The sequence below is a fragment of the Squalius cephalus genome (assembly GCF_949319135.1).
Source record: "Squalius cephalus genome assembly, chromosome: 11".
Taxonomy (NCBI): domain Eukaryota; kingdom Metazoa; phylum Chordata; class Actinopteri; order Cypriniformes; family Leuciscidae; genus Squalius; species Squalius cephalus.
In genome coordinates this window covers 8,555,254-8,617,840 of record NC_137132.1, presented here as the reverse complement: position 1 = coordinate 8,617,840, position 62,587 = coordinate 8,555,254, and the positions used below count along the sequence as shown (strand labels likewise).

At 37.9% G+C, this 62,587-nt stretch overlaps 5 protein-coding genes and 1 pseudogene across 7 annotated transcripts; all 6 read right to left on the bottom strand.

The window, feature by feature from the left end:
* Positions 1-4,954: 4,954 nt before the first annotated feature.
* On the bottom strand, positions 4,955-8,042 carry LOC307167277 (E3 ubiquitin/ISG15 ligase TRIM25-like; the record flags this gene model as incomplete). The annotated part of the gene is made up of 7 exons (XM_079886262.1): positions 7,727-8,042; positions 6,910-7,482; positions 6,666-6,761; positions 6,156-6,389; positions 5,787-5,940; positions 5,644-5,703; positions 4,955-5,499 (listed from the first exon to the last, which is right to left on the bottom strand). Exons 1-7 carry the CDS (start codon positions 7,919-7,921, stop codon positions 4,955-4,957), a joined length of 1,857 nt encoding a protein of 618 aa, XP_079742388.1. The 5' UTR covers positions 7,922-8,042.
* Positions 8,043-11,694: 3,652 nt separating this feature from the next.
* Positions 11,695-37,678, bottom strand: LOC307167574 (E3 ubiquitin/ISG15 ligase TRIM25-like). Of its 2 annotated transcripts, none has more exons than XM_079886784.1 (7): positions 37,643-37,678; positions 16,786-17,381; positions 16,535-16,630; positions 16,062-16,295; positions 15,693-15,846; positions 15,550-15,609; positions 11,695-15,412 (listed from the first exon to the last, which is right to left on the bottom strand). In XM_079886784.1, the coding sequence occupies exons 2-7, from the start codon at positions 17,341-17,343 to the stop codon at positions 14,862-14,864; spliced, it is 1,653 nt and encodes a 550-aa protein (XP_079742910.1). In that variant the 5' UTR covers positions 17,344-17,381; positions 37,643-37,678; the 3' UTR covers positions 11,695-14,861. The 2 variants fall into 2 exon arrangements, with proteins under 2 accessions (XP_079742910.1, XP_079742909.1); XM_079886783.1 differs by lacking the exon at positions 37,643-37,678 and adding an exon at positions 17,848-18,014.
* Positions 21,635-46,323, bottom strand: LOC307167276 (uncharacterized protein; the record flags this gene model as incomplete). Its single annotated transcript, XM_079886261.1, has 15 exons — positions 45,964-46,323; positions 45,060-45,717; positions 44,879-44,974; positions 44,378-44,611; positions 44,119-44,269; positions 43,980-44,024; positions 43,276-43,839; positions 26,432-26,926; positions 26,103-26,124; positions 23,704-24,298; positions 23,454-23,549; positions 22,779-23,012; positions 22,483-22,636; positions 22,331-22,390; positions 21,635-22,182 (listed from the first exon to the last, which is right to left on the bottom strand). The coding sequence occupies exons 2-15, from the start codon at positions 45,615-45,617 to the stop codon at positions 21,635-21,637; spliced, it is 3,852 nt and encodes a 1,283-aa protein (XP_079742387.1). The 5' UTR covers positions 45,618-45,717; positions 45,964-46,323.
* LOC307167621 (E3 ubiquitin-protein ligase TRIM47-like) lies at positions 29,253-37,142 on the bottom strand. Its single transcript, XM_079886872.1, has 7 exons — positions 36,547-37,142; positions 36,281-36,376; positions 35,791-36,024; positions 32,754-32,886; positions 32,440-32,603; positions 30,764-30,877; positions 29,253-29,923 (listed from the first exon to the last, which is right to left on the bottom strand). Exons 1-4 carry the CDS (start codon positions 37,105-37,107, stop codon positions 32,761-32,763), a joined length of 1,017 nt encoding a protein of 338 aa, XP_079742998.1. The 5' UTR covers positions 37,108-37,142; the 3' UTR covers positions 29,253-29,923; positions 30,764-30,877; positions 32,440-32,603; positions 32,754-32,760.
* LOC307167575 (E3 ubiquitin/ISG15 ligase TRIM25-like) lies at positions 38,958-42,029 on the bottom strand (annotated as a pseudogene). The gene is made up of 7 exons (XR_013824086.1): positions 41,985-42,029; positions 41,168-41,740; positions 40,918-41,013; positions 40,394-40,627; positions 40,021-40,174; positions 39,878-39,937; positions 38,958-39,733 (listed from the first exon to the last, which is right to left on the bottom strand). The product of XR_013824086.1 is annotated as an E3 ubiquitin/ISG15 ligase TRIM25-like (transcript).
* A 946-nt stretch (positions 46,324-47,269) lies between the features above and the next one.
* On the bottom strand, positions 47,270-61,826 carry slc25a36b (solute carrier family 25 member 36b). Its single transcript, XM_079886879.1, has 7 exons — positions 61,417-61,826; positions 58,805-58,954; positions 54,892-54,969; positions 52,208-52,308; positions 51,531-51,597; positions 51,076-51,365; positions 47,270-49,545 (listed from the first exon to the last, which is right to left on the bottom strand). The coding sequence occupies exons 1-7, from the start codon at positions 61,455-61,457 to the stop codon at positions 49,352-49,354; spliced, it is 921 nt and encodes a 306-aa protein (XP_079743005.1). The 5' UTR covers positions 61,458-61,826; the 3' UTR covers positions 47,270-49,351.
* Between the last annotated feature and the right edge of the window lie 761 nt (positions 61,827-62,587).

Sequence of the window (62,587 nt, the reverse complement as noted above, 5' to 3'; positions counted from 1 at the left end):
GTGGCAGCTGGCGCCGAGCTGATTACAGATGAGATGATTGACTGATAATTGATCCGGTGACACCCACACACACACGCACATGGCACACAGACAACAATAACAAATGCACGAGACAAGCAGGAAGCAGCGCTCTCATGAATCGTGACAGTACCCCCCCTCCTAGGGACGCCTCCTGGCGTCCCCAGACTCCCTTACCTGTCGATGGAATTCATCAATAAGGGAGTGATCTAGTATGTCTCTCGCAGGAACCCAACTTCTCGCCTCCGGACCGTAACCTTCCCAGTCCACCAAATACTGGAATCCTCGTCCCCTCCGCCTGGTGTCCAGAATACGGTTAACCGAATACGTCGGTTCCCCATCTACAAGACGCGGCGGTGGGGGAACCGGTACAGGCGGGTTAATTGCTGATCGAAACACAGGCTTAATTTTGGAGACATGGAACACGGGGTGTATCCTCCTGTACGCTGGAGGAAGGTTGAGGCGGACTGCCACCGGACTAATAATCTTGGTGACAGTGAACGGGCCAATGAATTTGGGTGCTAACTTATTCGAGACGGAACGGAGAGGAATGTTCTTAGTAGAAAGCCACACTTTTTGACCGACGACGTAAACGGGAGGCTTAGACCGGTGGCGATCGGCGTTAGCCTTAGTGCGCGCCCCCACCTGGAGTAGAGTCTCACGGGCTCTAGTCCAGGTGCGGTGGCACCTCTGGACAAAAGCGTGTGCGGAGGGAACCGCGACTTCGGATTCCAGACTGGGAAAAACAGGTGGCTGGTATCCTACACTAGCTTCAAACGGAGAAAGGCCCGTGGATGACACTGGTAACGTATTGTGGGCGTACTCCACCATAGACAGTTGTTGACACCAGGAAGTCGGATTCTTGGAAACCAAACACCGTAACATTCTCTCTAAATCCTGGTTGGCTCTCTCGGTCTGGCCATTGCTCTGAGGGTGAAACCCAGAGGACAGGCTAACAGTCGCGCCCAGTAATTTACAGAACTCTTGCCAGAATTTGGACACAAACTGGGGACCCCTGTCAGAGACCACGTCAATCGGAAGGCCATGTAAACGAAAGACGTGGTCTATGACGGCAACCGCTGTCTCCTTGGCTGACGGCAATTTGGGCAAGGGAATGAAATGAGCCGCCTTCGAGAACCGGTCCACCACGGTCAAAACAACCGTGTTGCCCTGGGAGGGCGGGAGGGCGGTAATAAAATCTAGAGCGATGTGGGACCAGGGTCTCGAAGGGACTGGCAGCGGTTGGAGTAACCCATCTGGCGCGCGATTGGAAGTCTTACCGGTGGCACATACCGAGCAAGCCAATACAAAATCGTGATTGTCGCGGGCCATCCGTGGCCACCAGAATCGCTGCTTAACCAAAAACCTCGTGCGATTGATTCCTGGGTGACAGGCTATGTTGGAACAATGACCCCACTGAATAACCTCAGACCGTAGTTCCTCCGGCACGAATAAACGGTTCGGTGGGCACCCGACCGGGGGCGTTACCCCTTCTAAGGTCTTCTTGACCTTCGATTCGACCTCCCATACGAGTGTGGAGACAAATAGACTCTCCGGTAAAATGCACTCGGGAGTAACCAGGCGTTCGGAACGATCAAAAAGACGCGATAAAGAATCGGGTTTAATATTCTTGGAACCCGGGCGGTACGAGAGAGTAAAATCAAAACGACCGAAAAAAAGTGCCCACCGAGCCTGCCTGGAGTTTAACCTTTTAGCAGTACGAATGTATTCCAGATTCTTATGATCGGTCCAGACAATAAAAGGTACCCCCGACCCTTCCAACCAGTGGCGCCACTCCTCCAACGCTAGTTTGACGGCCAACAACTCTCTGTTACCAATGTCATAATTACGTTCGGCAGGAGACAGACGGTGTGAAAAATACGCGCAAGGATGCATCCTATCGTCCGTGGGGGAACGCTGGGACAACACTGCTCCTACCCCCACCTCTGACGCGTCGACCTCCACCACGAACTGACGTGAGGAATCAGAGGCAATGAGAATTGGGGCCGAAACAAAGTGGTCCTTGAGTTTGGCAAACGCGGAGCCAGCCGCATCTGTCCACCTGAACGTAGTTCGGGAGGAGGTCAAGGCGGTCAGAGGTGCGGCTAGTTGGCTGAAATTACGGATGAAACGTCTGTAGAAGTTGGCGAATCCCAGAAACCTCTGCAGGGCCTTGCGGGAATCTGGAATTGGCCACTCTATCACAGCCTTAACCTTGTCAGGGTCCATGCGAATCCCCTCGGACGAGATAACGTACCCCAAAAATTGAACCGACTGTGCGTGGAATTCGCATTTCTCCGCCTTGACAAAAAGCCCATTCTCTAGCAACCGCTGAAGCACTCGTCGGACGTGCTGCACGTGTTCCTGGAGAGATGAAGAAAAAATCAATATGTCATCCAGGTAAACATATATGAACTGATCTACCATATCTCGCAGCACGTCGTTGACGAGTGCCTGGAAGACCGCTGGACTGTTGGAAAGCCCGAAGGGCATAACCAAATATTCAAAGTGTCCCCGGGGGGTATTAAAGGCGGTCTTCCATTCATCACCCTCCCTGATGCGGACCAAATGATAAGCATTGCGTAAATCCAGTTTCGTGAAGAGAGTCGCTCCCTGCAACCTCTCGAAGGCTGAAGACATCAACGGCAAAGGATAAGTATTCTTTACCGTGATGTTGTTCAGTCCCCGGTAATCAATGCAAGGTCGCAGGGATCCGTCCTTCTTCCCCACGAAAAAGAACCCCGCCCCTGCAGGAGAAGAGGAAGGGCGAATGAACTTGGTTGCCAGAGAATCAGAAATATATTTCTCCATGGCCTCCCTTTCTGGAGCAGAAAGTGAATACAACTTGCCCTTAGGCGGAGATTTACCTGGCAGTAGATCTATAGCACAGTCGTAGGGACGATGAGGAGGAAGAGAAGCAGCTCGAGACTTACTAAACACCTCCTTCAGGTCGTGGTACTCCTCGGGCACGGTTGACAAGTCCGCTGCTTTCTCCTGTAAGACAGACACGGAAACAGACGAACAGGCAGACAAAAGACAAGACTTATGACATTCAGTGCTCCACTCATTGATAGTTCTGTGTTGCCAGTCTATTTTGGGATTGTGTTGAGTGAGCCAGGGGTGTCCAAGTACTATGGGGGCCAGGGGGGAGTCCATGATGTAGAAGGTGATGGTTTCAGTGTGGTTTCCGGAGGTGGTGAGTGTGAGGGGAGCAGTGGACAGGGTGATAACGGGGAGGTCTTGGCCGTTGAGTGCGTGGACAGAGATGCGTTGGGTGAGTGGTTGTAGAGGAATGTGGTGTTTGATGGCGAAGTGATGATCCAGAAAATTACCTTCGGCCCCTGAGTCCAAGAGTGCATGACAGTGGTGTTGGTGATGCGACCATCTAAGTCTAACCGGGAGGAGAGTAGATGTCGCTGATGGTGTTCCTGAGGTCTTAGCAGCGGAGATCCCACCCGACAGTAGCCTCATAGTTACTGCCGGGCTGGGCCTTTTAACGGACACGTGTTCAGAAAATGTCCAGATCCTCCACAGTACAAACAAAGGCCCAGGGATCTCCGCCTCTCCTTCTCCTCCCGGGAAAGCCGAGCTCTTCCCACCTGCATGGGTTCGGTGTCGTGGATGGGGCTGACCGCGTCGGTGCCGCTGGACCTCGGGAAGTCGAGGAAGTGGACTGGACGTTCGGTTTGCGCGCGTCGACTCATCCGGCCAAGCCTGGAGTCCACCCGCAAAGCCAGCTCTATCAGACCATGGAGGGTCGTCGGGAGGTCCAGGGCGTAGATCTCCTGATGTACGCGGTCAGCCAGCCCATGCAGGAACATGTCCCACTGCGCCGTGTCGTTCCATTGGCACTCGGCGGCCAGGGTGCGGAACTCAATGGCGTAGTCCGATACAGAGCGATTACCCTGTCTGAGTTCCGCCAGCCTCCTAGCAGCCTCCTTCCCGGCCGCCGCGCGGTCGAAGACTCTCTTCATGGCTTCCGCGAGTGCCTGGAACGACGTGCAGCAAGGGTCTCTATTCGCCCACACCGCCGTGCCCCAAAGGGCCGCCCTCCCAGTCAGGAGAGTGAGGACCAATGCCACCTTAGAAGTTTCCGTGGCAAACGTGCGTGGCTGTAGGGCGAAATGCATCTCACAACGGGTAATGAAAGCACGACAATAATCAGGTTCTCCAGCATACCTCTCAGGAACTGGCATACGAGGCTCGGACTGGGAGGGCGGATCAGCAGGAACGGGGGGCACGAACGGCGTGGGTGGCGCAGTGGGCATGCGCAGATGTTGAATTTGCTGGGTTAGCTCGGACACCTGCGCCACCAGTGCCTGTATGGCACGTCCGTTGTTGTTAAGCCCCTCCTCTTGAGCGTCCATTCGTTGAATGCTCGTGCCGATGAAAGCTTCCATCGATATCTGGGTCTCGCCTGCTGCTTCCATCGATTGGTCAGATCGTTCTGTCATGACGCACTGGAAAAAGGAAGCAAATGCAGGCGATCTCAAGAATGTATGTTTATTAAACACTTAAACACAGAAGTTCAGACTCAGGCAGATGGTGAGGGTCAGACGGCTGAAGCAGGGTGGCGCAGGGACTAGATGGTCGCGATGAATCCGGCGGTGAAACAGCGTGAAGGTGAAGACAGGATCCAGACACGAAGAACACACAGCACAGGACTCCAGGAAGAAACCAACTCACGGGAAACAGGAAACACAGCACAAACATCGACCAACGATCTGACAATGAGAGAATTCAGTGAGTCTTTAAAGGAACTGGAGATGAGTGGCAGCTGGCGCCGAGCTGATTACAGATGAGATGATTGACTGATAATTGATCCGGTGACACCCACACACACACGCACATGGCACACAGACGACAATAACAAATGCACGAGACAAGCAGGAAGCAGCGCACTCATGAACCGTGACAGAAACTCAATCAATTATATTTATTTCTTGTCTGTCTGAACTCTCTTCTGCTCTATGATCCTGACAGAAGAACCTGTACCAACCCCAAACGCAGGGTATAAGCGTTCAGTGAAAGTGGTCTGGACTCTGTGAAGGAGAGTCATTGTGTCAGAGACGCTGTAGAAGGACAGAGTTCCTGCTCTGTGATCCAGATACACTCCTATTCTAGAGGAGGAGAAAGCAGGGATTGACACTTGGGCTTTAGCATGTGTGAAAAAGACATTCTGCCGAAAATACCACAATCTCCAGGATATTTTGTTGAAGCCAAGACTACAGTCATTACTGTTTCCTTTACGTCTAATTCCTTTGTAACAAACTGCTACAGCACAGTCGTTCCCACTGCACTCGACCTCCCAACAGCGACTACACAAACCCTCTCTAGACAAGATGTAGGGAAACACATTAAATCGCTCTGGCTGATCAGGATATTGCTGATCTTTATCAAAATATGATATTTTCCTGTTGTTTTCTGACAGTTTGAGGTTTCTATGTGCAGTGTTTAGATCCAGGTGAAGTTCACAGAAATCTGAAGAGGAATGAACAAAAGACAAATATCGAGCTTTAAAGTAAACTTTGGTCTAAAATGGTCTCATTGTAACAGATCATTTCCACTGATATCAATTAATCAATTAATGAGTGTTCATCTTGAAGAAACTACAGTTCAACTTACACTGCAAAAAATCATTTGGGGTCTTTGGTTCTGGAGGCTTTGTAACATTTACATTTGACACTGAAGAGACAAAAAACAAGTGTATGGTTAAATTGTTGGTTTAAGAATATTAACGACAAAATAACATATCAAAATATTCAGACCTTCTGGAGATATTTTAGCTGTCTGCTGTTGACAGACGTCCTCCAAAACCTCTCTGAATGCTGAGACTGAAACATCTTTAAAAGACAGATGAGTGTGTTGAGTGAAGCTGGGAACGTCTTCAAATGTGGGTAAAACACACACAGACTGACAGCTCTGAAATGAGACAAATAATAATTCAAACATGATTTGTAAAACAGAACTGATCTTTTTCAAAGACCAAACAAGCACCTCAATAATGTTTAGATTCCCAAAATTTTGACATCAGCACAAATGACTGTTTCCACTAAATAAAATAAATACTTAAAGCACAGAACAATGAATGGTGAGCGTCCTACAGTATATCAATTACACACATGATCATTAATTACCTTCAGACACTGGACCTGATCATCATTAATCAGAAGTTTGTCAATCTCTGCTTGTCTTTTTCTGAGTTCTGTCAGCTCTTGATCCAGATGTTTGTGAAGTTCCTCTGCTCGATCTATCTCAGTCTTCTCCTGAGCTCTGATCTGCTCTTTAATCTCAGAGCGTTTCTTCTCAAGAGAGCAGATGAGCTCAGTGAAGACCTTCTCAATGTCCTCCATGGTCTCTAGCGCTGAACTCTGATGGAGACACAAAGATCTGATCATGAAGAACATTGTTGTGACTCAAAACAATGCAGGTAGAAAGTAAATGAGTGCCAGTCAAGCTCCAAAATTGACAGATTGACAGAAGTCTCAATAAGAACACTCTAAATTGTGTCAAGGTTCTTATAACAGTTTTTCAATGAATTTTTGGTGCTCAAACCCGATGGGTCACAGTCTACTTTTATTTTATTTAAAATATCTACTTTTTGCATGTCAAACAAACTTAAAAACCAAAGAACAAAATAAACATACTTTATGAAGCTTCACAGCTTCACTGAGTTCCTGCTGACCTCTCTCTCGCTCCTGGATCAGCTTCTGACACGACACCTTTATCTCCTTTAACTCTTTCTGAGGATGTGAACATAAATAGGAAAAAATAGACCTAATATTGTAAAGGTTTGTAACAAAGTTAATCGAAATTACAGACTATAATATATGCAATATAATAATTATAATAAGATAGTTTATGCATGTTTTTAATTATTGTTGATATTACCTTTTTACTAGTCCATTCTGAATCCACAGACACCACACTGTGTCCGTTATGATTATCAGTACACAAACAACAAATACACTGATGATCATCCTGACAGTAAATCTCCAGAAGTTTCCCATGACTGATACAGATGTTCTCCTGAATGTTCCTGGAAGTTTTGACTAGTTTGTGCTTCATAAACGCAGGAGATTGATAGTGAAGCTGCAGGCGAGTTTGACAGAAGGAGGCCAAGCACTGCAGACAGGACTTTACAGCTCTGTTCTTCTCTGTAGTGCAAACATCACACTCCACAGCAGCCGTTTGTAGGGACGTCTTCTGCAGCGTCTCCATCATCTCAGCTATCAGAGTGTTCTTCTTCAGTAGAGGTCTCTGACTGAAGCTCTCTCTGCATTGGGGACAGCGGTACGGCGGCCCCTGCTCCTTCTGGCCCCAGCAGTCAGTAATACAGCTCATACAGTAACTGTGTCCACAGGGAATCGTCACCGGCTCCTTCAGAGGATCCAAACAGACTGGACAGCTGAACTGATCCACATACGGACTCGCTGCAGATTCAGACATTTCTGAAGGAGTAGCCTACATAAATATACATGTAAATCATTAATGAAAGAGCATGTATAAAACTATACAAAATACTTAGTTTTGTATATTAATATGAAAGAATCGTAAACTCTTCACCCGTAACCAGAAGAATAAACATAAATCATCCAAATGAACATGGAGCTATTATCAAACTCATACAGTAATAATTGAATGTTCTTTTTTTAGAGCAAGCTAGAAGACATAAAACAATTAGTTAACGACTCTATGACGTTCTTACCTGATTTGACAGAATAACAAATATTCCCTCCTTTACAGCTTTAACCAAACTGGAAGAGAGTGAATCCTCAAGTAGAGGCTTGTGTAGCAGGGAAATAGGTTTGTTTCTCTCAAACCCACAAGCTTCCTGATTTTCAGTAGCAGGGAAATAGGTTTCATTTCTCTCAAATCCATAAACTTGTTTATGTGAAGCCATGACTTTGCAGTTTTAATGCTCTACTCTTTGAACTTTGCTTAACATCACACCGTAACTCTCGACACCAATAATCAGACTAGTTGATAACTTACAGAAAATGTGTTTCTTTGTTTTAACTGCTTCTAACACACTTCCAGCAATCTGTGTGTAAAATGATTAAATTATTTCATGTTTGTTGTACAATGTCAATGGCATCAAAGCTTTCAGAAATCATTTGTTTTAACAAGTGATGCTTCTTTGTTAACAGCAGGTTTTCATTCAGATGCTGTGGAGAAAAATAATAATCACACACAATCTCACACAGATCATGAATTCTGGAGACAAAATAGTTCCTAAAACTGCCACATTTTCATCAAAAGATCACTAGAATGCTATTAACACAAAACACACTATTTCATTTTATTTTCTCTTTATCTGATCAAAATTACATCATTAATTACACACCAAACTGAAGAAAGCAGAAATCTAAAGATAAATCTGAAACAAACATTTCTACAATGTATAGTGACAGAAGGTCTATGTTAAAAACTGTGCCTCTTTGAAAAGGTTTCAAACAATATTTACTGACATCCACTCTGTGATTGTTGTAATGTGTGTTATATTCATATTATACACTGCCCCGCCAAAAAGTCACTATTTGGATTTAAATTGGCAAATGCTTAAGAGTCTAAGATTGGATCATTCATTATTGCAGTGATTTTTTATGTTTCTAGCATGTTTTATGTTTGGCAAGAGTTCTTCTAATTCTCATTAAAAGAGTGAGTAGCTTTTCATTTCTTAAACAACCATGAAGACACATCAGGATGACTGAAAGTCTTTGGGTTGTGCTGGAGGAGACTTTACCGAGTGCTTGACTCTTGCATTATCAAAACAAGATCTTGACCAAAAATGTATGCACCTCTTGATGGAAATCTTGTCGAAAGATCTTGTATTGTCAATGCAAGAGTCAAGCACTGTTAAGTCTATATGCACGTAAACAAAATGAGCGTGTGTTCTGTGTGATAATGAGAGAAAAAGAAATAAAATGATCTTTTATTTGAATTTTGAATCTTCCCCTGATCGACTGGTGAACATTATTTAACTGTTATTATTAAACTTAGACATTTATATAAAAAAATGTGTTCTAGACTGTATTTTAGCCGAAGGAATTTCATAATAGAAATAAACTACGAATTTAGATTAAAATGACTGCACTTAATTGGCTTACAAGTTATGATAAATAATACAGGTGTCTGAATGTGCATCTAATTTATAGAATTATTAAATAATGATTCCATACATTATTGAACCGTCATTTATAAACTTACTAATTTGTTAGTACTAGACTTAGACACACAGTTGAAGATCATGAAGTAGTTTATCTCGTCCACTACTGGGATAATGACTCTCTGGAGAGAAAAGCTCTTGGTGATAAAAACTGATCACAGTTGACATCTGATTTCTGCTGAATATGTCAAATATGTCTGATATAATTTTTGATGATTTAATGAAAAATAATAAAATAAATATTTCATGTAGTAAATATATGTTTTGACAATTTATTTAAATAATTTAATAATGACAGACAAATGACAAAATCTCACATAAATCTGAATGACAGTAGTCTAAGTTGTACATAAACCTGTGTGTTTAGCTGAAGGAATGTCATAATAGTAATAGAATCAGATTCTTAAGACAACTGTTTCCTAAAACAGCAACATTTCCACTTTGAATTAACCAAAATATTACTGTTATTAACACAAATGCAACATTTAATTGAATTTTCTCTGTATTTTATCATAATTACAGATTACATTATTAATTAATTTAGGGGGAGACTGAGGGCAATTGTAACCATTTTTTACAGTTCCCTTAATAAGTTACAGACTACTTGAAATACACTAGTGATCTTTTGATACAAGAAACAAATATAGGTGCACTAATTAATATTACAATTGGTAACACTAATAATTTCCATAAACAATGACATAATGATTTGCAATAATTAAATTACACTGTTAAACTGTAGTCTGATTCACAGTTGAATCTGAAACTCGATCAATTAGGCCCCATTTACACTGCATGGTTCAAGTGACCCAATTCCGATTTTTTCCTCTCATGTGGCACAGATCGGATATGACCGGTGAACGTGTAAGCAGGAAAAAACCACATGGATTCCGATTTTCTCAGATCGGATTCAGGCCTCACTCATATGTGGTAATAAATCGGATATGAATCGGATACGTGCATTTGCGTGTGCCATGTAAGCAGACAAATCGGATATTCCCCAGTAAATGCGAGTCGTACGTCATTAAAAAAGTGACGTCAACTCAGGTGGACACCACCAACTGAGATCACATGACTTATTATAGGCGCGATGGAGGACGAAGGCTACACACAGTGTATGTATTTTGAGTCTTTGGGGCGAAGAGACAGTGCAGGCAAAAATGCAGGGTTGTTACCGAAATAAATCCGTGTTTGAAGACATTCACGTTTCAAGATGGTTGCGCTCTGTGAGAGCTCTGCAAACTTAAGAGTTTACAACGGTTAGTCTTGCTAAATTGGAAGAAATTCAAAGAATCTCTGTAGATCTTGGAAATGGCACCGCCTAAGAAAACTGAGCCTAAAATGGAAAGCGATATGGAGGAAATCCGCAAGTCGCTCAGTCATATGTCCAGGGAACTTGTCAAAGTCACCGAACAGCTGACAAAGCTAACGCAAGTTATAGAAGAGGTGAAACAACTGAAAGCCATGATAAGCGCAAAAGACAAAATAATCAATGAACTTGAGAGAAGGCTCGATAACATTGAACAACACATGCGAATGGAAGATGTAATAATTACTGGCCTGACCATCAAACCTCGGTCTTATGCGAAAGCTGTTGCAAGTGGTAGCTATGTCAGTGAGGACGCGGAGAAAGCTGATTTGCAAACACTGGAAAGGCAAGTTCTTCAATTTTTGACAGAGAAGGATATACATGTGGATCTGAAAACCATCTCGGCGTGCCATACTCTACCACGCAAAGACAAGACAAGGCCTGCTATTGTTATGCGCTTCGTAAATCGGAAAAACAAAACTGAAATGCTGAGCCAAGGAAAAAAGTTGAGAGGAACAGCGGTGTATCTGAATGAGCATTTAACGCAGAAAATGGCAAATATTGCAAGAGAAGCCCGCTCCCTGTGGAAAATTGGAAAAATTAAGGCGACATGGACAAGAAATTGTAAGGTATTTATTCAACTTAATGGGTCAAATCCGGAACAAGCTAAAGTTTTGATGATAAGAGACTTAATAGACCTAGAACAATTTAAAAAATGAGACATAATCCTTTTTGCATTTTCGATACACCTCAAGATATGCCGATGTTAAACCCTGTGGGAATGAATATAATCTTGTCAATATGGGAATTTGTGGTCAGATCAATGGATTTATTTTGTTGTTGGACTGGGCCTGTATGATTTTATTAGAATGTCTATTCGATCCAAGTACTCACACTTTCGATCATGGTCCCAAATGTTGATATAAACAGTGACAAAATATTTGATATGGAAACTGTCTTTGCACATAATATACTAGTGCCTGGGGAATGTCACTACTTTACAACACAAGAGTTTAATGGGACTACACAAAGGTTTTCTGATGACGCATTTTCCATCATACACTTTAATAGCCAAAGTTTGAAATGTAAATTATCAAAGATTAACAACTTTCTTAGCGATCTAAAACGGACATTTAAAGTGATTGCTGTAACAGAAACCTGGTTGAAGGAAATGCAAGTTGACAGTGTACAGATCAACGGTTACAACATGTTTTACGTAAACAGGATGGGGAAAGGTGGAGGAGGTGTTGCCCTCTATGTTGATGCTAAACTGAAATGTAAAGTTGTTGAGCATAAAACTATAGCTGTGACTGATTTGATGGAAGCATTAACGATAGAAATCATAAATGACAAAGGAAAAAATGTGATAATCACTTGTGTTTATAGACCACCTGGGCCTGCTACTGATTTGTTTACAGAAAAAATTATAGAAATGTTTGAGGATGTAAAGAACAAATCAGTAATTGTATGTGGTGATTTCAATATAGATTTGGGTAGCATAGTAGCAACTAACGACTTTAAGAATTATATGGAAATTGCAGGTTTATGCCCAATGATAACCAAACCAACCAGAATCACAACTCATAGTGCCACGATTATTGATAATATATATACAAATATACACGGTGACATTATAAATGGTATTTTCATGACAGATGTGAGTGATCATCTCCCTGTATTTACAATTTATGACAATTTCTGTATTAATACTATGCAAGATAACTCTCTCGTTGTCATAAGGGATAAGTCTAGTAAAGCTATTGAGGATTTTAAAGAAGATCTTAAGAGACAAAACTGGGATCAAGTATATACGAATGACTTAAATAATGCTTATAATGCTTTCATGACTACACTTATAAATTCATATGATAAAAATTGTAAACAAATCAAAATCCGTGCTCAAACTGCGAAAAAATCCTTTGATAACCCTTGGATGACAAATGGGTTGAAAAACGCTTGTAAAAAAAAATTTATCTGTATAGAATGTTTCTTAAAAAAAGAACAGAAGATGCAGAGTGCAGATATAAAAAATATAAAAACAAACTTGTATCAATTATAAGAATAAAAAAAAGGATTATTACACCAATCTGATGGGGTCAAAAACACATGGGGTGTAATAAATAGTCTTGCATAAAGGCAAGGCCAAAATTATTACTCCCGATTTTATAACCAAGAACAACTCAGATATATATGCAACAGAAGAAATTGCAAACGAATTCAATAATTATTTTGCAAACATTGGCTCCAATTTAGTACAATACATCCCAGATGAAAACATTGATGGTAGTATTATTCCACATAGTGTTAACAGCATTTTTCTTGAGAGGGTACAAGCGAGTGAAATTTTGAAAATTGTGTATGAATTTGCAAATAAAAAGTCAAATGATTATACAGATATGAATATGTCACTGATAAAGCAAATTATAGACGTCATTGTTGAGCCTTTTACTTATATTTGTCATTTGTCATTCACTACAGGGAAATTTCCAGAACGCATGAAAATAGCCAAAGTGGTTCCACTTTTCAAAAAAGGAAATAAAAATGATGTTTCGAATTATAGACCCATATCCCTGTTACCACAGTTATCTAAAATTTTAGAAAAATTATTTGTGTTTAGATTAAAAAAAAAATTGGATAAAAATGAATTGTTAAATAATAGTCAATATGGATTTCGCTCTAATCATTCAACTGCAACAGCAATTTTGGAACTGGTAGAAGAAATAACCAATGCTATGGATAAGAAATATGTTACTGTAAATGTCTTCGTGGACTTGCAAAAAGCGTTCGACACCTTAGACCATGAAATATTATTGAGTAAATTATATAAATATGGTATAAGAGGCATAGCTCATCAGTGGGTCAAAAGCTATTTAAAAGAAAGAGAGCAGTTTGTTGAAATCATTAACACAAAATCAAAAAATTGTCCAATAACTTGTGGTGTACCCCAGGGATCGGTACTAGGTCCAGTACTTTTTCTTCTTTATGTGAATGATATAGCAAATGTTTCTAAGTTACTAAAATGTATTTTGTTTGCGGATGATACTACTTTATTTTATGCTGGCAAAAATATAAATGACGTATTACAAGTTGTAGAGTATGAGTTTGGGAAAATTATGAGATGGTTTAACGCCAATAGACTGTCTTTAAATATTAGTAAGACAAAATTTATGATTTTTAGTTGTATAAATAAGGATTTTGATGCAGCATTGTCAGTACAAGGAGTACAGATTGAAAGGACTCATGAATTTAAGTTTTTAGGTGTTGTGATCAATGAACAGTTGACATGGAAATTCCATATCGACCATGTTAAGTATCCCAAATTATAGCCGTGTTACATAAGGTAAAAGAATCTGTTAATAAATGTGCCTTGTTTTTGTTATATAATTCATTGATTGTTCCACATCTGACCTATTGCATTGAAGCATGGGGAAGTGCAAATAAGACTTATATAGAACCAGTTTTTAAATTACAAAAACGTGCCATTCGCGTTGTAAATGGAAGTGAATATAGGGCCCACACAAATCCAATATTTATACAGTTAAAAACCTTAAAATTCAATGACTTATTAGAATATAGCCTTCTAAAAATAATGTATAAAGCTCACCTGAAAACATTACCTGATAAATTGCAAAACAGATTCATCAAGAGAGTTAGTAGATTCAATTTAAGAGGAACTGAAGTCTTTCAGAAACCCGAGTTTAGAACAAAATTAAAGGAAAGATGTGTCTCAATACAAGGTGTCAGTTTGTGGAACAATCTAAAAAGTGAAATTAAAACTTCAACATCGTTTTTTTGTTTTTAAGAAGTGTGTAAAAGCATTACTAATAGAGAAATATAATGCTGCTATTTAGCAGGAAAATGTGATATTTGATTTATGACTTTGTATATGTGCTGCAAAGTAGATGTGTGTTGTAAGCGCACCTCTTTGGAATTGTAATTTAACTTATGTTGATAAGGGGCAGATATTATAAGTTTATCTTCTTTCTGCTCCTTTTCATTTCTTTTTCAAAAGAATGAAATAAAATATGAAAGGAAAATGAAATGAACATTTCACGAGATATGGGGAGGCACGGTTGAGACCAATGTTTTGCTGACTTTTTTGCTGACTTTTCAAAATATTGTGGAAAGCAAAACACTAGATAATTTTATTTGCATCAGCATTCATTGCATTTTGTGCTGTTTTATTTCCTTTTCCGGGTCAGAACGTCTACATTTGGTAGTTTAGGCAGTGTATAATTTAAATGCAAAAATCAGATACGGGTCACTTTTAAAAGATGATGTAAGTGGGTCGTCAAAAAAAAATCGGATATAGTCAGCAAATCGGATTTGGGCATCAAGACCTGCAGTGTAAATGCAGCCTTATATTTACTTCTTGTCTGTCTGAACTCTCTTCTGCTCTATGATCCTGATAGAAGAACCTGTACCAACCCCAAACGCAGGGTATAAGCGTTCAGTGAAAGTGGTCTGGACTCTGTGAAGGAGAGTCATTGTGTCAGAGACGCTGTAGAAGGACAGAGTTCCTGCTCTGTGATCCAGATACACTCCTATTCTAGAGGAGGAGAAAGCGGGGATTGGGACTTGGGCTTTAGCATGTATGAAACTAAAATTCTGCAGACAATACCCGCCCAATCTCCAGGATATTTTGTTGAAGCCAAGTCTACAGTCATTAAGGTTTCCTTTACGTCTAATTCTTTTGTAACAAACTGCTATAACATAGTCGTTCCCACTGCACTCGACCTCCCAGTAACAGCGACCACACAAACCCTCTCGACACAAGATGTAGGGAAACACATTAAATCGCTCTGGTTGATCAGGATATTGCTGATCTTTATCACAATATGATATTTTCCTGCTTTCCTCAGACAGTTTCAGGTTTCTATGTGCAGTGTTTAGATCCAGGTGAAGTTCACAGAAATCTGAGGAGGAATGAACAAAAAACAAATACTGAACAAAGTAAACTTTGGTCTAAAATGGTCTCATTATAACAGATCATTTCCACTGATACTTATCAATTAATGAGTGTTCGTCTTGAAGAAACTACAGTTCAACTTACACTGCAAAAAATCATTTGGGGTGTTTGGTTCTGGAGGCTTTGTAACATTTACATTTGACACTGAAGAGACAAAAAACAAGTGTATGGTTAAATTGTTGGTTTAAGAATATGAATGACAAAATAACATATCAAAATATTCAGACCTTCTGGAGATATTTTAGCTGTCTGCTGTTGACAGACGTCCTCCAAAACCTCTCTGAATGCTGAGATTGAAATGTCTTTAAAAGACAGATGAGTGTGTTGAGTGAAGCTGGGAACGTCTTTAAATGTGGGTAAAACACACACAGACTGACAGCTCTGAAATGAGAATAATAATAATTCAAACATGATTTGTAAAGCAGAACTGATCTTTTTCAAAGACCAAACAAGCACCACAATAATGTTTAGATTCTCAAAATTTTGACATCAGCACAAATGACTGTTTCCACTAAATAAAATAAATACTTAAAGCACAGAACAATGAATAGTGAGCGTCCTACAGTATATCAATTACACACATGATCATTAATTACCTTCAGACACTGGACCTGATCATCAGTAATCAGAAGTTTGTCAATCTCTGCTTGTGTTTTTCTGAGTTCTGTCAGCTCTTGATCCAGATGTTTGTGAAGTTCCTCTGCTCGATCTATCTCAGTCTTCTCCTGAGCTCTGATCTGCTCTTTAATCTCAGAGCGTTTCTTCTCAAGAGAGCAGATGAGCTCAGTGAAGACCTTCTCAATGTCCTCCATGCTCTCTAGCGCTGAACTCTGTCAGAGACACAAAGATCTGATCATGAAGAACATTGTTGTGACTCAAAACAATGCAGGTAGAAAGAAAATTAGTGCCAGTCAAGCTCCAAATTTGTGTCAAGATTCTTATAACAGATTTTAATTTAATTTTTGGAGCTCAAAACCGATTGGTCACTGTCTACTTTTATTTAATTTAAAATATCTACTTTTTGCATGTCAAACAAACTTAAAAACTAAATAACACATACAGAACATACTTTAAGAAGCTTCACAGCTTCACTGAGTTCCTGCTGACCTCTCTCTCGCTCCTGGATCAGCTTCTGACACGACACCTTTATCTCCTTTAACTCTTTCTGAGGATGTGAACATAAATAGGCAAAAATAGACATAATATGGTAAAGGTTTGTAACAAAGTTAATCGAAATTACAGACTATAAATACAGTATTATGCAATATAATAATTATAATAAAATAGTTTATGCATGTTTTTAATTATTGTTGATATTACCTTTTTACTAGTCCATTCAGAATCCACAGACACCACACTGTGTCCTTTATGATTATCAGTACACAAACAACAAATGCATTGACGATCATCCTGACAGTAAATCTCCAGTAGTTTCCCATGACTGAGACAGAAGTTCTCCTGAATGTTTCTGGAAGCTTCGACTAGTTTGTGCTTCATAAACGCAGGAGATTGATAGTGAAGCTGCAGGTGAGTTTGACAGAAGGAGGCCAAGCACTGCAGACAGGACTTTACAGCTCTGTTCTTCTCTGTAGTGCAAACATCACACTCCACAGCAGCCGTTTGTAGGGACGTCTTCTGCAGCGTCTCCATCATCTCAGCTATCAGAGTGTTCTTCTTCAGTAGAGGTCTCTGACTGAAGCTCTCTCTGCATTGGGGACAGCGGTACGGCGGCCCCTGCTCCTTCTGGCCCCAGCAGTCAGTAATACAGCTCATACAGTAACTGTGTCCACAGGGAATCGTCACCGGCTCCTTCAGAGGATCCAAACAGACTGGACAGCTGAACTGATCCACATACGGACTCGCTGCAGATTCAGACATTTCTTTGCAGTGTTCAAAGATGAACAGATTCTCAGCTTCTGTAAAAAAATAGTTTGAGAGAAGACTAATCACAATTTTATTTTTTTTTAACTGAGGGGAAATAAATTCTATTCTCTGCTGATAAACTGCAGGCTGTAAATGCTGTTGTATGCTGTCAATAGAGTTTAACTTGTATTTATGCAGAAAAGTCTTAGTCATGATCACCACAGAAATAGGTTTGTATTTTTAAACAATCTTCTAAATCATAAAGAGTAAAAGTAGTTTTGAGGTATGTAATCAAGTATTTAAATTCAATAGTAACTCACTTAAGTTTTCATTAGACAACAAAATACAAATATAATTGTTTAACAATTAAGTCCAAAGCAAAATGTTTCATCAGGTCTGTTACAAGTTACAGGATTAGAAACTGTACAAACACACACACACACACACACTTGCACGCGATTCTTTTTTAAAAGCAGACAACATGATAGTCATAATCATTGCATCTTATGAAGTCCTTACCTCGACAGAAATTCAACTCAAATACGATTTGCGTTAAAGCTTATAAAGCTTTTGACACAAAGAGCAGCGGTGTTGATCTGTAACAGATGTTGAATCACTTGTGTAGAGGAGAAATAGCCTAAGTTTCATTTCTCTTGAATTCAAACACTTCCTGGTTCTCAGCGCGTAAACAAAATGGGCGTGTGTTCTGTGTGAGATAATGTGAGAAAGAGAAATAAAATGTATATATTCCCCTAATCGACTGGCGAACATTATTTAACTGTAATTATTAAACTTAGACAGTTATATAAAAAAAATGTGTTCTAGACTTAAAAAAAAAAAAAAAAAAAAAAAAAAAAAAAAAGCCCACAATAGGGCTTGGGCGTCGTGACGTCATACTTGGCGTGGCGGCCATGTTGATGGCCTCGCGAATGTAAACATACAGCAAGTCGAACGAGGAAAAGCAGAGTTGGGAGAAAGAAAAAAGATGTTAAAATCCCGAAAAGGATGTGGAATTTACCTGGATACGTTAAATAGGGAAACCAGGGACCAGTAAGTAATGTGGACAAATTTTCCTGTAAAATATCCCGTATTTTAATAACTTAATATCATAACATTAATGTTAGCCCTTCCATCGGACCTGTCAGTCTCTGTACTGTTGTCCTGTTGCTACCCCCTTGCCCTTCCAGAAAAACAGATGTTTTCAAAGCATCGTTTTGCTTACTTGAAGGCAACCTTAGCGTGATATTGGCCTTTTTAAGATAACAGCGCGTGGTTGTTGTGAGAGCACGATTTCATGCCAATCTGTAAGCAAAGTCACGTTAGACCTAGCTTCACAACTCGCTTAATTAATGCTGCAGTTTTGCAGAGGGATAGCAACAGAAAGATGAATGTTGAAATTTTCATTTTTCGGGATATTTTATAGGAAAATACTAAAACGGGAAGACAGCGGGAAAAGAGCTCAAATACGTCAGAAACCTGGAAAAAACGGGAGGGTTGACAGCTACTAACTACACTTTTTTGCCGATTTTGTCCACATACTGGTCCGTGGCTTCCCTAATTAACGTATCCCCGTAAATTCCACATCCTTTTCGGGATTTTAACATCTTTTTTCTTTCTCCCAACTCTGCTTCTCCTCGTTCGACTTGCTGTATGTTTACATTCGCGAGGCCATCAACATGGCCGCCACGCCAAGTATGACGTCACGACGCCCAAGCCCTATTGAAGATCATGAAGTAGTTTATATCGTACTGGGACAGGGCTGGACTGGGACAAAAAATCGGCCCGGGCATTTTTGCCCAGACCGGCCCACTATATGATCATAAACACCACCACCCATCTTTGCACGCCCTCAATTATATGCATACCAACTCCTATTCATTAAAACCACTAATGCCATGTAATGAGTGAGTATAGGAACGAGTGAGAGTTAACAGATGAAATAAGTCAAAATTTGATATTTATTAATACAGTTGAACTATACTCCACAGTGGTGAATCCTAAAACAAGCTATAAGCGGCTCTGGCATAGCAATACAAGTGTATTCCGGATTACAGGATTTTTGTTAAAACTATGGTGGTGTGACCTCGGTCCTTCTAGGGGGGTTCGGGGGCATGCCCCCCCCGTGAGAAAATTTTGTGCATTTTAATGTTAAATTCATATGGTGCACTTTGAGAGTTCAAAATTAAAAGCTCTAACCCATATTCAGTGTGCAAATTAAACAAAGAAAAATTCAAACCTCTTTTAGTTACAGTGTCTATTTACATTACACCTACTACACTAATAGTTATAATATTAATCCAATGACAGTAATAGCCATATTTTGTAAAACAAAAGCACTAAAAAATAAAGGAAACTTTCATAATTAGTGTTGTACCAATTTCTATACTTGAAAGAGATAAGCACACGATCTTTTATTTTGACGCAAACTGCATCAAGCTTTTATTTTGGCGGAAAACATGGTTTACAAACGCCTCTTATTAAATTTCTAGTGAATTGCGGTAATCGTCAACTATGCAGATGTGGAAATAATCTACACTCATGACATCGCCTAAGTGTTTTGAAAGTAGTTCTGCTTACCGCGGACTCTACACTCTCTCATCTCTCTCCTGATCCTCCGTCCTCACTATCATCATCTGCCGCTGGAGCTGATGAAGGTCAGAAAACATATATTTTGACACAGTTTACAGTGTCTGCTTTAAGGGCCTGGTTCTATTTTTTCACGCTATTTATCTGCACATTCCTTGCGTTTCTTCTCCATCTATTTTTGACAGATACACACTGACACTGCTGCACGCTCGCTCACTCATTTAAAGTTGTGATTGATTGGGCCAGCCCAGTGTCAATCAAGAAAAGAGCCAATGGGCCGCTGATCTAGGCTACGTGTTTCATGGGCTGGTCTGTCAAAAAAAAAAAAACTAACACTGACTTTGACCAATGCATTACACCGGCACAAACCCAGCGCCGCCAATTAAACAAAACAAAACAAAACGAATGGGCCGCCGATGTACAAATTTTATGGGCCGTTAAAAAAAAAAGAAGAAAAAAAAAAAAAAAAAAAGTATGAGTATGAGATATATCGGCCCAAAAAGCACGTCGGCCCACCGGGCAAATGCCCGGTATGCCCAATGGCCAGTCCAGCCATGTACTGGGATGACTATCTCTGCTCTTGGATTAAACTTATCACAGCTGACATTTGATTTCTGCTGAATATATAAATTATGACTGATATGTTTGATGATCTAATGTAAAATACTAAATTAAGTATTTAATGTAAATCTATGTATATTTTGTATTTTTAGATAAATAATTGAACAAAGACAGATTAAATGACAAAATCTCAGTTAAAGAAATAAATCTGAATTACACTACTGTTCTCTAAATACATAAGCCATTTCAGCCGAAGGAATGTCATAATAGTAATAAACTATGAATTTAGATTAAAATGGCTGCACTTAATTGGCTTACAAGTTATGATAAATAATACAGGTGTCTGAATGTGCATCTAATTCATAGAATTATTAAATAACGATTCCATACATTATTGAACCGTCATTTATAAACTTACTAATTTGTTAGTACTAGACTCAGACACACAATTGAAGATCATGAAGTAGTTTATCTCGCCCACTACTGGGATAATGACTCTCTGGAAAGAAAAGCTCTTGGTGATAAAAACTGATCACAGCTGACATCTGATTTCTGATGAATATGTCAAATATGTCTGATATCATTTTTGATAATTTAATGAAAAATAATAAATTAATTATTTCATGTAGTAAATATATGTGTTTTGACAATTTATTTAAATAATTGAATAATGACAGACAAATGACAAAATCTCACATAAATCTGAATGACACTAGTCTAAGTTATACATAAACCTGTGTGTTTAGCTGAAGGAATGTCATAATAGTAATAGAATCAGATTCTTAAGACAATGTTTCCTAAAACAGCAACATTTCCGCTTTGAATTAACCAAAATATCACTGTTATTAACACAAATGCAACATTTCATTGAATTTTCTCTGTATTTTATCATAATTACAGATTACATTATTAATTAATATAGTGGGAGACTGAGGGCAATTGTAACCATTTTTACAGTTCCCTTCATAACTTACAGACTACTTGAAATACACTAGTGATCTTTTGATACAATAAACAAATATAGGTGCACTAATTAATATTACGATTGGTAAAAACAAATAATTTCCATAAACAATGACATAATGACTTGCAATAATTAAATTACACTGTTAAACTGTAGTCTGATTCACAGTTGAATCTGAAACTCTATCAATTATATTTATTTCTTGTCTGTCTGAACTCTCTTCTGCTCTATGATCCTGACAGAAGAACCTGTACCAACCCCAAACGCAGGGTATAAGGGTTCAGTGAAAGTGGTCTGGACTCTGTGAAGGAGAGTCATTGTGTCAGAGACGCTGTAGAAGGACAGAGTTCCTGCTCTGTGATCCAGATACACTCCTATTCTAGAGGAGGAGAAAGCAGGGATTGAGACTTGGGCTTTAGCATGTATGAAACTAACATTCTGTTGAGAGAGGGACAATCTCCAAGATTTTTGGTTGAAGCCAAGTCTACAGTCATCACTTTTTCCTTTACGTCCAATTCCTTTGTAACAAACTGCTACACCCCAAATGTCCCCACTGCACTCGACCTCCCAGTAACAGCGACCGCACAAACCCTCTCTAGACAAGACATTCCAATATCCATCAAATCGCTCTGGGTGATCAGGATACTGCTGATCTTTATCTGAATGTGTTGCTTTTCTGTTCCCTTCTGACAAGATGAGGTTTTTGTGTGCTGTGTTTGGATCCAGGTTAAGTTCATAGAAATCTAAGGAGAATGGATGCACAAAAATGGAATTATAAACTTATTATTATTATAATTTTTCTATAAATGTTTTAGAATAATTTCACTTGACTGATATTTTTCAATTAACATGTACAGCCTATTTATGTTTGTGAGCAATAGCTCAACTTACATTGCCAAAATGTATTTGGAGTCTTTGGTTCTGGAGTCTGTGCAACATGAACATTTGACACTGAAAACATGAGAAGAAACTCAACAATATTTAGGTGTAATCCTACATAGTATAAATTACACATTTTATTATCTAAGGAAAATCATTCAGACCTTCTCGAGATATTTTGGCTGTTTGTTGTTGACAGACGTCCTCCAAAACCTCCTTAAACGCTGAGATTGAAACGTCTTTAAAAGACAGATGAGTGTGTTGAGTGAAGCTGGGAACGTCTTCAAATGTGGGTAAAACACACACAGACTGACAGCTCTGAAATGAGAATAATAATTCAGACTTAATTTGTGAACGCATTACCCTTTTTTCATTCATCAAGAGAAACTATTATGGTGATATTTTGTGGAAGGTTCACACACACAGATATGATCAATATATATATATAAAAAAAAATTACCTTCAGACACTGGATCTGATCATCAGAAATCAGAAGTTTGTCAATCTCTGCTTGTGTTTTTCTGAGTTCTGTCAGCTCTTGATCCAGATGTTTGTGAAGTTCCTCTGCTCGATCTATCTCAGTCTTCTCCTGAGCTCTGATCTGCTCTTTAATCTCAGAGCGTTTCTTCTCAAGAGAGCAGATGAGCTCAGTGAAGACCTTCTCAATGTCCTCCATGCTCTCTTGCGCTGAACTCTGTCAGAGACACAAAGATCTGATCATAGTTGTGACTCAAAACAATGCAGTAAATTAGTGTCTTTCACGCTCATAAAATGGACAGAAGTCTGTCACGGAAATTGGTTTACTTTCCTACAAGGTAGAGAAAGGTTAAATTGGCTATAAGCCTGGGCTATGGCCCTATGTTATGAGTAGCAGATATAAAAGAGAGAGTCTGCTGTCTGACTATGACTGTGTGCCTTTCATGCAAGAAATAAACCATTGTAATCATTGATTGAACATTTGTCTCTAATTCAGAATTGTTTATTGTTTATTTTGCCACAAGTCTCAATAAAAACTCTGTGAGTTGTATGTCACGATTATTATAGGAGTTTTTTTTTACAAAATTTGAATTTTTAAAATCTACTTTTTTTGCGTGTCAATCAAATTAAAAACTAAAGAACACATAAAGAAACATACTTTAAGAAGCTTCACAGCTTCACTGAGTTCCTGCTGACCTCTCTCTCGCTCCTGGATCAGCTTCTGACACGACACCTTTATCTCATTTAACTCTTTCTGAGGATGTTCACATAAATAGGCAAAAATAGACATAATATGGTAAAGGTTTGTAACAAGGTTAGTCGAAATTACAGACTATTAATACAGTATATGCAATATAATAATTATAATAAAATAGTTTATGCATGTTTTTAATTATTGTTGATATTACCTTTTTACTAGTCCATTCAGAATCCACAGACACCACACTGTGTCCTTTATGATTATCAGTACACAAACAACAAATGCATTGACGATCATCCTGACAGTAAATCTCCAGTAGTTTCCCATGACTGAGACAGATGTTCTCCTGAATGTGTCTGGAAGCTTCGACTAGTTTGTGCTTCATAAACGCAGGAGATTGATAGTGAAGCTGCAGGTGAGTTTGACAGAAGGAGGCCAAGCACTGCAGACAGGACTTTACAGCTCTGTTCTTCTCTGTAGTGCAAACATCACACTCCACAGCAGCCGTTTGTAGGGACGTCTTCTGCAGCGTCTCCATCATCTCAGCTATCAGAGTGTTCTTCTTCAGTAGAGGTCTCTGACTGAAGCTCTCTCTGCATTGGGGACAGCAGTACGGCGGCCCCTGCTCCTTCTGGCCCCAGCAGTCAGTAATACAGCTCATACAGTAACTGTGTCCACAGGGAATCGTCACCGGCTCCTTCAGAGGATCCAAACAGACTGGACAGCTGAACTGATCCACACACGGACTCGCTGCAGATTCAGACATTTCTTTGCAGACAGTCTGTCCTCTAATAGAAACTGCTCTGCCAGAAGTAAATCATTAAAGAAAGTACATAAATCCACATAAAAATCATTAACAAAAGAGCATGTAACTCGACAAAATGTTAACAGTTTTGAGTATTAACATAAAAGAATAATCCTAAAATGTTCATCCATAATCAGAAGAATAAACATAAAACATCCAGATTAACATGGAATTATTAACTTATTAATATTAATATATGTGACCCAGAACCACAAAACCAGTCTTATGGGTAAATTTTTTTTAAATTGAGATTTATACATCATCTGAAAGCTGAATAAATACATTTTCCATGGATGTATGCTTGTTAGGATAGGACACTATTTGTCCGAGATACAACTATTTGAAAATCTGGAATCTGACGGTGCAAAAAAAAATCGAAATATTGAGAAAATTAAAGTTGTCCATTTCTGTTGTGCTGCATTCACTCACAAAAATAAATTTTTGATATATTTAAGGTAGGAAATTTAATAAATATCTTCATGGAACATGATCTTTACTTAATATCCAAATGATTTTGGCATAAAAGAAAAATCGATAATTTTGACCCATACAATGTATTGTTGGCTATTGCCACAAATATACCCGTGCGACTTGTGACTGGTTTTGTGATCCAGGGTCACATATTATTAATAATCATATATTAATTATTAACATACAAACTCATACAGTAGTAATTAAATGCTCTTTTTTCAATGCAAGCAAGAAGACATAAAACAATTTGTTAAGGATTGTATGACGTTCTTACCTGATTTTACAGAATAACAAATATTCCCTCCTTCAGCTGCAACCAAACTGGAAGAGTGTGGATCCTGAAGTAGTAGCAGGGAAATAGGTTTCGTTTCTCTCGAATCCACAAACTTCCTGGTTTTCAAAGTGCAGGTGTGTGTGTGTGTGTGTGTGTGTGTGTGAGAGAGAGAGAGAGAGAGAGAGAGAGAGAGAGAGAGAGAGAGAGAGAGAGGAGTAAACATATTGTTTATGTGAAGCCTTCATTTTGCAGTTTTTGTACTCCTTGTACTTTGCTTAAAATCATACCGTATCTCTCGACACCAATAAGTTGAAAAGTTTGTAATAACTTACAGAAAATGTTTTTCTTTTTTTGAACTGCTTCTAACACACTTCCAGAAATCTGTGCGGTTTTGTATGTCATTGGCATCAAACCTTTCAGAAATCATTTCCGTTTTAATAAGTGATGATTCTTTGTTATAAGAACAGCAGGTTTTCATTCAGATGCTGTGGAGAAAATAATAATCACACACAATCTCTCATAGATCATGAATTCTGGAGACAAAATATTTCCTAAAACACACATTTTCATCAAAAGATCACTAGAATGCTATTAACACAACATGCACCATTTCATTTGATTTTCTCTTTATTTGATCAAAATTACAACATTACTTAAACTGAAGAAAAGCAGAAATATGAAGATAAATCTGAAACAAACATTTCTACTAAGTATTGACAGAAGGTCTGTTAAAACTGTGCCTCTTTGAAAAGGTTTCTCAGCTTGTTGTAAACACTCTCTGCTTAATTATGAAACAATAAAAATCAAGCAAAATCAAAGTCATACTGCATCCAGAAGTCAACTCAGTCCTCCAGTTGTAAAGAAATACGGCCCAATGCAATGTTTTAATATGAAGGAATTTTCAGTATTGATTTTTCACAGGTGTTTATTCAAATTATGAATCACACATTGCATCATGTTGTGTTTTAGGGTTAAAAGAAATGTCCATAACCTTACCATATAATGTCCAAACTAACTGATGATGATGAACTGCATTAATTATGATGAGCTTCAGTACATAACCTTGCTGAAGTTGAGCACTTTCAGACGCCAAGACAATGAAATACTCACAAAAATTCACTGTAATATCTGATTCTGAAAAATATGATAACGAACAGCAGATTTATTTACTGACATCAAATCTGAGAGTGTCGTAAGGTGTTTGTTATCTTTAAAACTAGAAAATACACTTTGATTTGAGTAAACTGTTTTACATATTCAGAACTCAATTTAAATTAATCTTTGATGTGTAAATGTAAGTGTCAAATACAGTCATGTCATTTTAAATGTAGTTTTCTGATAAATTATATGTTTAAATTCTGCTCTTTATGATCCTGACAGATGAACCTTGTCCAGCTAGAAACGCAGGGTATAAGGGTTCAGTGAAAGTGGTCTGGACTCTGTGAAGGAGAGTCATTGTGTCAGAGACGTTGTAGAAGGACAGAGTTCCTGCTCTGTGATCCAGATACACTCCTATTCTAGAGGAGCAGACAGCAGGGATTGAGACTTGGGTTTTATCATGTGTGAAATAGACATTCTGTTGATAGTGGGACAATCTCCAAGATTTCTTGTTGAAGCCAAGTTTACAGTCATCACTTTTTCCTTTACGACCAATTCCTTTGTAACAAACTGCTACAGACCAAATGTCCCCACTGCACTCGACCTCCCAGTAACAGCGACCGCACAAACCCTCTCGACACAAGATGTAGAGAAACTCATCAAATCGCTCTGGGTGATCAGGATATTGCTGAGCTTTAACTGAACATGATATTTGTCTGTTGTCTTCAGACAGTTTGAGGTTTTTGTGTGTTGTGTTTAGATCCAGTTGCAGTTCACAGAAATCTGAGGAGGATAGATGCACACAAACATGGAATTAATAAAATATATTATTATATTCTTTACTTTTACTATGCAGTTTAAACTGATATTCACCAATGAATATGTACAGTAGGCTATTTGTGTTTGTGAAAAACAGCTCAACTTACATTGCCAAAATCTATTTGGAGTCTTTGGTTCTGGAGTCTGTGCAACATGAACATTTGACACTATAAGACGAGAAGAAACTAAACTGTAAAGTCAATATTTAAGTGTAATGATACATAGTATAAATGACACAGTATAAATGACACATTTTATATTCCAAGGAAAAGAAGCATTAAGACCTTCTCTGGATATTCTGACTGTTTGCTGATGACAGACGTCCTCCAAAACCTCCTTAAACGCTGAGATTGAAATGTCTTTAAAAGACAGATGAGTGTGTTGAGTGATGGGAACGTCTTCAAATGTGGGTAAAACACACACAGACTGACAGCTCTGAAATCAGAATAATAATAATTCAGAATGAAAGGCTGTAAGTTTCACCACTAGAGGTCTCTTATTCAAAACAGTAATGAAGGCGTTAAAGGAGAACTCCGGTCAATTTTAACATTGAGCTCATTTTTTTGTAAATTTGCAGTGCCGTCAATACAGAGAACAATGACAAAAATCGGTGTTGCCTACACCGTGTTATCCTCTTTTTAAAATTTGCACCCTGTTGACTTCAATGGGGCAAGTTTTAAACCTGCTTTTAGCCTCTTAACATCCTTGATGTGTCATTACAAGTGCACAGGTCATGTGAGTGATTCCTTTAGAGTGAACACGAGTGAATCTGACTGCAGTAGATGTGAAAGAAATGGATAAAAATGATGTTATTTAAGCCAGCGCAAATACCTGTATTTACATCCTGTTTTCGGTTGAAGTCCAAAGTAGTCGATTGTCGAGTTCACGTGCATAGGTTTAGTTACCTATGATCACGCGCGTGAACTCGACAATCGACTACTTTGGACTTCAACCGAAAACAGGATGTAAATACAGGTATTTGCGCTGGCTTAAATAACATCATTTTTATCCATTTCTTTCACATCTACTGCAGTCAGATTCACTCGTGTTCACTCTGAAGGAATCACTCACATGACCTGTGCACTTGTAATGACACATCAAGGATGTTAAGAGGCTAAAAGCAGGTTTAGTACTTGCCCCATTGAAGTCAACAGGGTGCAAATTTTAAAAAGAGGATAACAAGGTGTAGGCAACACCGATTTTTGTCGTTGTTCTCTGTATTGACAGCACTCCAAATTGACAAAAAAATGAGCTCAATGTTAAAATTGACCGGAGTTCTCCTTTAAAGAGTGTGGAATCATGGTTGTCATCTTCACCTCCACAGCCGGGAATCCGACGGGAGTCATGACTCAGGCAGAAATCATGTTCATGGATGAGCGAATGTTTTAAAGTTTTAAAGTTTAAAGTTTAATTAATGTTACTGTGGTATGAAGCAGAGCGGGGCCGAGAGCCGCAGGACATTTTACCTTGCCGTTTTTATTATGCTTATATGACGTAGTCGGCTGCTTCAGCTCCTTTCTTTTTGTTGTTTGTTTATTTTACGATTAAAGTTGTGTTTAACATCCGCCTCCTTCCTTGAACTTGAACTTTGTTGCAGTTACATTTGATCACTTAAATTCACATTATTTTATTTGATTCTAATGCTAACGGTCTAAAGCAGGGGTCTCAAACTGCCGGCCCGCGGGCCATTTACGGCCCCCCCTCCCCCTCCCTCCGGCCCGCAACTGATGTAAAAAATATAACATAATCCGGCCCGCAAAACAATTAAAAATGTATATATTTTTTGGTTCATGCCAATTTAAAATACCACTTCATATTAAATTGAAACAAGAACACGATTCAATAAAAAAAAATAAAAAATTAAAAAAAAAACGTGAATGCGTAATTTAAAAAAAAAAAAAACCGCGCAAACCCGGCATATTTGATAAGAGAGCTGATTTTGGTCCTAGGAGTTTATTTGTTTGGCTGCTATAGAAACTGAAAATATGTCTCTTTCTAAACCGAAAAGGAAAGTGGATGATGAACACAGACAGTTTCAAGAAAGATGGACATTGCAGTATTTTTTTGTGGAGTTTAATGGAAATGCTACCTGCTCACTTAAAAATGTTGGGTTAAAAATAACCCAACGAATAACCCAACTGTGGATTGGTATAGCACCTTCCCAACTGTGGGTTATTTTAACCCAATGCATTGGGTTAAACTCCAGTTGGGTTAAAATAACCCAACAGTTGAGTTAAATATTTATTTTTATATATGACCTTATTTTAATAAATAAAATACAAATTGTTTTCAAATACAGATTGTTTATTTGTATAAACAATACATATGTTTCAACAAATATATTTTTCAATTACAAACTATATATTGGGGAGAGTCTAGCATTTAATGTAAATATACATAATTGTGTACATAAATTCAAAATGCACAAGTGTATACAACACACATAATAAATTCAAAACCTATGCAAATATGTACAAACAGTACACATTCAAAACCTACACAAAAATGCACATAGCATACATACAATTGTACAGCATACAGCACACAAAAATTCTAAATGAACACTAAATTTAGAACTACACATTAATAACCTATACATTTAATTCAATAACCTATACAAATATGGACAGAATACACAAATTAATAACAATAAATCCTAATCACAACTTTATTAAAAGGTCTTCACTGTACACTGAATGCATTGATGTGTTAGTGTAAACATACCTTGAGTAATAAAACTACAAATACATATGTTGACTACTGGACCTAATGATGATGATGATCAAAGTTCTTAATGAGGCAGGACCTCCTCCAGATATATTAAAATTTGCATGCTACAAAAACTCCCAAAATGGGTGCAGAGGTCTTGAAATAGTTTATGTCATAGATGTAAAACATTTTTGAAACACATCAAGTCATGTGGATCCGGGCTTGTCTCACTGTTTCTCACTTGTCTCCAACCTTAAAAGAATAAATAATGTTCAGTTGGGCATGCACTGTGACAACATCAACAGTGTTAAATTATGAAAAAGTTATATCAAAGCAGAGCTGTATTGAATTAAATTATGGTCACTCTAATTAGTCATTACACCTGCTGTTAAATTGTTAGTTCACCCAAAAATGTAAAATCAGTCAATAATTACTCGCCCTCATGTCTTTCCAAACCTGTAAGACTTTCGTTCATCTTCGGAACACAAATAAAGATCTTTTTGATGAGTCTTACAGATTTCTGTCCCTCCATTGACAGCTACACAACTATCACTTTTAATCCCCAGAAAGGTAGCAAACACATCATAAAGGTAATACATGTTACTCCAGTGGTTTAACCTCAATTTTATGAAGTGACATGAGTATATTCTATCCCTTAACCATAATTTATCACTTTATTTACAACATATTAAACTCAAACGCATGTTCACGAGAGCACCTCGACATTAACATGTTGTGTTAATGCGCGAGCAGACGACAAGAGCGTGAAAGCAACAATTATGTATTTTTGCACAAAGCACTCGCGTCAGTTCATAAAATTGAGGTTAAACATGGATTACTTTAATGAAGTCTTTACTACCTTTCTGGGGCTTGAAAGTGGTAGTTGTGTATACTGTCAATGGAGGGACAGAAATCTCTCAGATTTCATCTAAAAGATCTTCTTTTGTGTTCTGAAGATGAGCGAAAGTCTTACAGGTTTAGAACGACATGAGGGCGAGTTAATCATGACAGAATTTTCTTTTTTTGGATGAACATGAGCTGAAGAGCAGTGTAATTTATCAAAATTGACTTGATAGTGTTGCTTTTACTTACAGGCCAAATGTCATTTAAGCTGCGCTTCATTTCAGCATATGTTGGACACACCATTTTTCCATTTGTGAGGTATGGCGATGATGGAAGGATGTCAGGCCATTTCTCCAGGATCATCTTTGAAAGACAAGAAAAAAACAGTTTTCAACTATACCACACATGTGTGAACCTAATTTCATATGCACTTAGACACAGCCAAAACAATTTTCCAAAATAAGACACCCCTTCCATATACAGTAGAGGGTATGCACTGACGTCACTTTCCCGCCGAAGAGCTGCTGCGTGACTGGATTTAATAGGGGAAACTGCGAAAACGTGAGTAAAACAAACGATTATCAGTTTAAACTAAAGGTTGGACTATAGTGTTCCTTACAACTTAACAAAGATCCAGTGATCTGTGGATATTGACATGCAGCCAGGAATCCTGTTTCCTGATATTTATATGAGCCTGATTTAGACACCAAAAAAACAAAACAAAAAAAAAACCTACTTTGCCTGTGAACGCTTTATATACCGACAATATAAGTCCGGGTGATCACTTCTATCAATGTTATATATATTATATCGTCCAGCCCTAAAACTTTTATAGTTTTTTGTCAATGTTTATTTAAAAACATCCAATTATGCGCTCCATTTGCTTCTCTGTACTGTAGTGATGGGTCGGTCATGAATGATTCGTTTATTTTGAACGAATCTTTAATATGACTCGGGACTACTGAGTCTGTACTGGAAACAGAAATTATTAGTTCATCTCTTGAGTCTTCGGGTTCGAGTCCGAGTCTTTTGTTCTTCCTGTCAGTCCCATAGAGGCTATGCTGTCAGTACCGGAAAGAGAAATGATTAGTTCATCTCTCGAGTCTTCGGGTCTGATTCTTCTCTCTGAGTCTTTCATTCTTTTGTCACATGACAGCGCTGGACACATAAATGAGTTACTAATTTTTTAACAGTAACATGCTACATTTTTGGTCTCAAATTATAGCTTTTTAATTTCTTTAAATTTATAATTTAAGAATTTCTGTTATGATGGATCTTTTCCATATGGATGAGGTACTAAAGAGTTGGTAATGCTTTAAACTTTATCTATGATGGTGCAAACCACTTTGATAAAGATATATATTATATATATATATATATATATAGTCTAATAACAACAGTTCCGTGACATAAAACTAAACGACTCGAACCCGAGAGATAAACTAATCAATTCTGTATCCGGTACCGATTGCATAGCTCAGCTTATGTAGTCACGTGTTGAAAGAAATGACTCGAACCCGAAGTCGATAGACTCGAAACGTGAACTAATCAATTCTCTATCCGGTATTACAGACTGCAAAGCTCAGTTTTTGAGGATGTCACGGGATGAACGAACGGCTTAGATTGGGTAAACTAACAGACTGCATAGCCTGAAGACCCAGATAAATAAATTAATCGTTTCTGTTTCTCATAATTTGGCCTCTTCCTTGCATTGCATTTTTTTTCTTATTCTAAATGTGATCAACATTTGATGTGTTTGGGGAATTTGGCTATTGACATGTAACATTTAAATACATTCTGCTGAAATTAACGAAATGACTTGAAAAAATATTTATTAATTTTTATGAATGAGATGCAAAGATCCAAGTTAGTAAAATGATCCGAACTTCCCACTACTACGTCACGTGCATACATATTAAACTCACCATTCCAAGAAAACTGTGAAGTCTGGGATATTCTCTAATGATTTCTTCAGCAGTTCTTGCAGTTTGTTGAGGTGGTGTGTGTCTCACGAACTCCTCGACTTGGCTGTGAGGACTTCTTGCTTTCTTTTGCCACTCAATCATTGTCAGTCATCAAACAGCTCAGACTATATTGAAATAAAAAAATACTGTATTGAAATTACGGAAGACAGCTAAAAAAAATAAAATTAAAAAAAAACATAAGTAATTATCTGTACCTGGATCTGTAGTAGCCCCAGCACTGCACATTTCGTATCTCTAATCATTATTCAACTTACCAACTTGTTAGTAGAGGGACTCCAAGGCCGGTGCCAGATAAGGAAGACATCCAAAATGTGTACTGTACACTGTCCAGGACCAGAGTTGAGAACCATTGTCATCCAGCAGCATAATACTTTCATTTACTCCTTTCTGTGTTGGAATGAAGCAGAAAAAAATAAATATTTTCAGAAAAGTAAACTAACTTAGTCCTTAAAAACTTGTTACTACAGTAAATCAAGGTAATCTGTGTATTGGAAAACATCAACTTTCTTTAACTAATCATGAACTAATCCAGGGGTCTCAAACTGCCGGCCCGCGGGCCATTTACGGCCCCCCCTCCCCCTCCCTCCGGCCCGCAACTGATGTAAAAAATATAACATAATCCGGCCCGCAAAACAATTAAAAATGTATATATTTTTTGGTTCATGCCAATTTAAAATACCACTTCATATTAAATTGAAACAAGAACACGATTCAATAAAAAAAAATAAAAAATTAAAAAAAAAACGTGAATGCGTAATTTAAAAAAAAAAAAAACCGCGCAAACCCGGCATATTTGATAAGAGAGCTGATTTTGGTCCTAGGAGTTTATTTGTTTGGCTGCTATAGAAACTGAAAATATGTCTCTTTCTAAACCGAAAAGGAAAGTGGATGATGAACACAGACAGTTTCAAGAAAGATGGACATTGCAGTATTTTTTTGTGGAGTTTAATGGAAATGCTACCTGTCTGATATGCAAAGAAAAAGTCGCAGTCCTAAAGGAGTATAATCTCAAGCGTCATTACACAACTAAACATGGAGAACAGTATGAGAAGTACCAGGCAGACGAGAGAGAAAAGACAGCCATGAAATTGAAGAGAGAGCTAACGTCCCAGCAAAGCCTTTTCCACAAAGCCAAAAAGGATGCTGATGCTGCAGTTGAAGCAAGTTATGTGGTGAGTGAGTTGATCGCGAAAGCAGGAAAGCCATTCACTGAAGGGCAGTTTATGAAGGATTGTATGTTAAAAGTCGCTGAGATTCTATGTCCAGAAAAGAAGGGCTTGTTCAACAATCTCTCTCTATCTGCAAACACAGTGGCCGAGCGGATTAGCGAGTTGTCGAGTGACATTTATGATCAATTGCGCGGCAAAGCTAGAGTTTTCACTGCGTACTCTTTGGCGCTCGACGAAAGCACAGACAAAACAGACATTGCGCAGCTAGCTATTTTCATCGGGGGTATTAATGAACAATTTGAAGTGACGGAGGAGTTGTTAAGTTTGTGTCCAATGCATGGCCGTACTACAGCCAACGATATATTTCAGCAGCTGTGCGACGCGATTGAGCGCGCTGGATTGCCGTGGAACAGACTGGTGGGCATTACCACTGATGGCGCCCCATCTATGACAGGCAAAAAAAACGGACTGGTAGCGCTGGTACAAAGAAAGTTAGAAGAGGAAAATGCAGATCCAGCAGTTGTTCTGCACTGCATTATACACCAACAGGCTCTGTGCAGCAAATGCCTGAAATATGAACATGTCATGTCTGTTGTCCTGAAATGTGTCAATTACATCAGGTCGAGAAGTTTACAGCACCGCCAGTTTCGGGCCTTTTTAGAAGAAATTGAGTCAACATATGGCGATGTACTTTACTTTACTGAGGTGCGCTGGCTCAGCAGGGGGAATGTCCTGAAGAGATTTTTTGACTTAAGAGCAGAGGTGAAGATATTCATGGAAGATGGCAGAATGGATGTTCCTGAATTTGATGATCCTAAATGGGTCATGGACCTTGCATTTTTAGTGGACATAACACAGGAGCTGAACATCCTTAACTTGAAGCTCCAGGGTCCTGGTCAGCTCATCACAGCAGCATATGAAAGTGTGAAAGCTTTCTCCACAAAGCTGAGATTGTGGAAAACTCAGCTTTCTGCAAAAAACCTCAGCCATTTCACTACATGCAGATCTCTTGTGGAGGAGGGCACAGCATTCAGTGGTGATGAATACGCTTCTGCTATTAACAACCTACTGGAGGAATTTGATCAGCGTTTTGCTGACTTCAAGTCACACCGTGACACTTTCCAGCTGTTCGCAGATCCCTTCTCAACTGACGTGGAGAGTGTCCCAAGTGTGTTGCAAATGGAACTTATTGACTTGCAGTGCAACAGTGAGCTAAAAACTAAATTCAGAGAGGCACAGGGAAAAGCAGACAAGACTGGACAGTTTTTGAGAGAGTTACCTCCATGCTACCCAGAGCTGTCCAAAGTGTTCAGTCGGGTAATGTGCCTTTTTGGAAGCACATACCTGTGTGAGAAATTGTTCTCAACTATGAACTTCAATAAATGCAAGTACAGGTCCAGGCTTAGTGATGCCCATCTTGAAGCTGTACTCAGGGTTTCAACTGTGACCTCCATCAGTGCAAACGTGGCTCAGTTGTGTGAGCAGAAGCGCTGCCAGGTGTCTGGCAAGAAATAGAATAGTGTGCAAATGTATTCAGGGATTGCATGAGTTCACTGCAATGTTGTTCAGTGCAAAGTTTTGACAAGTTATTTAACTAAAGTAAAGTAAGGGAAAAAAGGTTGCACTAACTGTTAAAATTATATTATATATTGTTAAATATATGTTTAATATACTGATGTTTACATTTTTTGTTAAGTATGACACAAATATGTTAGTTACATAATCTGAGGTAAATGAGAGCTAACATTTCAGCAAGTGAAGTAAATTTCCAGAAAAATATTGCGCGTTCTTGTTGTGCTTGAATGTTAAAATGGCCCTCCTATAAGCTTTCGTTCACAGCAGTGGCCCCCAGCCAATTTGAGTTTGAGATCACTGGTTTATATCATTTATTTTACATGGTGTATTTTAACAGTGTTGTTCAATAAAAACCATATGATTACTTACTTGGATGCTTTATTGTAACCAATTATTATTGCTTGTTATTAGGCCTATATTTGTATTTTAAGTCATTTTAAAGGCTGTTGTTAACATGGATCTATTTTTTTATTTTACTTGATTAATTGATGGAATAATCTGTAGAATACTCGGTTACTAAAATAATCAATAGTTACAGCCCTATTACCTTCAGACACTGGATCTGATCATCAGTAATCAGAAGTTTGTCAATCTTTGCTTGTGTTTTTCTGAGTTCTGTCAGCTCTTGATCCAGATGTCTGTGAAGTTCCTCTGCTCGATCTATCTCAGTCTTCTCCTGAGCTCTGATCTGCTCTTTAATCTCAGAGCGTTTCTTCTCAAGAGAGCAGATGAGCTCAGTGAAGACCTTCTCAATGTCCTCCATGGTCTCTAGAGCTGAACTCTGTCAGAGACACAAAGATTTGATCATGAAGATCATTGTTGTGACTCAAAACAATGCAGTAAATGAGTGGCTGTCACGCTCATAAAATGGACAGAAGTCTCAATAAGACTGTGAGTTGTATGTCACGATTCTTATACAGTAGCAGTTTTTTAACTCAAAATCCATCGGGCATCATGTACCTTAATTTAATTTTTAAAATCTACTTTTTTGCCAGTCAAACAAACTTTAAAACTTATGAACACATAAAGAAACATACTTTAAGAAGCTTCACAGCTTCACTGAGTTCCTGCTGACCTCTCTCTCGCTCCTGGATCAGCTTCTGACACGACACCTTTATCTCCTTTAACTCTTTCTGAGGATGTGAACATAAATAATAAAACAATACGCAAAAACAGACTCAACACATTTCCAGTCCAGTAAAGGGGTGTAACATGTTAAATCAAAATTACAGCACATAAATGTATGCAATATAACAATAACATTAAAATAGTTTATGCATGTTTTTATTATTGTTGATATTACCTTTTTACTAGTCCATTCTGAATCCACAGACACCATGTTGTGGTTTTTATGACCATCAACCATACACAAGTAACAAATACACTGACGATCATCCTGACAGTAAATCTCCAGTAGTTTCCCATGACTGAGACAGATGTTCTCCTGAATGTGTCTGGAAGCTTCGACTAGTTTGTGCTTCATAAACGCAGGAGATTGATAGTGAAGCTGCAGGTGAGTTTGACAGAAGGAGGCCAAGCACTGCAGACAGGACTTTACAGCTCTGTTCTTCTCTGTAGTGCAAACATCACACTCCACAGCAGCCGTTTGTAGGGACGTCTTCTGCAGCGTCTCCATCATCTCAGCTATCAGAGTGTTCTTCTTCAGTAGAGGTCTCTGACTGAAGCTCTCTCTGCATTGGGGACAGCGGTACGGCGGCCCCTGCTCCTTCTGGCCCCAGCAGTCAGTAATACAGCTCATACAGTAACTGTGTCCACAGGGAATCGTCACCGGCTCCTTCAGAGGATCCAAACAGACTGGACAGCTGAACTGATCCACATACGGACTCGCTGCAGATTCAGACATTTCTGTGCAGTGTTCAAAGATGAACAGATTCTCAGCTTCTGTAAAAAAATAGTTTGAGAGAAGACTAATCACAATTTTATTTTTTTTTAACTGAGGGGAAATAAATTCTGTTCTCTGCTGATCAACTGCAGGCTGTAAATGCTGTTGTATATGCTGTCAATAGAGTTTAACTTGTATTTATGCAGAATAGTCTTGTTAGTCATGATCACCACAGAAATAGGTTTGTATTTTTAAACAATCTTCGAAATCATAAAGAGTAAAAGTATAGTTTTGAGGTATGTAATCAAGTATTTAAATTCAATAGTAACTCACTTAAGTTTTCATTAGACAACAAAATACAAATATAATTGTTTAACAATTAAGTACAAAGCAAAATGTTTCATCAGGTCTGTTACAAGTTACAGGATTAGAAACTCTGTACACACACACACACACACACACACACACACACACACAAACACATTTGCACGCGATTCTTTTTTAAAAGCAGACAACATGATAAAGTCATAATCTTTGGATCTTATGAAGTCCTTACCTCGACAGAAATTCAACTCAAATACGATTTGCGTTAAAGCTTATAAAGTTTTTGACACAAAGAGCAGCGGTGTTGATCTATTACAGATGTTGAATCACTTGTGTAGAGGAGAAATAGCCTAAGTTTAATTTCTCTTGAATTCAAATACTTCCTGGTTCTCAGCGCGTAAACAAAATGGGCGTGTGTTCTGTGAGAGATAATGACAGAAAGAGGAATAAAATTTATATATTCCCCTGATCGACTGGTGAACATTATTTTACTGTAATTATTAAACTTAGACAGTTATATAAAAAAAATGTGTTCAAGACTTAAAAAAAAAAAAAAAAAAAGCCCACAATTGAAGATCATGAAGTAGGCTAGTTTATATCGTACTGGGATGACTATCTCTGCTCTTGGATTAAACTTATCACAGCTGACATTTGATTTCTGCTGAATATATAAATTATGACTGATATGTTTGATGATCTAATGTAAAATACTAAATTAAGTATTTAATGTAAATCTATGTATATTTTGTATTTTTAGATAAATAATTGAACAAAGACAGATTAAATGACAAAATCTCAGTCAAAGAAATACATCTGAATTACACTACAGTTCTCTAAATTATACATAAGCCTGTATTTTAGCCAAAGGAATGTCATAATAGTAATAAACTATGAATTTAGATTAAAATGGCTGCACTTAATTGGCTTACAAGTTATGATAAATAATACAGGTGTCTGAATGTGCATCTAATTCATAGAATTATTAAATAACGATTCCATACATTATTGAACCGTCACTTATAAACTTACTAATTTGTTAGTACTAGACTTAGACACACAATTGAAGATCATGAAGTAGTTTATCTCGCCCACTACTGGGATAATGACTCTCTGGAGAGAAAAGCTCTTGGTGATAAAAACTGATCACAGCTGACATCTGATTTCTGCTGAATATGTCAAATATGTCTGATATCATTTTTGATGATTTAATGAAAAATAATAAATTAAATATTTCATGTATTAAATGTGTTTTGACAATTTATTTAAATAATTGAATAATGACAGACAAATTAAATTACAAAATCTCAAATAAATCTGAATGACACTAGTCTAAATTTAAATTATACATAAACCTGTGTGTTTAGCTGAAGGAATGTCATAATAGTAATATAATCAGATTCTTAAGACAATGTTTCCTAAAACAGCAACATTTCCACTTTGAATTAACCAAAATATCACTGTTATTAACACAAATGCAACATTTCATTGAATTTTCTCTGTATTTTATCATAATTAAAGATTACATTATTTATTACATTTAGGGGGAGACTGAGGGCAATTGTAAACATTTTTACAGTTCCCTTCATAACTTACAGACTACTTGAAATACACTAGTGATCTTTTGATACAAGAAACAAATATAGGTGCGCTAATTAATATTACAATTGGTAACACTAATAATTTCCATAAACAATGACATAATGATTTGCAAAAATTAAATTACACTGTTAAACTGTAGTCTGATTCACAGTTGAATCTGAAACTCAATCAATTATATTTATTTCTTGTCTGTCTGAACTCTCCTCTGCTCTATGATCCTGACAGAAGAACCTGTACCAACCCCAAACGCAGGGTATAAGCGTTCAGTGAAAGTGGTCTGGACTCTGTGAAGGAGAGTCATTGTGTCAGAGACGCTGTAGAAGGACAGAGTTCCTGCTCTGTGATCCAGATACACTCCTATTCTAGAGGAGGAGAAAGCAGGGATTGGGACTTGGGCTTTAGCATGTGTGAAAAAGACATTCTGCCGAAAATACCAATCTCCAGGATATTTTGTTGAAGCCAAGACTACAGTCATTACTGTTTCCTTTACGTCTAATTCTTTTGTAACAAACTGCTATAGCACAGTCGTTCCCACTGCACTCGACCTCCCAGTAACAGCGACCGCACAAACCCTCTCTAGACAAGATGTAGGGAAACACATTAAATCGCTCTGGCTGATCAGGATATTGCTGATCTTTATCACAATATGATATTTTCCTGTTGTTTTCTGACAGTTTGAGGTTTCTATGTGCAGTGTTTAGATCCAGGTGAAGTTCACAGAAATCTGAGGAGGAATGAACAAAAGACAAATATCGAACTTTAAAGTAAACTTTGGTCTAAAATGGTCTCATTGTAACAGATCATTTCCACTGATATCAATTAATCAATTATTAAGTGTTCATCTTGAAGAAACTACAGTTCAACTTACACTGCAAAAAATCATTTGGGGTCTTTGGTTCTGGAGGCTTTGTAACATTTACATTTGACACTGAAGAGACAAAAAACAAGTGTATGGTTAAATTGTTGGTTTAAGAGTATGAATGACAAAATAACATATCAAAAGATTCAGACCTTCTGGAGATATTTTAGCTGTCTGCTGTTGACAGACGTCCTCCAAAACCTCTCTGAATGCTGTGATTGAAATGTCTTTAAAAGACAGATGAGTGTGTTGAGTGAAGCTGGGAACGTCTTCAAATGTGGGTAAAACACACACAGACTGACAACTCTGAAATGAGACAAATAATAATTCAAACATAATTTGTAAAGCAGAACTGATCTTTTCCCAAACATATAACAAGTCAAGCACCACAATAATGTTTAGCTTCTCAAAATGTTGGCATCAGCAAGTGACTGTTTCAACTAAATAAAATAAATACTTAAAGCACAGAACAATGAATGGTGAGCGTCCTACAGTATATCAATTACACACAAGATCATTAATTACCTTCAGACACTGGATCTGATCATCAGTAATCAGAAGTTTGTCAATCTCTGCTTGTGTTTTTCTGAGTTCTGTCAGCTCTTGATCCAGATGTTTGTGAAGTTCCTCTGCTCGATCTATCTCAGTCTTCTCCTGAGCTCTGATCTGCTCTTTAATCTCAGAGCGTTTCTTCTCAAGAGAGCAGATGAGCTCAGTGAAGACCTTCTCAATGTCCTCCATGGTCTCTAGAGCTGAACTCTGTCAGAGACACAAAGATCTGATCATGAAGATCATTGTTGTGACTCAAAACAATGCAGGTAGAAAGTAAATGAGTGCCAGTCAAGCTCCAAAATTGACAGATTGACAGAAGTCTCAATAAGAACACTCTGAATTGTGTCAAGATTCTTATAACAGTTTTTAAATTAATTTTTGCAGCTCAAAACTGATTGGTCACAGTCTACTTTTATTTAATTTAAAATATTTAAAATGCATGTTCTTTTTGCATGTCAAACAAACTTTAAAACTAAAGAACACATAAAGAAACATACTTTAAGAAGCTTCACAGCTTCACTGAGTTCCTGCTGACCTCTCTCTCGCTCCTGGATCAGCTTCTGACACGACACCTTTATCTCCTTTAACTCTTTCTGAGGATGTTCACATAAATAGGCAAAAATAGACATAATATGGTAAAGGTTTGTAACAAGGTTAATCAAAATTATAGACTATAAATATAGTATATGCAATATAATAATTATAATAAAATAGTTTATGCATGTTTTTAATTATTGTTGATATTACCTTTTTACTAGTCCATTCAGAATCCACAGACACCACACTGTGTCCTTTATGATTATCAGTACACAAACAACAAATGCATTGACGATCATCCTGACAGTAAATCTCCAGTAGTTTCCCATGACTGAGACAGATGTTCTCCTGAATGTGTCTGGAAGCTTCGACTAGTTTGTGCTTCATAAACGCAGGAGATTGATAGTGAAGCTGCAGGTGAGTTTGACAGAAGGAGGCCAAGCACTGCAGACAGGACTTTACAGCTCTGTTCTTCTCTGTAGTGCAAACATCACACTCCACAGCAGCCGTTTGTAGGGACGTCTTCTGCAGCGTCTCCATCATCTCAGCTATCAGAGTGTTCTTCTTCAGTAGAGGTCTCTGACTGAAGCTCTCTCTGCATTGGGGACAGCGGTACGGCGGCCCCTGCTCCTTCTGGCCCCAGCAGTCAGTAATACAGCTCATACAGTAACTGTGTCCACAGGGAATCGTCACCGGCTCCTTCAGAGGATCCAAACAGACTGGACAGCTGAACTGATCCACATACGGACTCGCTGCAGATTCAGACATTTCTGAAGGAGTAACCTACATAAATATACATGTAAATCATTAATGAAAGAGCATGTATAAAACTATACAAAATACTTAGTTTTGTATATTAATATGAAAGAATCCTAAACTCTTCACCCGCAACCAGAAGAATAAACATAAATCATCCAAATGAACATGGAGCTATTATCAAACTCATACAGTAATAATTGAATGTTCTTTTTTTAAAGCAAGCAAGAAGACATAAAACAATTAGTTAATGACTCTTTGACGTTCTTACCTGATTTGACAGAATAACAAATATTCCCTACTTTACAGCTTTAACCAAACTGGAAGAGTGTGGATCCTCAAGTAGAGGCTCGTGTAGCAGGGAAATAGGTTTTGTTTCTCTCGAATCCATAAACTTGTTTATGTGAAGCCATGACTTTACAGTTTTAAAGCTCTACTCTTTGAACTTTGCTTAACATCACACCGTATCTCTCGACACCAATAATCAGACTAGTTGATAACTTACAGAAATTTTTTCTGTTTTAACTGCTTCTAACACACTTCCAGCAATCTGTGTGTAAAATGATTAAATTATTTCATGTTTGTTGTACAATGTCAATGGCATCAAACCTTTCAGAAATCATTTGTTTTAACAAGTGATGATTCTTTGTTATAAGAACAGCAGGTTTTCATTCAGATGCTGTGGAGAAAAATAATAATCACACACAATCTCACACAGATCATGAATTCTGGAGACAAAATATTTCCTAAAACTGCCACATTTTCATCAAAAGATCACTAGAATGCTATTAACACATAACGCACCATTTCATTTTATTTTCTCTTTATCTGATCAAAATTACATCATTATTTACACACCAAACTGAAGAAAGCAGAAATCTAAAGATAAATCTGAAACAAACATTTCTACAATGTACTGGCAGAAGGTCTATGTTAAAAACTGTGCCTCTTTGAAAAGGTTTCAAACAGTATTTACTGACATCCACTCTGAGAGTGTTGTAAGGTGTGTTATATTCATATTATACACTGCCCCGCCAAAAAAGCTGCTATTTGGATTTAAATTGGCAAATTCTTAAGAGTCTAATTCATTATTGCAGTGATTATGTTTCTAGCATGTTATATGTTTGGCAACAGTTCTTCCAATTCTCATTGATAGAGTGTGTAACTTTTCATTTCTTAAACAACCATGAAGACACATCATGGCCATATTCCAGGATGATTGAAAGTCTTTGGGTTGTGCTGGAGGAGACTTTACCGAGTGCTTGACTCTTGCATTATCAAAACAAGATCTTGACCAAAAATGTATACACCTCTTGACGGAAATCTTGTAGAAAGATCTTGTATTGACAATGCAAGAGTCAAGCACTCTGTTAAGTCTATATAACATGCTAGAAACAGAATTATCACTGCAATAATGATCCAGTCATAGACTCTTAAGCATTTGCCTGTTTAAATCCAAACAGCAACTTTTTTTTTTTTTGGACCGGGCATTGTATTATATATATATTTTACATTTAAATCAATGTTTGATGTGTACATTTAACTCAAATACAGTCATGTCGTTTTTAATGTATTATTTTCTGACAGATTATATTTTAAACTCTGCTTTTCTATGATCCTGACAGATGAAACTTGGCCAGTATAAAACGCAGGGTATAAGGGTTCAGTGAAAGTGGTCTGGACTCTGTGAAGGAGAGTCATTGTGTCAGAGACGCTGTAGAAGGACAGAGTTCCTGCTCTGTGATCCAGATACACTCCTATTCTAGAGGAGCAGACAGCGGGGATTGAGACTTGGGTTTTATCATGTGTGAAATAGACATTCTGTTGAGATCGGGACAATCTCCAAGAGTTTTTGTTGGAGCCAAGCCTACAGTCATAATTTCTTCCCTTACGTCCAATTCCTTTGTAACAAACTGCTACAGCCCAATTGTTCCCAGTGCACTCGACTTCCCAGTAACAGCGACCGCACAAACCCTCTCGACACAAGACATTCACATATCTATCAAATCGCTCTGGGTGATCAGGATACTGTTGGTCTTTATATGTAAATGATATTTTCCTGCTGTCCACAGACAGTTTGAGTTTATTGTTTGCAGTGTTTGGATCCAAGTTAAGTTCAGAGAAATCTGAGGAGGAATGAAAAACAAAAACAAATATTGAGCAAAGTAAACTTTGGTTCCAAAATGGTCACATTGTAACAGATCATTTCCACTGATACTTATCAATAAATGAGTGTTTGCCTTGAAGAAACTACAGTTCAACTTACACTGCAAAAAATCATTTGGGGTCTTTGCAACATGGACATTTGACACTGAAGAGACAAAAACGAAACATGCGTACGGTTCATTCGTTGGTTTTATACTACAGAGAATGAATGGCAAACCAATATATGAAAATATTCAGACCTTCTTGTGATATTTTGGCTGTCTGCTGTTGATAGACGTCCTCCAAAACCTCCCTGAATGTTGAGATTGAAATGTCTTTAAAATACAGATGAGTGTGTTGAGTGATGGGAACATCTTCAAATGTGGGTAAAACACACACAGACTGACAGCTCTGAAATGAGACAAATACAGCACTCTTTGTTATGTAAAAGACAATTTAAAAATGTGAAACAGTGAGTATAGAAACATTATGGTATACTGATTAAAGGACTTTTAATACCTTCAGAAAATTGACCTGATCATCATTAATCAGAAGTTTGTCAATCTCTGCTTGTGTTTTTCTGAGTTCTGTCAGCTCTTGATCCAGATGTTTGTGAAGTTCCTCTGCTCGATCTATCTCAGTCTTCTCCTGAGCTCTGATCTGCTCTTTAATCTCATAGCGTTTCTTCTCAAGAGAGCAGATGAGCTCAGTGAAGACCTTCTCAATGTCCTCCATGGTCTCTAGCGCTGAACTCTGACAGAGACACAAAGATCTGATCATGAAGAACATTGTTGTGACTCAAAACAATGCAGATAGAAAGTAAATGAGTGGCAGTCAAGCTCCAAAAGTCTCAATAAGAACATCATGAATTGTGTCACGAATCTTTTAGCAATTTTTAATCATTTTTTGGAGCTCAAACCCCATTGGTCATTGTCTATTTTAATTGAGTTAAAAAAAAAAAAAAAACTTTTTTGCATGTCAAACAAACTTTAAAACTAAAGAACACATAAAGAAACATACTTTAAGAAGCTTCACAGCTTCACTGAGTTCCTGCTGACCTCTCTCTCGCTCCTGGATCAGCTTCTGACACGACACCTTTATCTCATTTAGTTCTTTCTGAAGATGTTAACATAAAAAAAACATAATAAAAACAGGCAAATATAGACACCAGTCCAGTAAAGGATATGATTGTTGATGTTACCTTTTTACTAGTCCATTCAGAATCCACAGACACCACACTGTGTCCTTTATGATTATCAGTACACAAACAACAAATGCATTGATGATCCTCCTGACAGTAAATCTCCAGAAGTTTCCCATGACTGAGACAGATGTTCTCCTGAATGTGTCTGGAAGCTTCGACTAGTTTGTGCTTCATAAACGCAGGAGATTGATAGTGAAGCTGCAGGTGAGTTTGACAGAAGGAGGCCAAGCACTGCAGACAGGACTTTACAGCTCTGTTCTTCTCTGTAGTGCAAACATCACACTCCACAGCAGCCGTTTGTAGGGACGTCTTCTGCAGCGTCTCCATCATCTCAGCTATCAGAGTGTTCTTCTTCAGTAGAGGTCTCTGACTGAAGCTCTCTCTGCATTGGGGACAGCGGTACGGCGGCCCCTGCTCCTTCTGGCCCCAGCAGTCAGTAATACAGCTCATACAGTAACTGTGTCCACAGGGAATCGTCACCGGCTCCTTCAGAGGATCCAAACAGACTGGACAGCTGAACTGATCCACATACGGACTCGCTGCAGATTCAGACATTTCCTCCTCTCTCTCTCTCTGTCTTTTTTTTTTTTTTTTTTTTTTGCTGCAGATAGCTGCCTGTTCCTCTATTTGAAACTGTTCTGCCAGAAGTAAATTGCTAAAGAAATAGTGCATAAATCCACATGTAAATCATAAATGAAAGAGCACGTCTAAAAATCTACAAAATGCTTAGTTTTGTTTATTCATAGACAAATTCCTTAACGCTTCATCCGTATAAGCAAAACAATATAAACATGCGACATCAAGATTAACACAGAATACAGTGATAATGTAATGCTCTTTATTTCAACGCAGGCAAAAAGACAAAGGAAAAAACATTATTTAACGATTATATGAAGCTCACCTGCTTTGACAGAACACAAAAGTCAAATATTAACCCGACTAACGGTTCCGTTTTTCTTGAATCCACACACACTTCCTGGTTTTCAGTGTGCAGATGTGCGCATGTGTCCCGAGAAACAGAGCAAGTAAAGACCAAGAGTGTGAGGGAGGGAGATTATAATTTGATGCCATGACTTTGCAGTTTTTGCTCCCTCTGTATTTTGCTCAGAATCATATCGTATCGCCACACCAATACGACCGGAAGTAAAATGTAAACAAGAACGGAAAAATCACTAAAGAAACGGCGCGGAGCATGCCATCAGTTATCAAAGTTATCTTGCTTTGGCATTAAATTATAATCAACTGTGATTAAACATACACAATAAAACATAACATTATTTATCTTATCTGTCACGTAGAAACGACAACGGAAAATTGGCTGTTCACCCGTTACAGTACAACGTCACGAAGTAGAAATTAATGTCGCTCATGCACAAGTTTTTTTCTTCTTCTTTTTTTCATAACGAATCGCAACTGTTGCTTAAAGTCCCTAATTAATCAGACCCGTCTAATGGTGTGTCTAATAACAGACAGAAAGTGTGTTTATTTAGGCTAACTGCTTCACTTCCAGCCATCTTTAAAGATTAGCCTAAGTCCACTTATCATTGTTATGTTGGTGTTGGCTGGATGATATTGACATCCAACCTGTCAGAAAACGTTTCTTGTTTTAAAACGATACTTCTTGACCACAATTAAGAGCAGATATTAATTCAGATGTGGAAACTTTTTTTTTTTTTTTTTTTAATGGACCTTTGTCGCCTTTTTAATACTGTAGTTATGAAACAGTAATATCAAGCAAGTAGGCTAGGCTAGGTTCCACCCTGAAGTCAACCTCATCCAAATGTTTGGTCAACACAGTGAGACAATTATTTTCCCAAACTAATTCTGACATCTTGTGGTTTTATAATGAACTGCATCAAATATATGAGCTGCAAAGTAACCAGGCTAAATGAGCACTTTCATGCCAAGATGATGAAATAGACATATGTCACTTTTAATTTTCCACTGCTTATATTGTTTTGAGGTTTTTTTTTTTTTGTCTACTGAAATTTATTGGAATGATAATTTTGCAGTGTTTCGTCAGAACAACCCAAAAACATTAAATAACAGTACAACCCACCCACTGAAGAGATGTCTGACCCTGAGACTCGCTTTCATTACCTTTGAAAATCAAATATGGCGCTGCTGTGAATAAGGTCTACACTATCACTTTTTGTGAATTTATTTATATAAAAGCATAACCATAGGTTTAACTCGTTACCAAAATGAACGGAGAAGCACGTCCCTTTATTAGTTTACATACAAGCATTCTTTAGCTGCTTTAGACTTTTTACACAGGCAAATAATAATAATAAAAACATTATCTTCATATTCAATGAATTTACCTTACTCTCCTCCCATGTAGATTTGACCCAAACTAACAGCAGTATGGACCTGTAAATGCTGAATACTTGTGTCACTCAAGTTAAAAGGGATTTCTGCTCTACTGGAATACACACACATTTCCTGTACACAAAATCTCTTGACCATAGACTGTAAACTCTTGGCGCATGTGTGAAAACAAAATTAAAGCAAAGAAAGGGAGTGGGACATGTCTAAACAGAAAAATTACAAATTTCCAACTCTTCACAACATACAGTGAGAGTCAAACACTCAGCATCTCCATCCAACCCAAAATAGACATGTCCTTTCTTTGTTTTATCATATGCATTTATTTTTCCTTAAGATCAACGGCTGAATATTAATAATGAACAGTGACAACAGAGCAGGTAATTTCCCCTTTCACACCAAATCGACTGTAAACGACAACGAAACACTGAGAAAAAAAAAAAAAAAGAATAAAAAAAATCAAACACTGGAATCATAAAGGCATAAAAGAGAGAATCAGATACAAAACTGCATCATAAAGAGAAAACATGAGTTTTGACAGCTTGACTTTATTTTATATTTTAATGTGCTTTCCCTTTGTCCACACTGCAAAAACATTTTGTTTTGTTTTCCTGAAAAGAGATCTAAAACACACTTAAAACAAGATCAATTCACTTGAAATTAAGAAACAAAAGACATTTTCAGTAAATATAGTATACACTGCATTGTTTTTGTCTCAACTCATTGTGGCAAATATCTTTTTTTGTTGTCAAGTATAAATCTAAAATAAATTGTTTTATTTATTAATTTAATTAAATTATTATTAAATATTAATACAATAATAATAAATTCAATATTGTCTGAAAAAGTCTAAAAGATCTAATGCAATTCTGCTTTTCGAGTTAATGGATCTTGTTCAAAGGATTTCTAGGAATCTTTATGGCAAAACAAGGCAAAAATTGCAAATGTTTTCTTTTGCAACATGAGCAGCCACAAACTCTCGTTTTGTGCTCTGTGTGTGTGTGTGTGTGTGTGTGTGTGTGTTTGGGATGGCGGCACAACATGTCCACCAAAAAATAAACTTATTTTGTGTTACAGTGCAGTGCCTTTTTTTTTTTTTTTTTTGCATAATACTTCATTCTTTTTTACAAATGTAAATAATTATTCCTCCTTTCTTTAGTAATTTTTCTGCTGAGTACATATATTTATTAAAGATTTTTTTGTGCTACCAACCTACTTTGGCTGCAATGATTGTTACATTCTTGTGTTAAAGTCAAACATGGGAAGCAAACACACGATAACCTGTATAAACACACAAATATGACACTCTGAGACTAGCACACACACCTGTACAGTGTCAAAATGACAAAACACTCTCAGACATTTTTTTTTTCTTTTGCAGGTCCACGTTCATGTGTGCGCATAGTGTCAGGTATGTGATTCTAAGTAGGATCTTCCTGCTTTCACATTGCATGATGTAAGAGCAACCCGATTGGCTGTTTCCAGACAGGAAGTGAGCCTCTGTTTGGATCCTCTTCGATATCTTTCCAGCTCAATGCTTGATAAAATCCCTTGAAGCTTTGATCACCATCATAGTACAACAAAGTGGCGGACAAAACCCTCAATGACCTTCTCTACCAGAACCAAACTTCTAAAACCACATTCAAGATCAATCTGACGTGAAGTGCTGTTGGAGATGGAAAGCCAAACTCTGACGGGGTTAAAGGTGAACTGGAGCTGATGTCAACGTAACACACTCCATCTGACTGCCATCTTTAGTCAGGTAAGTCAAGGCTTTTTAGAAGCAGCATCATTTTAAAGAACATTAAAAGAGGGAAAGGGAAGGAAAAGCTTCTTTCTAGACACCAACTTTTCAGTCATTACCCTGTTTCTCCTAACACCATCCTCCCAGAACACACACCATTTGACAAGGTGAATAAAACCACATAACGTTCTGTCCACGAGGCACCTCGGGTCAAAGGTTAGCCATCGAGCAGGTAGACGACGAACTCGTAGGTGCACATCATGATGGCCGTGTTGGGGATCTGTCGGACCAGATGTGTGGTGAGTCCTCGGTAAAGAGCTCGATAGCTTTCCTCTCTGATCACTAGGTTGAGACTCTGGAAGAACGCGCGGTATTTGTTTCCCTCTTCCCTTAGCCGTGTACGGATGACCTCTGCAGAACCAAACAGAGATAAACAAAAATACTCAGAATTGGTTTCAAACCATGTGCACAGCATGAAGTCTTTTTGTTTTACTTTATATATACCGTTCAAGAGTTGGGGGCTGGTAATATTTTTCAAAATGTTTTTGAAAGAAGTCTCTTCTGCTCACCAAGGCTGCATTTATTTGATTAAAAATACATTAAAAACACAAATAATGTTAAATATTACTACCATTCAAAATAACTGTTTTCCATTTAAATATACTTTAATATGTAGTTTATTCTTGTGATGCTACGCTGAATTACGCCAGTGTCACATGATCCTTCAGAAATCATTCTAATATGATGATTCGCTACTCAATAAACATTTTTTATTATTATCAATGTTGAAAACAGTTGTGCTGCTTAATATATTTGTGGAAACTGAGATACATGTTTTCCAGGATTCTTTGATGAATAGAAAGTTCAAAAGAACAGCAAGCTTTTTTGCCCTAACATTATAAATGTGTTTACTGCTTTTATGCCCCTTTTCACAAGTCTCTGGTGTCCCCAGAATGTGTCTGAAATATCATCTTAAAATACCCTACATCATTTATTATAGCTTGCCAAATTTGCCCCTATTTGGGTGCGAGCAAAAACACTTTTTTGTGTGTGCCCCTTTAAATGTAAATGAACTGCTTCCAGAAGAGGGCGGAGCCTATCTAGTTTGTGCTTCAGATACTCCAGCAATAGCACAACTGGAGAATCTCACGCAGCCAAAATGTCAGAAACTGTCAGTAGTGATGTTCAGCTTTATATGCTCAAACCGGAGTCGGAAACTGATGGAGAGACTCAGGAAGAAGTTACAAATTCTAGAATGCAACTGGACGTTTCTGAATGGTTAGTGGATAAATGCATGTAGTTGTTGTGGAGTTAAGTTGATTCAACTCATCGACTAGTATGAACCGTCATGTTAATCTAATCTTTTAGAAACAACTTTTGTGCAAATCCAGCGTAGAACTGACCCTCGTTTGTGAAGCAGTCCGACGTAAAATGATTTAAAAAAAAAAAAAATATATATATATATATATAACACGTTCTTTGGCACATTTACTTCATAAATGAAATTCAACCACAGTGTCCTCAGTGGCTCAGATGCCGGGAGTCTATAGAGACTCTTATGTTCGCTGGTACATCCAATAACAGAACATTTGTAATGTTTTTTTTGGCACAGACATTGTATTTCTCCAGCGGCTACAGCGAGGAAACAGAAATGGCTCACTCAGGGCGGGACCTATAGGGCAGATCGTCACCAGTTGTGGGCGGGGCTTTTTCTTACGTAAATCTGGAAGCGCTCGTTTGGAGAGACTGTTTATGATTTATGGGGATTATAAAAAAAAGGAGTGAACGGATTTGATCATTATATGCTGGTTGTTTACACACACTGTGGACACACATCTATGTTCAAATACACCTTATAAAAGTGAATTTTGCATAATAGGTCCCCTTTAAAATCATACAGCGCTCTGATGGGAAAATACACATGCAGCTTGACATGCTCACCGTGTGGATAGGCTATCGATGTGGCGCAGGTCTTGGAGGTTGCGGCTGCCAGCATCATGCCCACAAAGTCAGAAGCGTCCTTGGCTGTGTCCTCATGCTCATCCATGTGTGTCGCTGCTTTAGCCTCTAAAAGACGCCGTTTGATGCTTTCATAGATCACAAAGTGGATCACAGTCTCTGAGATTCCCGCGTAGGATGCAGACATGCCGCGGTAAAACCCACGTAGGCCGTCCGTCTGATACACGCGCCGCACACACTCAAACGCATTCATACGACGCTCCCCACGGTTCCTGTGCAGAATAACACATGCTTTATTGAGTGAAGAACAATGGGATCAGGAATAATAAGCACTAGTTCATGTTAAAACCATTAACTTGGACTAAGGAATCAGTCACTAAGGATATTAATCAAACAATCTACTTCCAACTCACTTCCACATATCTGTTGGCATTTACCTGGCATCCAGTTGTAGACGTGTCTTAATCAACCAAATTGGGTTTGTTGCCGTTATTGCCGTGAACCCTGGAAAGATTAAGGTGAAATTTAAAAGATGAAAATGATTGATAGTTTCTGTGTTGTACCAAACTTTATTTATCTTAATTTACAGTATGTTGAACAGCGGATGAGGTTAAAGTCAAATGGGAAAACCTACGAGATACATACATGAGGAAAAATGTATTCTCGGACAGCGCCACCTATTGTGCAGGCGTGAATTAGCCGAAGGCAATCAATTGTTTTGCGTTCAGTGTGAAAGCTTCGTTTGTCAGCGATTCGCTTATTTTTATCACATCATGCTCGGTGTGAAAGGGCGTTAAAGGTGTAAGAAAACTCTAGCATATGTGCTCAGAGTGTTAATCTAAATCCTTGGCAAAAGTCCAGGTGACAGGTGAGAAGAGACAACACACACGCTCTCTTCTGGCCATCTGCCGGATCTGTGACATTTACTGGCCTGATACTTAGAGATAAAGCATGAAACAAAAGAGAAAAGTTGCAATTCAAATCTGCTAGACGCATCTACACGTGCGATTAAGCATCAAATGGGTTAAAGTGTTAAGCAGTCCCTATTCTGAGCCCATCAGGAACAGGGACATACTGTAGTTGAATTACATGGTCAAAATATAATGGAAGTTACCTGCGATCCCAGCAGACGTCATGTGCACCTGCGTGGAGTCTGGCTCAAACACACAGTTCAGTCTCTCCTTTGAGCTGGAATAGGCTGCGAAGTAGATGGCCCTGAAAACACAGCAGGACAGGACACAAATGAGTAATAACACACAACCTAAACTACTGCACAAAAACAGACTGGTTTTGACCACTTGGTTGCCAACCAAATAAACCAGCTGAATTCCACCTGGCCAGACTGGGAGACTAACTAAACCAGCCAAGACAAGCAAACCATTCTAGCTGTTTTAAGATGTTCTTTGCAGCAAGGAAGCTGGTCATAAGCTGGTCCAAACCGGTCATTATCTGCAGCAAAACAACCTGTTTGGTAACCAGCTTATTTCCAGCTTAGAATAGCTAGAAACCATCTACCGTGTTATTAACACAACTACCAAAGCCATGCTTGATTTTTCAAAAGAATAAATGAAATGCAGTCAAATCTTATAATGCACCATCATTTTTATTGCACAACGTATAGCATAGTTTAAATTTATACATTTATATTTCTCATAGTCTTGAATTTGCACATTGTTCAGAGAAAACATTGGACAGTATGTTATTGTTCAATAAACCTTTTCCAATAAGATACAGAAATCTGATTAACATCATCTTGACCACTGGGAGACTAACTAAACCAGCTAAGACGAGCAAACCATTTAGGTTGGTTTAAGATGTTATTGACTTACTGGCCTAAGTCAGTCATTGTCTGCAACAAACCATCCTCGTAATAGTTTAAGGCATGTTTTGGAATAAGCTGGCTGGACGACCAATAAATCGCCAGCTCATTTCCAGCTTAGTCCAGCTATAAAGCATTTACCATGTTCCAAACACAACTACTAAAACTAAGCGATATATGCAACGCTGCCAAATCGTTTAATGCAACATGGTTTTAACAATACTGGAATTTCCAACTATGATACAATACCTTTAAAAAAACATTGATATTCGATACAATTTACAATACCAGAAATGAAAGTAATAAAATGTAAAATAACACCGGATATTTTTCATTGTAAAAATTAAATACAGATTAATGTTTACAATTAAAGTTACAAAAGTTGTTCAGTCAAGTCAAGTGCAAGTCATGTTCTCTTTTGTTCTTTGATTAACATGACAGACAGCAGAAGGTTTATTAGGCTGCTGTCACTTTAAGAGCTTATGCACAGATCCAATATACTGTTACACAACACGCATTCCTCTGAGCTATTCACGTTCCAAAACTGACTATATTTATCTGAATACTCGGCATGATTGGCATTTTGACATAATTCTGTATGTATTAAACTGTTTAAGCGCAATAAGCCAAAAAAAACAACTAAATTTGGTACTCGCAAGCTGTTTGTGAGCACCACTTATATAGATCAGTGGTGCGCAAGCTTTTGGTGGGAGTGCGAAACCTGCGGGAATGTCTAAAATTATGCACAATATAAATACTATTCTGTTCAGCTGTTATCGGTGTATTGATACTGCAGAAAAAGAGTAATGGGACAGTTTCAGATATTTCAGTATCAATACATATCCAAATATCAATATTTTTGACAACACTAATGCAGCATATACCCACCTTTCGAAAAACACCCATTGTGCGACAATGATGCCTGCGTAAGCAGCTCACAGAGACAATCTGTTCCTCGCAAACCCCCACATGTAATCCCAAATGTTTGCACATGCAGTTCCTGAAGCTGTTAACTGAAGCATGGTGACCACTCCAACATTAAACACTCTCCACACGCTCAGCAACTAATCTCAAGTTCAATCTCACCTTCCTGTCCACTTAACACACACGTTTACATAACATTAAGTAACAGGCCCAGCATCAGTAGTCACAGATTTATCATGCATGCCTCATTGGATAAACGCTTTATCCTGAACCTATGCACGTCAAACATCTGTTCAAACAGACGCTAAATGTTGAAACCACCATTTATCATGTCCGCTCATTTATTTAATTGCTCTTTAAGAAGAACAGCACAGCTTAGAGCAGTTTGTGGGTTGTTACACCTTGGCTGAAGGCACGTTTGGATCTGTTTATAGGCTTCATTGTTCCAGAAAACCTCAAAAATGCTGGAGTGGCGAAAAAGTGCAGGGCCTGGCTTAATCGACAAGTGTTAACTGATCTCAGATATGTTTAATGGCCTGGAAAACACATGCATGTTATCTTTATGTTGATGATAATTTCAGTTGTAATGTTCATTGAAAACTGCACTGTTTGTTTAGAATTACAATGGATTTAGTATGCACTTTTCGAGCCTTAAAGAGACAGTTCACCCAAAACTGACTTTCTTCTGTGGAACACAAATCATTCTTCAAAATAGATTTTGTGTTCTGCAGAAGAAAAGTCATACAGAACAACATGAATGACAGAATTTTGTGTGAACTATCCCTTTTATTGGGATTTAGACACCCTGTAATTTGCACCCTGCCAGGTTGATATGAACATGGTGTACCTGACCTGTAAAATTGGCCAAAACTGAACGCTGTATCAGTGTTTATTACAAGCCCTGCAAATTTGCAGCTTTACCGGTTGAGCAGGGATTGCATCAGTCACACTGCACTTAAAATGACTGTGTTTTCATTATGCAGAGATCAGGATTACACTCTCTTACTGTACATACACTCGCTGACATGGAGATGTATGAATAAACAAACATTTACCGTGAAGGAGCCACTCCGATTAGATTGGGTCCCAGGCCTCGAAATAAAGAACGAGGCCCTTCCTTCTCAAGAATTATTCTGAAACAGAGAGAGAGTGAAACACATCAAAAGAAGCGCAAGACAAACATACCAGAATAAAATGTTTGGACTGAAAGGCTTTATGAACACTATAAACAGTCTGGTATTAGTAAAAACATGTAATGTGGCTCCTGAGAAATGTCTGGGGGCTGAGGTGGAATATATGTCTCATATTTTACTCCAAAATCAAAAGAAGGCATTAAATTGTAAATGAATCCCATTTTAAGAACATTTGATATTTTTTTCAATGTGACATTCATTGTGATATTTTCATAAGTAATTCAAACAAATTGATAACTAAATTCTCATGCAAAAATAATAACACAATATTTTGTTCTTTTTCCATTTAAAGATTATAATAATAATAATAAAAACATTGTATCCAGACAGCAGGGCTCCAGACTAACTGTGTTTACAATGAGCACTGTAGCCTCTTCCTGAAAATATTAGGAGCACAAGGAAAAAAATTAGAGGCACACTTTAAATCGACCTGCAACGCAATTATTCACATTTCCCCCATTTTACAAGTCAGAAGATATAAACTTGCAATTCTGACTTTTTCCCCACAATTGCGAGTTTAGGCTATATCTCGCAATTCTGACTTTTTCTCTCACAATTGCGAATTATAAAGTCCAGTTCTGAGGAAAAAAGACAGAGCTTTTTTCTCAGAATTTTGAGTTTATACCGTATCTCGAAACTCGGAATTGCGAGAAAAAAAGTCAGAATTGTGAGATAAAAAGTCGCAATTACCTTTTTTATTTTTTATTCAGTGGCGTAAACAAGCTTCCACAGAAGAGGGCATGGCTCTTTTGAGAAAAAAATATATCAATGGTTCGTTTTGGCATTTTTGCCTGAGCTGTAATTTAGACGCAACAACAATGAGACACAACGATGACTCATGACCTGCGCAGTTGACTAAACACTCCCAGACCCTCCTCCTCTCACACACATAGGACTCGCTCCCTACTCATCTTAAATGTGAAATTGAAAAAAAAAAATCCAAATTTGCAAGGTCGCACATGCGCAACTAGTTGTAAAAATGCTTGCACTGTCTCAAAAAATGGTCACAAAATGTGCCCATTTTGGTCGCAGTCTGGAGTGTGTGTGTGTGTGTGTGTGTGTGTGTGTGTGTGTGGGGGGGGGGGTTCTTAATTAGAATGAAAATGTCACAATATATCAAATAAATCTTAATATAAGCAGGCCACAAGTTAATTATGCAAAATTATTAATTTTTTGTTCTTTGTAAAGATGTTTTGGTACAATGTTTCGCTATACAATTAAAATAAAATGAATTATTTTAGAGTGAAATATAACCCAAACATTTCTTTATGAGAATTACCCAAATATGTTTTGTACTATCCAATAAGACACACCTCTGACGAACATATTCAAACAAAGAAATTCCTTGAGCACTTCTTTTTTTTAAAAAGGGTGTGAGAAATTATTCACAACATTTACATAATGTATTACTTGCCAAATGTATTTTATTTATTTTCCATCTTGTACGACTTATTACTCCATCTAATCTTTTACCCCGGTTGTTCTCAAGTCACAGGTTGTGGCAGAAAAATGGGCCAAATGTCTTACGCTATAAGGTTACGGACATCAGGCAAACATATTAATAAAAATGCTAAGGAAATAATAAAATGCAACTACCGATGTAACTGATTGTAACTGGGCATAGATGGGATCGCGAAATAAAAAGACTTTTCAACTTATCAATGCTTTCATTCGAAGGCCATGCGTCCAATTTAAAGTCTACAGTAATTTGATGCAATTTCATGCCAACATGTCAGAATCATTTACTCAATGTATTACTTTGATAAATGAGACCAAAGTATCTCTACATGTCTTTGTGTTTAGTATTTTAGTAACTCTCTGTGATGTATAAACCAAGTTAAACTGAGAGGACAAGGGGCCCGTTCTCAGAAGCAGTCAGTCAGACACACACACACATACACTCTTCATCCGAGAGCCAAGCACCAGGACGCAGCGTTTTAGTGTGAGGGCAGCGATTGGTTGGGTAAGGGGGAGTGAAAACCACTGTGAACAGTTTCATTATTAAGAAAACAGAAAGAAAAGAGGCAAAGAGAGGGGATTATAGACTTTATGCAATATGCACTGTGTGTGCAAACTGTAGTTCTGCCTGGGTAATGTATATACTTATATGTTTCATACATGGAACTGACCATGATGACAGAACTAAAATAAACAAATTCCTAAATGCCAAACCAATGGTCCTGATTTTGTCTCGTCTTCTGACCTTATTTAGTCACATTTAGTAGTGTAGTGAAGAAATATGACCACATTTTTGGAAAAGAGACAACTGAAAGGGGGCGTCTCCTCTGGCACTTGGTTTTAGGCCCACAAACCATAGAGCAAATGTTTGCAAAACACTGAGCTAATGCGACGCAGACTCAACGTTTCCACAACGCAGATGTAACATTCGCACTATTCCAGTACAGGGCGTTGCCTGTTTCCCGAGCTAAAACCGCCATGTTAAATCAGATGAGTAAACATTTTACTTTACCAAGCTAAAACAGCATAGACACACATATATCTGATATGTTATGGACAAATGTGGAATTAAATATACATACCCTGGTGCTACTGAATAATATATTCATATACCACAGTATGGCACTCCACTGTAGTGTTGTCAAAAGTACCGACTTCAATACCAAGTCGGTATTGAAATAAAAAAAATGTGACGCTTTGAGCACTGTTGAGCGAAATCGTAAACACCTCTGATTGGCCATCCACGCACTCATCGGATATGTCTGTGATTGGCTGCAATGATCAGCGCTTCAAAACATGTTGTAAATATACATCAATGACGCTTACACCGTGTCCTAACTACACGCGACGCGACAAGATTCCAGCGACAGGCAGTGTCGCACGGACAAGAAAAATAAAAAAAAATTTGTTAGTGTGTAGAATTAACCCTTTAAACTCATACCTCGGGTCTTTAGTGACCCGGGACATCCTTCACTACCCTCCTCCTCATTCATTTTTTTAATTTAGACATCAAATTCCTCAATCAATTCAGTATAAACAATATAACAAAAATAAATAAATAAATAATAATAATACAAAAATTATGTTTTCTCATTAATATGTGGTAAAAAAAATTTGTATAGGGTCGCTAACGACCCGCGGTGTGTAACAGTGTAAGTATATTTTTTCTGCACAACAATAATTGAATCTTTGATGACTGAATAAGTGCAATTCACCTTTATTCTACAAGGTGGTAATGATGAAGTGATTTTTCACTCATAGTTACCGCAGGCAGAAAACAAAAGAATAGGAAGTATCATCAGCAAAACTTGAAATGGCTCAGCGATTTACTGCAGAGTTGGCTCAGCGATTTACTACTTGTACTGAACGCAATCAAATATTAGAGTCACTGTCACTTGATGGTGGACCTGCTGAAGAAGCTGTCAGCGATCAAAATATTGATTTTGAAGATGTTGAAAACGATAGTTTTGCGAATATGATTGAAATCGCGAATATGAGCCAAATGCTAAATGTACAGTGAAATGAGCTCTGACGAGGACAGTGATGATGGTATATAACTCAAACTGCTCAAACTGAACCCGTCCAATTTCCAAAAGGTAACAAAATATGCTTTATATATTCTTCTGTAATTGTTCCTATAATTTTAGGAGAGTTTTATATTATCGCGACAGGTAGAGATGCATCCGTGTTAGTTATAGTTACGGGCTGCTAAAGACCCGAATATGTGATAATGATTCGTACATTTAAGGGTTAAAGAAGAACATGTTTATATGTACTAAAGAAAGTGCAAAAGGGTTTAACTTGTTGACATGTGTACCTGAGGCAGTGAAGGGGCCCTGGAGGGGCCACACGTGCCATGCTGGCTCCATTAACTGTGCAGATGCAGAGCGTTACTGAGGAAGACTGAAGCCTCGTCTTCACCACTTCTAATGGACACGTCAGGATCGCACCTACTGTGCCTCCACATCTGAGAGAAACAGAGAGTCAAAGACAGAAATACAATGAAAAAAAGAGACACCGCAACTTGATTTTTTATTTCTGCACAGAAATCATAATAATCAATTAAAAGAAACCAAGTTGGAAAAAAATGTCCAATTTCTACCAATACCAGTTGAAAGCTTGACCGCACAATGTGGGTCAGTCATGCAATAACTTCTTATCTGAAAGCCACGTGACTTCAGTCAAACATCACAACACAGATTTAGAGGAAAACAAGGGCGATAGAATTTCAACTCTAATGTGAAAGGTGAGTTGCCCTTAATCGTCTCCAAAAATTGCGCTCGTGCCGGGAGATGTGGGTCAGCAAACACAGTAACCCAAACCAACAGCCATGTGCCGGGAACAACCTGATATCAGGATTTTCCGATGGAAAAACGGCATCAACGTGAGGGTTTGATACATGTGATACGAATCTGAAGCTACAGCTACAGAAATGTTATTAAGGAACAGTTTATGATAATAAACCAAACAAAGGTGCAATTTATGTTAGTTATCATATAATACCATGGTACTTTTGATTGTCATTCTCATATACCAAGACACTGTAAGGTACTTAAAAATACTATGGTATTGCCATCATGTGCAAAAACAGTTAAACATGAGTATGTGCGAACAAAAGATGCCAGTTCTTTGACAGGCTCATCATGTACTGTTAATGAGTGCCAGTCAATAGTCCTATTTCAGACTCTGTGCCAGTTTATCTGAGGACAGATGTATTTATAGCACACGCTACAATCACTATATGAGAATATCCATGCCAGGCTTGATGATTCCCTCCTGCCAGTAAGTTCAACAAAACAAGCTACCGTAACAGATCAGTTCCCCCGAAACTACAACTGTCACTTATAAAAACCCATTCTTACTATTAAAGTATTAAATACAGAATAAAGATTAAAACTGTCTATTTTAATTTCTTACTTTTTACAATCTGGAATGTCTGGAAATATTTTAAAGACTAAGAACACAAATATCTTGAGGTTTCTCTCTCTATATAGAAAGTAATATAAACATCAGTGTGGCTGAATTCAAGATATCTTGAGGTGATGGTGCTAAATTATTCATAGTCTGCTGCAAACCACAACACATCGTTTATATTTAGGCATGTTTGTACTTGTTGATTTTCTGTCTGATTCAGTATCAAGCTGAGAGTCTGGTCTCATATAGGCTACTAGGATTCACTCGGTGAAATGAAGGTTGTGTTGAAAGTAATTTTGAAAGCATCTATCATCCCTGAATGACATTATGACAGCGGACAGTTCCTCTGTTACAACAGATTTATTCTTCCTGTAAAAATGCAAACATTACTGGCAGAGTGGAGCAATTAGACCTCTTTTACTATGTGTATGTACAGTAAGTGTGTACATGTATTTATATATACAGTATATATGGAATAAAAACATTATTAATGTAAACTATACTGCATCAAACTAACATATGTTCAAATATTCATCAAGTGTCACTTAATTAACAGTAACACTTTAGTTTAGGGTCTAATTCTCACTGTATTAGCATGCATATTAATAGATATTTACTGTTTATTATTACTTATAAAGCACAAATTGATGCCTTATTTTGCATGATCATATTCTTCATCCTTAATCATAATACCTAAAATTAACAACTACCTTACTAACTATTAATAAGCAGTATTTAGGAGTTTATTAAAGCAATAGTCATAGTTAATAGTGAGAAGTGAACCCTAATCTAAAGTGTGACCTGATTACCTTAACAGAAATAGATTGTTTATGAAATAAAATACTAAATAATGACTCATTTGGTTAATGCCACAAATCTAAATTGATCTTTAAACTCTCAATCTGTCGGATTTTCCATCGCTTCTCAATTCCATCAAAACCAAACAACAACTCCCTTGTTTTCTAAAATGGTTGGTGTGATGGTAAAGCAGCAAATGGTACAGTAATTATTTTTTATAAAACAAACTAACCCACACATACATATCAAATGAACAGACTTTCCCTAATTTTAACACATGACACTTAAAGGGGAAGATGTCTTGGCAAAACTCCAACACACAATAAAAAAAAAAAAGGCAAGCTTTCATAACAACAAACTTTGCAAGTTTCATAACAAACTTTCAAAAACGAGAAAAGGTCATTCATTAGACACAATGGCTGTTTTACAAAGCATTTTCATAAAAAAACAACAACAAAAATATAAATTAATATTATATAATAGTAATTTAACAGTAATATATATATATATATATAGAGAGAGAGAGAGAGAGAGCGAGAGGGAGAGTATAATATTAATTGTATAAATATAAGTTAAATAAAATATAATTATAACAATCAACTAGTTAGTTGTTAGTAGTATTACTACTATTGCTACAAAACAGCCTCTATTTTAGTTTGAATCGATATGTTTGTGTAAAGTTACGTGTCAGAGTGTTGTTGAGTAAAGCTGTCTTACCCTCCAGCGAACAGATGCACCAGTGTGTCTCTCTGGCTCATCTCGGCTCATGCTCTCCGGGATCCACCGGACTGGGCTGTAACGTTAGTGTCAAAGTCCGCGTCCGTGTGGAGCTCATGCGGGTGGGTGTGAGACCAGCGGTCGCTACTAGCCACTTTATACGACCTCAAAGCGTCTCAGCGCGGCTTCGCCTCCAACAAACCCCCGCTGATCGATCCACGATCAATGCTAAGGCTACTCGATAGATGGTCTGAAAGTGAGTCTGTGAGGAAGAGGTGACCACATAGCACTGATCTGGGTCAAAATCCAAGTGGCATGTTAGATCAGGGGGTTACAAACGTGCACGTTTGCACCGTGCGCATTCACCTTCTTCGTGTACACTCACTTCGGCGACGTAAACGCGCTCACGGTTCACTCTGTTGATGGACCAATCAGAGGGCGCACAACAGAAACGTCTATTGGTCGAGCTCAGTTTGCGTCATCAGAGCCCGCCTTCATCAAGCTCCTTTCACGTGATCATCGCCCTTTCACACACAAATGACATTCAAAGGGTTACAGCTTAAGATGTAATCAAGTTAAAATAAAAATGACAATTTTGCCTGAAATAAATAAATAGCGGGTATTTTAAACCTAGTTTAAACCGCTTTGCTCTTCTTCTTTTTTTTCATTCACTCTCATTACTTCATCATTTGCAACATATAGCCTATTTATATTTGATTCATATTAATATTAATATTAATAAAACACCTCTCAATATGGCTAGCCTTTGCACTCCTTGATCCCTGACAGTGTCAGTCATGTATTATTTTTTTAAATATTATTTTTCTTCTTTCTCTCTAGAGAATTCAGTAGGCCCTATGTTACGGATCTTTAAGGGATAAACTTTTGTTTTTTTCCCCGCTTTTTTTTCTGCAGGGATTATTTTAAGTTGATTTCCTGTAGTTGTGATTTCAGTCCCTTACTTTGTTTCATTTGGCATCTGCAAATGGGAGGACAAAAATGATGTCAAATTCAAAACGGAAAATCTTAAGCTGTACTTTGAGAGCAAACAATAACTTTGTGCACAAAACACACTCTTATGTTGACATTGTATGTTTTCCAAAACAAATTAAAAGCAGAGTTTACTCTTTCCTTGGACAGCTTACAGAAAATGGACAATAAATCATAAAAA

Coding starts and splice junctions, on each gene's coding strand:
- LOC307167621 (XM_079886872.1), bottom strand. CDS start 37,107: ATGTCTGAATCTGCAGCGAGTCCGTATGTGGATCAGTTCAGCTGTCCA. Junction 36,377..36,546: donor CAGAATGGACTAGTAAAAAG/GTAATATCAACA, acceptor TCACATCCTCAG/AAAGAGTTAAAGGAGATAAA. Junction 36,025..36,280: donor AAGCTGTGAAGCTTCTTAAA/GTATGTTTCTTT, acceptor TGTCTCTGACAG/AGTTCAGCTCTAGAGACCAT.
- slc25a36b (XM_079886879.1), bottom strand. CDS start 61,457: ATGAGCCAGAGAGACACACTGGTGCATCTGTTCGCTGGAGG. Junction 58,955..61,416: donor GTGCATCTGTTCGCTGGAGG/GTAAGACAGCTT, acceptor TGTTTCTCTCAG/ATGTGGAGGCACAGTAGGTG. Junction 51,598..52,207: donor GACGTCTGCTGGGATCGCAG/GTAACTTCCATT, acceptor TAATCTTTCCAG/GGTTCACGGCAATAACGGCA.
- LOC307167574 (XM_079886784.1), bottom strand. CDS start 17,343: ATGTCTGAATCTGCAGCGAGTCCGTATGTGGATCAGTTCAGCTGTCCA. Junction 16,296..16,534: donor AAGCTGTGAAGCTTCTTAAA/GTATGTTCTGTA, acceptor TGTCTCTGACAG/AGTTCAGCGCTAGAGAGCAT. Junction 15,610..15,692: donor AGCTAAAATATCTCCAGAAG/GTCTGAATATTT, acceptor TTGTCTCTTCAG/TGTCAAATGTAAATGTTACA.